This window comes from Helianthus annuus, chromosome 12 (genome assembly GCF_002127325.2).
Source record: "Helianthus annuus cultivar XRQ/B chromosome 12, HanXRQr2.0-SUNRISE, whole genome shotgun sequence".
Taxonomy (NCBI): Eukaryota; Viridiplantae; Streptophyta; class Magnoliopsida; order Asterales; family Asteraceae; genus Helianthus; species Helianthus annuus.
In genome coordinates, this window is record NC_035444.2 from 122,485,171 (window position 1) to 122,557,259 (window position 72,089).

The window sequence follows — 72,089 nt, forward strand, 5'->3', positions numbered from 1 at the left end:
CAACACAGAGTTGATGGTGTATTGTTCCGGTACTCTGCCGAAGTGCTGTCAGATCTTGTAACTGAGTTTGAAATCAATACAACAGCAAGTTTAAAGTGTATACAGCTTGAATAGCACCGAATTATTAGTTTCCGCCTCTTAATTCGGATACGAACTTCTCTGAACGACTCAAACAGGTCAACGAACGATCCTACAAACATGAAGGCTGGGTTGCGATATAAGAAGAAACAACATCGAAACAAAAATGAAACGCCAAATTATCAGGCAAAAATGAGTTTTGTTCAAGGAGACAGTTTAGCAAAAGAGAAAGAACTTAAAATTGAACGACAGTCTAATGAAGAGTTTGAGGCACAAAAGAGAAAGCAACAACCACAGGTCAAAGATGTATCCATGAGAACATGTTTCAAATGTGATCAAAAAGGACATCTTGCATGCAAGTGTCAAAATCTAAAACCTGTGGATGTTGACAACTAGAAGATTGATTCTGAGAAACAAAAATCTGAGTATGTGAGACAAAGGTCAACCAGATTTGATTCAAAACAAACTTGGAGGTACAATACAAACAAGTTTGCTTCAAATCAAAATTGGAAATCAAACCTGAACAGGTTCGATTCAAGACAGACCTGGAATACTCACACACCCAGATTCAGAACAACACAAAGTTGGAAAACCTCAGTTGATATGACAAAATCCCAAGAGTTTTGGAAACCAAAAAATGTTGTTCAAAAACAAAGTGTTCAAAAAGATTCACATTTTTATAAACGTGGTACTCCGAAAGGTTAAACATGGAGTGTTAAGAAACATGTTGATTTGGTAAAGATGAGAAAGTTGAAGTTAAAATTGAGAAAGTTTTTGTGAAAAATGATAAAGAATTTCCAACATTGAATGAAAATTATTGTGTTGAAATGCCTAAGGTCCAACAGACCTGGGCTATCTTGTTCAAGTAATTCAGTTTATTGAATGTGCAGGTGCTCAACAAAAATAAAGACTGTGAGATTGGAGGTTGGAGCAGCGTGGCACAACAAGAGGAGGAGGCTGCTGCTGGACCCTGGTTTGGTTGAACTGGGAGTTTATATGTTTTGCTGTACTAAATAAACAATATTTTCAAAACCCTAAAAATTTGAAAAATTAAAAACCAAAAATATGTTTTTAGTTTCTTAAAATTTGAAAAACCAAAAATATGTCTGTTTTTAATTTTTGTCAGAAATAGAAAATTTCAAAAATATGTGTTAATTGAATACGCTGAAACCCTCACGGCTGAACAAACATGATTACTTTCACCATATTGAAAAACGGTTTTCAAACTGTAAAAATCAATATGTTGTAAATCATGGGGGTACTTTATGTTAGTTTTTCTGCTAACTGTGCTATATAGTATGTTATATTTTCTGTAATTTGGTACACGATAAGCAGAACATGGATGGCGAGACAAAGCTATCAGCATCGTGTTGTCAAATTTTCTTTTTAATGGTTTTTCATTTTAGGGGGAGAAAAATTGTCAGAAAATACAAAAACATTAGAAAATTTGAAAAAGCCAAAAACATGATAAAATACAAAAATTGAGTTTTTGTGTAAAAAGAGGAAATGATAGTACATCAGTAGACAGTTACAGTATGCTAAAGAAATGTAATGATTAAATAGCGTTAAACAGTCTCACTGATGATATGCCGATAGGTTTTTATACATTTAGTAAACTTTTTCGGGATATAAACCTAAGCAAGTTTGAATTTTGCTTATTTTATGGGGAACACTACTTGGATATATAGGTAACCCCTGAAATCTCGTTTGAAAGGTCCCTCTTTCTGAGATACTAGGTCTTTATACTCAGTGATATATGGGGTATTATTCCGGGACTTCTGCTGAATGGAAGTTCTGACCTAGTCCCCGAATAATCCTTTCCGCATTGCTTGAAACATAGCATCGCCCTCAGCATATAAAACGATGAAACATTGCAAAATGATAACCGTGTGCTGTTGAAACAAAAAGATCCTCTAAAGGGGACACACCGAAAAGTCGAAGCCGTCATCTCTTTGCGTATACGGAAGTATCAACCTGAGCTCTCACGGCCCTCGCATCTAACCCCTTACAGATATCATCTGTGGTATACTCACCTGTAAGACTGAATATTGGGATCTGGATACGGGAGTATATTCAAGAGGTGGGACACATGAATGAGTTTAAGTTCTTAAAACATCTAATTCGTATCCTGAATCAGTTGAAATTTGTGTGAAAATTTAAGTGGATCAGTATATCGACAATCTAAGTGAATTGTTTAATTCTTAATGTGTAACTAAGCTCAACGGTACTTGTGACTTGTCAAAAACTGATATGATCCTCTGACACATACTCAAACAAAAATATTGTCTGTAAATATGTTTGTACATATTTCTTTACTGCTTTATATTTTCAGAAAATACAAAAAGATTTTGATTTCTTCTTTATTTTCGACAACCGATGTCTGAAATGCTGAGTTTCAAAATCTAAGTAAGCTGATTGTGTTTCTGAAAATAAAACAAGTTCATTAATTTGATACTTGAATTAAAATCAAAAATTTCAAAAACGGTTTGTGATATCTCCAAGGTCATTAGTTTGGACTTGGACGATTAACTGTGAGGGAGTTGGATTCTTTAACACTGCCAAATCTGTAAAGATTGTTGATAGGGGAGTGATTTAGAAAGTTGAATAGTGCCAGATTACGATTTCTGGAAAATTGAATGTTCAAAATGTTGTTACTTATAAATGTTTGAGTGTTGCAAATGTTATACCAGACTACGATCCCGAAAGCCGAGTCTAAGGGGGAGTCTGAAGACAAGCTCAACGCAAAAGGAAGCGTGGATTCAAGAAGCCATGTAACTATTCTAAAGGAGCTTATATACGGAAATCAAGGTGTCGATCCCAAAGCACGGAAGCTTGACGAAAGGGGGAGCCTGATGAAGAAAAGAGTCTATAGAAAGAAGAAGCTGAAGCTGAAGACAGATCCATGGGGATTTTGTTCGAGTAAGAGGGAGTCTACGTTGGTGAAGATGTGTTAAAGCTTCAAGAAGAAAGAGAGAAAGACAAGACGCTACGAGATTGACTACGGCAATATCCAAGGGGGAGTCTGTTAGTGCATTTATGTCTATCGCCTTCGTCAATCCGAGCCGTAGCGAGAAACAGAAGAAACGGGTCGTTATATTAGTGATAGCTAGACAAAAAGGCAAGGTGGCATAATTGTAATTAATGAGAAATCTCATTAAAGCCTTGGCCTATAAATAGGGAGGTTATGTTTAGATTAGAGACTTTTGGCTCATTTGTGTTTTAGAGAACTCTAGATCTAGAGAGAGAATCTAGAGAGAGAAAGTGATTCAAGGTGCTTGTTCTTGTTATATTCTTAATAGAATCACGTTTATATTACATCGTGTGTGTTAGGTCGCGTTCGTGTACAGATTCCGTACGTTATACGTTCGTTTCGCAATCGTTTCGGAGTCAAAACCGGTCCTACACTTGTGCTGTGCAATAGCCTGTGAAATCCGTTCCTGTAACTCTGCCTCTGTAGTGGGCAAACGAGTTTCCCTTCGTGGAGGCATCTTCTATAAGAAGATCGCGTCGGTCAAGTCATAATAAGTATAGTAAGTATGTAACATGCATTTGTAATACAATTCATTAACACAAGTAAACACATAACATCCCATGTCATAATACAAACAAGTAATCCAACAACGTATATAATGAGAATGTTGCGATTGAGCTTTCATATACCAATGACCACAATACAGTTTTACATGTTCCACAACATATCATACATCAAAAGGGACTAAAGGGTCACATCACCCTTGTCCAAATCGTCTAACAAACTATAACAATCAAAAGTCAAAAGTCAAAGTGTGGTCTTCAAAAGGCTGTGCAATCTGGCTCAATAGCTACACTCTCACCAAAAGTATGCTACCTTCATCAAACCAAAAACCTCTAAGCTGATGGTGGAGGAGGAGGAGGTGGAGGAACAAATTGCAAACCACGCAGATGCGCTAGCTCCTCCTCGAGAGCATAAACGGTACGCAGCAGGTAACTAATCTGCTGCTCCATAGTGAGGAAAGGGACATCAAAATCAGGGTATGGTAGGAGAGGAGCCGGTGGAGTCGCGAATGGTGACTGACAAGTGCAAGGTGGAGGACGCGGAATCCTCTCTAACTCCATGACTCTGCGACACAACAACTCCTGCTGGAGCTGTAACGACAAAAGCAGATCATCCCTGGTGTAACCCGAGTAATGTGAGGGATGGTATGGATCAGACACAGGCATCGTGTTGGGCGGAAACCAAATAAGTGGCTCGCCCGTGGGTGCAGAAACAAAAGGAGTAGTGTGTGTAAACTGTGGCATGAAAGGATCGGCTGCTGACACAGGAGGAGTATGACTGGGTTGCTGACTCGATGGTCCTTCCCCTGGACGGGGAGGAGGGATATCCTGTAGGAATGTGATCGGTAGATCTGTGCGGTGAATGTCAGACTCATGTGGGTGAAACTGGGCGATATCAATGGGTGCATGTACAGGTGCAGGTGGGGGAGTGACAGGTCTAACAAAAGGAGCACCCATTGCGGGTGTGTGCATATCTGGGGTCAATCTGTGCTGCAAAAGGAGCACGATCAACAAGTATAGGGATCGGGTAAGGTAATGGTGGTGCAACAACTGGAATGTCAACAGGTGCAGGGTCGTGCTCAGGCAAAGGATCGTGAGCAGGTATAGGCTCGGGTACAATCATAGGCTCGGGGTCAGCTAGAGCAAGCTCAAGATCAGTAGGTACATCAAAGAGCTGATCATCAGGAACGAAATCGACCTCATGCTCGGGATCCATATCAGGATCAACAGGTGCCTCAAAAGGCTGATCATCTGGGACAAACTCAATCTCATGCTCTGGGTCAAAGTCGTGCGGAAAGATAGGTGCAGCAGACATCACTGTGTCGGAATCAGTGTCAGTGGGATAATGCTGCACGCCCCGTGCGTGTAAAGTAGCAGATGATACAGACTCGAATGAATCAGGACCAGAATGGTCAGATGGAATCTCATCGACAGGAATCTCGACAAGCGGAACAACAATGATATCAGTGACTGGAACCCCGACAAGTGGAACAACAACGTCATCATCGACTGGAATCTCTGCAAGTGGGACGACATCATCATCAACTAGATCTCCATCATCCTAGGCACCCTCAGGGGGACCCTCAATAAAAAGATCGATGTCACCGTCAGACATAGCATCAAGAGGCAAATCCTCAAGAGGAAATGCAGCAAGAGGAAAAGGAGCAGGGATCAGAACAAGAAGTAGATCCCCGTCAGTATATCATCTCCAAAATCTGGTAAAGCAAACGGCTAAAAATCATCATCGTCGTCACTCATAGTGTCAGATGTAAAAACCTCAGGGTATGTGGCTATCTACTGTATCGGATACTCCACTCTCAGAAGAAGATGACATAATGTTTGTAACAAACAATCACAACATATGCATGTACATCAACAATCATCAAATAAGTATGTATGCAGTAACAATGAAAGCATGTAATCATCCTAGTCTACCTAGACTGTCCCACCCAGCCTCTCAGACTGACTACCTAGTCTCTCGGACTAAAACCTTCCCAGTTTCTCAAACTGACTACCCAGTCTCTAAGACTCAATTTCCCCAGTCTCTAAGACTGAACCTCCCCAGTCTCTAAGACTGAACCTCCCTAGTCTCTAAGACTAAACCTCCTCAGTCTCTAAGACTGAACCTCCCCAGTCTCTAAGACTGAATTATAAGCATAGCCTTTGGAATGTGTTTTGTGCCCTTTTGTTTGTAAATGTTTGTTCCCTGGATTTGGACGTTTAGTGTATGCAATGTAAACATGTTTGAAAATGTTTTCGTGAGAGCCCTAATGATCATAGTCTAGACTCGAGAAGGAATCCTAGTTCGCTACGATCGAAGCTCTGATACCAAGCTGTCACACCATGACTTTTGTGGAAGCGTGGTTATTGGTGTGACTTCTTAATACCATAGCATTCAATCACAACAACGCTATATGATAAAAACGTGAGATGTTCATCCATTAATTAAGTTTAGAAAATACCACAACATACTTGTCTGAAAACATCGACACCAAATTAAGTTACAAACCATGACATGTCTAACCGAGTTCATAAAGACTCCTCAAAAGACTCTAAATAAAACCTGAGTTTAGAAACATGTATCCCGTCCAGGAATAGGATACACCCCCTAAACTCAACAACCATGGATAACATCTTTTATTCACGACGCAGCTTGAAGACACATGCATACACCTGCCAGATTCACTAGTTCCCTGAAATATGTAGGTTAAAAACATCAACAAAAGTTGAGCGAGTTCATGCGTTTTGTATAACTATGTGTAAACCTTTGTAAACAGTGTATGAATGTATGTCCCGGTATGAAAGCAAACAAGGAAAAGATCACCAATGGTTTGCAAGGCCACTGATATGTGTGACGGTGTAGGAAGACTCAAACCTAGCAAAGTTGTATCGGGCTTCCGGCTGGAAGACATAGTCACCCTATGGGCCACCCTGGTCCTCATGGGTGTGGGCTCGCTACACCTAAATAGATCTATCACTCATGCCCCTCGGTCCTGATACGAGGATTAATGGTCCCAAGTATCTGCCTACCCAATCACATGATCTATGGTTCTTTCCTAGGCTAATCATACCAATAGTATTCGTATGTAATCCTTTTGTAACATGTATTTCACCCTCGAAGTATAAAACTGAAAACAGTTAAAAGAAAAGGGGACATGAACTCACAGTATTGCGTCTTCAGAATCGTAACCCAAATTTCCTCAGCGAACACGACTCCCTACAATGTACTAATGTCTATTAGACGAACGGGCCGTGCCTTGCTTTTGTATTTATATTTTTGAGTTACGCTTCTTATGTTTCCCAATATTATTCCAAGTTATAATTATTTTAATTTTAGATTATATTCAGTTTGGAATAATTATTTAATCAATATTTTTTTGTATTAATACTTCTCAAGTATTTAATTTCGTATTTTCCTTCCCAAGGGTGGGGTTATTTTATACATTTACTTTCGTATTCTCGTATTTGTATTCTCAAAATAATATATTTTCAAGTCTCACTTTAGAAAATATATATATAACTTATTTGTCAAAAATAATGTATCCAAGAAAATATATATTTTTCCCAAAAATCATATATCTTCTAAATATACTAGGAAAATATATTTTTATCTCCCAAAAATAATATATTTTCTTCTTGTTGAAAATATGACAAAACTTGGTAATATGTACAAAAATCATATTTTCACTTCTTGTATCCAAAATAATATTTTTCAAAAATATATTTGTAGCGGTATTTTCCGGAATATTTGTAAGTTACGTTCTTGCGTTCGATTTCACAATATTAAGTGTGTAACTTATATATTTATTCCTTGTGATCTTTGGTATTATTTTGGATTTGTAAGTTCTTGGTATTTGTTAAGTTACATTATTTTACCCTAAAATAACATAACTATTTCACAAAGTATACAAATATTCACACAAGTGTCTTAATGAAAATATATATTCTAAATATATATTTATCCATTTTTATTTATAAAACCAACCTCCGATACTCGTATTTTTGTTACAAAAATATGGCAAAGTTTATATTGAAAACCATAGTTAAAATACACTAGTAAATATTTGTTAGAAAAATATTTCTTAAGTGTTTGTATTTTTAGAAAATTTTGCCATAGTTTCCTTTGAAAATGGAGGTGTCCATGCTATTAAAGCATATCATTTTCTTTTCAAAAATCATCACAACAATCAACAATCAACCCTAACCAATATTATACTTACCAAGTGCTAAAACAAGGCCATCTACACAAAGATCATGAACTTAAGTTTTCATAAAAACTTGTAGTAACTTGGTAGTATGTTTAGTAGACTTAGTTACTCTTTAAAGTGTGTTTATTTCTTTAAAAATCTCATTCTTAAAGAATTTAGGTGATTACAACTTGTAAACATATTTTACAAAAATGTTTCTTTGTGAGATCATCTTGTTTCATAAGTATTTACACACTTGTTTTACCACTAAAAATAGTGTTGGTTTAAGTAAGAACCAATATTTTCTAAAAATCATCTTTTAAACTTGGTTCTTTTGAAAAACCATCCGTAAATCTTAGATCCATAAGATTACTAGCTTACTTTGTTTATTATTTTTCAAGAAATCATCTTTTTATTCAAGTTCATGCTTATGTATGAGGATGATCTTCTTGTGTTAACACATAATCATCCTCTAACTTGCTAGATCATGTGTTTAATCATAATTTAGCAAGCTCCTTATGATGATCAACATCATAATATCAAGTAAACAACAAGCAAACATCATACATATACTAAACAACACTATTTCATCAAGATTTCATCATATATAAGCTTTATGTTCATGATTCATGTTCATGTCTTTTAGTGTTCTAGTGATTTACAACATAATATATCTTTTAACCAACTAAAATAGAAGTAACAAAGGTCTTACTACTAGCTCTAAGCTAGGGATGAACTCAAGATGAAAATGGAGTGGATAAAAGCTTGTGTGAGTGGTCCTTCAACTTCCGAAAGCTCCAAGCTTCCTTGTATGGCTCCTAGCACCTTTGAGTATGTATGGATTGTATGGAACTTGAAAAATGAAGGTGAGTGTGTGGGGGGAGCTCTCGGCCGAGAATGGAGGCAAGAGAGGGAGTGAGGTGGTGTTGTGATGAAGATGAAGAATCATGTAATTTATAAACCATCTAAAGGTATTATCCAATGTGTTTTATGTTTCTTATAGTACAAGCACGATCCTAATCAAATCCAAGAGAGATTAGCAAGATCACATAAGATCTTGTGTGATCAAGGGTGGGCCACCTTGTGGCCGTAAATCATGAGGGGGGGTAAGTGTAAGTTTGAATGATAATGTAAGTAATTAGTTGGAGGTTAAGTGTAAAAATCTAGTGTTTTAAGTGTAGCATGTATTATATAGTGTATTAGGATGTTCGGGAACCATAACTAGCCAAGAAATAATAAAACAATACTTCTAGTAATATTTTTGTGTTCCGGGTAATGTCCGGTTGTTCGGTTAGATACCGGTTCGTTAAAGTGTCAAGTTATTCTGTTTAGTGTTCTTTAAGTACCCTTTTGTGACACTTTTAATTTCCCAACACTTAGGAAAGCATTCAGGACCATTTTGCCATATTTTTGCACATTACTAGCTTGTTAAAAAGCTGAATTTTGCTAAAATATGCAGAATTCTGCACTTTTAGTGGGTTTTAGGCACTTTCCGGCACTTAAACTATCACCTAGTGACGCAGTTTTATAGTCCTTACTTCCCTACACACCACACTAGTGTAGTACCTTGTCTCTGGCTCTTACGGGGCCTCAAAACACTGTCTGTCTATGTACTGAAGATCGTCAGCATTTTACTGAGTTATCCGCTAACTGTGCTAACCGTGCTTTGTGCATCGTTTATGTCACTAAGAATTTGTATGTAAGAATGTTGTGACAGTATGAAATGTGATGCACATGTATGTATGATGTAGAAATCAGAAAGCAGTTTAAGTCATTAATTGTGATTCAGCACACTCATTAAGCACTAATCAATATTAATTAATTGTACGGATACCTGTAATTATGAGGGTTGTCACACATAAAAACACACGTCATAACATTATTACTACTAATAACAGCGTTTGCGATTTAGCGTGTTAGTCATGATAAGCGTATGCGGGGGCGTATGATAACCAAACAAACAAACACGGCAATTTAAATAGCATAATTCTCTGTATTTCGTGTTGCGTAAGCGTTTGCGAATATAAAGCGTTTAAACGTGTAGCGGTGCGGTGTGATGAAAAAGTATTTAGTACAACATAACCCTCTATTTATATCGAATCTCGGAGTACAAACGGTTATAAATCTAAGCGAAAGCAAACAGGTAACGATCCGAAAAGTCGGGTTGTTACAAAAAATGCCAACAAATAGTTAAGAAAACCACAGATGGCAAACCTCATTTCTTGGATATTCAGTATTGTTTTGCATGAAGTTTCACTGAATGTATTCTTACCTGGGGTAGGTATCTCTATAAGTTTTGCTGAATGAAATGGACAAATATTCAAGAAAAAGACTCTGATGACAGTGATATATCATTTTGTGTGCTTTGTTCTTGATGGATATATTGATGGCATGCAGGGATCGATACCAGTGTAAATGCTATTTTGGACTCCATGATCATAATAGCATGCATCCACACAGACGTTGATCTCCAACCACATGTCACCAAACAGCAATAGATCACACCAAAATACAGGATGCCACTAATCAGCTTCGTCTAAAGACGGGCGTTATGTAGGAAAATCGGCATCTAGCTAAGGTATTCAAAGGTTCAAGGCACAAAAGATTAAAGAAGAAGAGGCTGATTATAGTGAAGATTTGGATGAGAAATTAGATTAGCATTTTTAAATTTTTTTCATTTTCTATTTTTTAGGGGATCATTTTCTGTTGTTTGTTATCTAATTCTCTACTAATAAAATACATTATATCTATAAAAAATGTTTATAAAACGCCAAAAACTACAAACACCAAACGCCTAATAGTATGAAAACTGTGAGAACGGATACTGGCAAAGCACGTTGTTGCTATATAAAATGCCAAAAATGCCAAAACTAATAATGAAATTACTTTAACAATTATTATTAAAAACACCAATAATTGACTAAACGTCATTAAAACAATGTATAAAACAATGTGCCATCTTTATCTAAACGCGATTAAAAACAAAACGCCAAACCCTGAAAAGATGGGAAGTGTTACAGCCTTAATAGATGAAGCCGAACAAAAGAGTAACTGCAAACAGTAACTGAAACGACAGAAAACTTTATTATTAACATTTATTATATTAAAAGCCATGCCATCGTAATTGAATTCATCTTTTCAAAACGCCATAATTATCTGTCACATTATAGGCCTGCATCATACATGACACGACAATTGATACACAAAATACACATCAAAAAAATTACTGATTTTTTTTTACCGCCAAAAACATATATCTATCTGGCGCCAAAAAAAAAGCTCATTATATAAGTACAACAGCTAAACAAAGGTTGACACTCCACACATTCACTAAACACGCCACACATTGTCTAAACGCCATACAATTTTAAAAAATGGCTCAGGTTATTGCATAGAGGTTTGAGAGGTCAGAGAGACATTTCGTCCTAAAGTTCTCTGCCAGGAGAAGGGTGAAAGTCAAGACAATCAAGGCCATACTTAGTATGGATGAAGCCATTCAGAGGGATATTCTAGCCCTTGGGATTCCAGTGGCCTACGATTGTGAAAGGACTCGAACGGTAATAAGAATATTAAATAGAAAATTTTCAGCAGATGATGATGTTGACGATACGGATCTACCAAAAGTTACCAGTTGGAGTTTGGATGAACAATCAAGAATGGTGAACGTGAGCTATCAACACGAGGTGGATTATTCATTGACAATGGACGAAGTGCTGAACACAGATAGACTACATCTTCTTGAACAGCTATGTCATTTAGCACCTTCGAACGATGCAAGATCCAACGTTGCGAAGACATTTAAGTATAGGATGTAATAAAGAAGAGACGAGATTATGACGTTATACGCCAATGAACAAGATGATGATGATGAGTCTGATGAGAGTGATGAACAAAGCGATGGTTACATCTCTGATGTAATACCATCCACAAAAGACTATTAGTTTTTGTTTGATTTCATCTTAGTTGTACTCTTTAAAATTATTAATGAATTTAAAAACGTCTTGAACGCCAAGATATTTACCTTATAACATATATGAACTATTGAAATCTACAAAAATACCTAATGAATTTGGGAACGCCATGGACGAAAAGAAGTTATAATTACTAATTGATTTTAATGAATTTAGGGACGCCATAAACGCCAAAATATTTACTATGCACGTGATCTAAAAAACAATAAAACGCCAGATAGTTATTGAATCTAACTAAACGCCAAAAAAATCTTACACGCCAAAAAAATGAAGCGGTGTTGTGAGATGCATTGAAAAAGAAGAATATAAAAGGATAAAAAAGCCCCTCTGCCCCTTCATTATATCGCGTGTCACGTGTTGGGACAGGATCCGTTCTTACCGTTCTCACACTTTAGGGCGTTTTCTGCTGATCCCGTACCTATATATATATATATATATATATATATATATATATATAGGGTGGGGTTCATGCGAGAACCACCCTTATTGCGAGAACTGCGAGAACCATGTGAACAGAGGGCAATTTTGTAAATACATAATAAAATTCAAAACAGCTGCCACTCCTCCTTTTTATGGACTTCAAACAACAATTAAATCCTCTTTTTTATTCACTTCATGTCCAGATCCATCAGTTTCTACACAATTCATCATCTCAATTCACGTCACACTCCAAATCCCCCAAAATTCGTCATATCGATCTTATAATTCACACTCCAAATCCCCCAAAATTCGTCGTATCGATCGTATAATTCATCATGTATCCATCGTATATTCAAATTAGGGCTATAAGAAAAGAATCATCCATCATATATTCATGATATATCCGAAATTAAGGCAATAATAACAGAATCATTGAAGATTTCGGCACAAATAAGGAGAAACTGGCACAAATAAGGAGAAACTGAAGAACAAACATCAAATGGATTCATCATAACATGATGCTACACAGTTCTGTGAATTGATAAGTTTTACAATTTGTTTTTGCACTTTCATATGTTAACATGATGATTAATTGTCGATTCAGATCCTTTATATGTTAATATGACAATTAAATCGTAGTTTCATACATGCGTTAGCGAAAATGGTTTGACGTATATGATGTTTTAGGGATTCGGGGTAATTGTTGTGATACACCGACTTGTAATGTGGTAGGTATGTGTGATTTTTTTTATGTAGGTTTTGTTACTGAATAATTTTAATTATATTTGGTGGTAATACAGAATTTGAGTTCATAATGGTTAGGTTATTCTATTGAATCAAACATTACCTGTTGATACTGTCAGTCATGTTAATGCACATGTGCACATAGTTATGCACATGTGCATAATTAATATGGTGATGATAAAGCTGATGCATAGATTGTTAACAAGGTCGTTTATGTTGATGCACATGTGCATAGTTAATGTAGTGATGATAAAGTTGATGTATATATTGTTAACAAGGTCGTTTATGTGTATGCACATGTACATAGTGTATATGGTGATGATAAAGTTAACGTTAATGCACATATTTGTTGATAATTTATGTTTATTGATCTTAATTTTTATTATTTTATTATTTTTTTGTATATTATTGTATATCAACAATAGGAAAAAATCAAAGAAATTAACTTTTGTTTTGAAGTCAATGGATGAAGGGTCAAAAAAATGTCGGATGCAATGGAAGATGCTTATGCGACATGCAATGGAAGATGATCACGCGACAGTTAAACAAAGAGGTAAAAAATCGAAAAAATAACTTTTGTTTTGTATATTATTTTTATCGAAGCAAACCTGTTGATAAGCTCAATCATGTGCATAGTTATACACAAATGCATATTTTGCCATATTATTTCAACTAGGTCAATCATATGGATGCAAACGTGCAGTTAGGCACATGTGCATAATTTGCCAGAATATGTTAATAAGGTCATTCATGTTGTTGTACATGTGCATAGTTATGCACATGTGCATAGCTTGCCAGAATATGTTAACAATGTAATTTATGTTGATGCACATGTGCATAGTGTATATAGTAATGATAAAGTTAATGTTAATGCACATATTCATTCAGATTGTATGTTTGTTAATCCTATGTTTTTTTTTTTTGTTTATTATCGTAGATCGATAACGGAAAAAATTCAAAGAAAGTAACTTACATTTTGAAATCAAGGGATGAAGGGTCAAAAAATGGTCGGATGCAATGGAAGATGATTACGCAACGGTTAAACAAAGAGGTAAAAATATTGATTAATATTCGATGATGCAGTTGGGAGTTTATTCCAGCATTCCGTTCAGAATACGTTCAATTGCGTGAGAACGAACACTGCCTAAGTTGAAAGTTATTCATTTGTGGAAGTTAAGTTTAGGAGTTTTATTTGTGTTATTGTTATTAAGTACGAAGGTACAGGTTGGGATGATTTGGCTCATAGGAAAGGTATGTATGAAGCTGAGCAATGGCTGGTCAGGTTCGGTTACTTTGTGTGTTTTATTGTCTTATTAGAAGTATGTTAATACAATGTGTTTGAGTGTTTGGTTCGGTTACTGTCGATGCAGTAACATTGAATAAGGTATTTAGTTGTATTTTGGTGTAATGTATAGATTATGCACATGTGTATTTGATGCGATTGGGTGGAGATGCACATGTTCATTATTTTTTAGTTTTTATGTTAAATGATGTTGCCATTCATTTAAACAAATATTTTATACCATATGCAAATGTAGATATAGGAAAAGACATACAAGGAAGGCAAGTAAATATGCAGATGTAGATACAGGAAAATATATACAAAAGAGGACAAGTAAGCGGAAGAATAATGAAACATTGGGTAAAGATGATAGTGAAATGTATGTGGTCAAGAAAAAAGAAGGTTGAAAAATCAACATTAAAGAGGAGACATGAGAATAATGACGATATGGTGGACAGCAGCGTTGATGGTATGTGTCGTAAAGTTGTGTTAATATAAAGTTGAATCTGCACATGTGCAAAATTATGTATGAAAATTATATAACGTGTGTTTATGTTTTTTTTGTTGACACGTGTTATAAATTTGGCAAAGGATACCATACACGGGCTGACGGATGAAGAATCTAGGAAAAAGGTTAGAGGAAGAATCAACAAAGCAGGAGGAGTATTGGAGGAGGTTGAACAAATGGGAAGAAGATAAAAAAGGAGTATTTGAGTAATCACTAGGAGTGTTGTAGGTAGGTGGTTGGTGGAAACAATATTTCTTGTTTTTGTTTTAGTGGCATTGACGGTGGTATTGAGTGGTATTGTGATACAAACAAGTTTGTGTTTTGAAAGATGACGTATGCACATATGCATAGTTTTGGTTAATTTTAGATGGTGGTTGATGGTTTAGTTATATTGGTCAGTTGATGATGTACTGTGTTGTTTGGTATCGTATGAGGGTTATTGAATGCACATGTGCATAATTTGAAAATGTATACATATTGGTAATTTATTTACGTGTTTGGTATGGTATGAAGGTTTTTGGATGCACATGTGCATAATTTGAAATTGGTATACACATTGGTAGTATATCCATGGATGGTAATGTTGATGACGATGTAATAGGTTGTTTGGTATTTTATGAAGGTTATTGAATGCACATGTGCATAATTTGAAAATGTATACATATGTGTAATATGTTTATACATTTGGTATGTTAGAGAGGTTTTTGTATGCACATGTGCATAATTTGAAATTGGTATGCATGTTAGTAATATATCCACAGATGATAATGTATATGGAAATGAACTGGTATAGGTTATGTTAAAGTGGTATGTCATATGCACAATTGCATTATTTAGAATAATAATACATGTTAGGTGTTCAGGAATTAAAGTACATACGATTTTGTTTTATAATTGAGTGAGAAAACAACATCATCCATTCAATCATAAACATCGGAAATTTGTAATCATAATATCAGAATACATAGTTTAAATGATGTTTAATCGAGTAGTTCAACGTAAACATGTAGGTCAAATTGAATGTAAAAAGGTTAAATTAAATGTAAACAATAATTCAACATAATCAAATTGAACGCAGTCGTTTCAAATTAAATGTAAACAAGTTCAACATAGACGAGTGTTTCAACTTGATTGTAAACAGTTCAGACTAAATGTAAAACAAACAATAAAAACAAAATGATCGATATTTGACGACGAACTTAATCAAATTTAGGATGGTTGGTTGCATTATGACGTCTGGATGAACGTATAAGGGGTTGTTCATGTACATTTATGTATGTAGGGTCTTCATAGTCATCGTAAGTATCTTCATCAGTATCATTATCATCATCATCTTCATCAATATCATTAGCATCATCGGAACAAGAATCTGTTTCATCTGTCCAGAATTCTAGTAGCAATGGTAGCAGCTTCATTGTGTATGAATGTTCCTGAATGTTCCTGAATATAAAAAGAATGTCAAAAAGTGAATAATGAAATGGTAAAAAAATGATATTTAATAAGGTAAATGTTATGTGTAAGAATGTTGTATAAATGATAAACATATTATTGGTGATGATTATAGGGTAATGGTGACGTGATGCACATGTGCATGATTATGTACTGATATTGTGAACAAATTATTGTTGATGATGATAGGGTAATGGTAACGTGTTGACATGTGCAGGATGTAGATTATTGGTGATGGCTATATGGTAATGGTAAAGTGTTGCACATGTGCATGATGGTGTATTTATAGGGTAATGGTAAAGTGATGCACACGTGCAATATGGTATAGTTATAGGGTAATGGTAAAGTGCTGCACATGTGCACATGTGCATGAGCAAATTTTCAGCGGATGCATAATATTTCAGTGGATGGACATCAGGTTTAAGCAAATGGACAGTTTTGTGAATGGACAGATTGTCAGTGAATGAATCAGCAGCGAATATACTTGTTTTTCAGTGAATGAACCAGCTTAAACAAAATCCTAACTTTGAGCGAATGAACTTAAATCTGAGCCGATGAAGTCTAATCTACGGATGTACTTATTCCTAATAAGCAGACGAGCAATACTGCGAATGAACGTTAATGCAACGGATAAACAATTTAATCCAGACCCGTTAAATTCGATCCGTTAATTCTGCATATATAGTTAAAATCTGCAGATTGATTTAACTTATGTAGATGGAAGATTCAGCGACTGGACAAATATACTGCGGATGGTGTAATCTATGCGGCGGATGTACTTGAACAGTGAATAAACCAATTTCTGTGAATAAACTGATTCCATCGAATGGACTGAATTGATTCCAGCAGATGAAAGTTTTGTTTCTGCGAATGAACTAAAATGCAAATGAACTGATTCTAACAGATTTGGGTTCGTGCTTATGTAACAATGTACTTGATCTTGGTCAGTGATTGTGCAAACAGACAGCACAGTAACACATTCACTTGCGAACCGATATAGATCTGTCACAAACTAATTCAATGCAACAAACAAAATGTAGATCTGTAAATGAAAACCTGGATTCGTGTGAATATGTAACTTGCATATTCGTATATAACCAATCAGATTGTAAATACGAATGAACCTGAGTAGATCCGTATGAATATTCAATACACAACACTTCGTATAAGTATATGGTAATGGTAAAGTGTTGCACACATGTAGGATGGTGCATTTATAGGGTAATGGTAAAGTGTTGCACATGTGCAAGATAATGTATTTATACAAAAAATCACGTCCGACACTCGAATTGCATCAACAATTCTCAATTCTCAGGCATCACCAGTTCTCAGTAGTTCGTCTTCATCCCAATTACATTAATAACAAAAAAATTAATACAATGATTCATTTGTGCATAAACTCAGATTTAATTACTAAAAAAATAATAAAAAGAATACTAAATAATCAATAGCTTCTAACCTTTTTGTTTAACATTCACATATTCGCCTTCCGTTGCACATGTGCATGATGGTGTATTTATACAAAAATCATGTCTGACACTCGAATTGCATCAACAATTCTCAGTTCACAGGCCCAGTTCTCAGCAGTTCGTCTTCGTCCCGTATTCGTCCCGATTACATCTGTAGTTCGTCTTCGTCATATCGATAGCAACACACCATAAACCGTTCGTCATATCGATTTCACCATCTGATATTCCAAAATTCGTCGTATAATTGAAATTTTTGCTTCAAAATTCATATTGTAATTGATATTATTGCAGTATGAACGTGAGCAGTGGCTAGAAATACAGAACAGGATCGCGTGTAAGAGACGATCTCTCGAATGAAACCCTAGAATATAAGAGACGATCCTCAATGTATACAATCTCCGTCGTGAAATTGGAGAGATAAGTCGCCGTCGTAGATCGCCGTCGTCAATGTATACAATCTCTCGAATGAAACCCTAGATTGTAAGAGACGATCTTGAACAGGGCTGGAAATACAGAACAAGAGAGCGTGTTTTTTATTAGATGCCACTTAATTACAATTTTGCCATGTGTTCACATTGGTTCTCGTGGTTCTCGCAATAAAGGGTGGTTCCTAACGGATTTTTATCCTATATATATATATATATATATATATATATATATATATATATATATATATATATATATATATATATATATATATATATATATATATATTATATAATGATAAGATGAGCGTTAGAAATATGGATACTCATCATAATATAATACATAAAAACACCAACAACCCTGAAGTGGTTGATAACTTTGTAAAAGGGAGGATAACTTCCTTCTAAAAGTAAAAAATATTCCAACAAAATTGACCATCGTGAAAGATACAACGTTTTGGTTCTGAAGTTGTTGCTTCAAAGGTTTAGCTAATTAATCAATTTTTCTTGTAGGATATGGATAAGCATGGTAATTTAAACAAGGGAGGGAACATGTGTGTTGTCGAAGATGGACCATTCTTATGACATAATAAATCTTTTGTAATGTAATTTAATCATTTGAAAACTACTTCACCCAACCAATAACGCAATATTAAACATAAAAAATGAAATGAAATGAATGTGATGGGGGCCAATAAAATAATGCATGTCGGTGACCAAAACCACTAACAACTTGCCACGTCTCCTCCAACCTGCCATCCTGTCTACAAATGCACGTAGGCCCAAAAGCCTTTGACATCTTAACATGCAATTTGTGATGGAAAGATACGAACTTCTGAAAGATATAGGATCTGGGAATTTTGGTGTGGCAAAGCTGGTTAAAGACAAGAGCTCCGGCGAGCTTTTTGCGGTCAAGTATATTGACAGAGGTCAGAAGGTTGGTAGTTATCTTGTATTATTATTATTCTTATTATACTTTTAGATGTTTGCTAACTCGAACGATCGCAGATTGATGAACATGTAGAAAGGGAGATTTTGAATCACAGGTCGCTTAAACACCCTAATATTATTCGATTCAAGGAGGTATGTTGTTCTTCTGGATGGTTGACTTTTTTGAATCTGTTTCATCAGGTTTCTTGTTGTTGTACTGTGCAGGTGTTGCTAACCGAGACTCATCTTGCGATAGTCATGGAGTATGCCAACGGAGGAGAGCTTTTCGATCGAATTTGTACTGCTGGTAGATTCAGCGAAGATGAGGTAGGTGCCAACTTGAATAATTGGATCATCCCGCACCATCACCAGTCACCCCCAATAAACAAACATACAAACATTTTCCTAATAAGTATTATATTTCCAGAGTTTTTTAATATTTGCAGGCCAGATTTTACTTCCGGCAACTCATATCAGGAGTCAGTTACTGCCATTCAATGGTAATTATTTGTTTCAATCAACCAATCAATCTTGTATAGGTTATTACTGTTTGATAACTTGTTGCTGCAGCAAATTTGTCACAGAGATTTGAAGCTCGAGAACACACTCTTGCACGAAAGCTCAACAACCCGTCTTAAAATTTGTGATTTTGGTTATTCCAAGGCAAGAACTTGCTACTAGTATAACTTAATTGTCGAAAATTGTATACAGTCTAACTTTAGTTTCCGTACGTATACATACATGGTTTCAGTCTTCAGTGCTGCATTCCCAGCCCAAATCAACAGTCGGGACCCCTGCATATATCGCACCCGAAGTTTTGTCGAAGAAAGAGTACGACGGTAAGGTGAGGCTCAAAAACTTTTTTTTATTTTTATTTTGTGATTTATTGACATTTTTTGGTAAGCTACAAACGATTATATGTGTAGATTGCAGATGTTTGGTCTTGTGGGGTTACATTATATGTTATGTTGGTTGGTGCGTATCCTTTTGAAGATCCAGATGATCCAAGAAATTTTAGGAAAACTCTCACTGTGAGTCATTTTATTACTGATATGTGTATAAAACTTGACATTATTATTATTATTATTATTATTAAAATCATGTCATGGCAGCGAATACTTGGCGTGCAATACTCAATCCCTGACTATGTTCGAGTTTCAATGGACTGCAAACATCTTTTATCGCGTATATTCGTAGACAACCCCGAAAAGGTATGGTATTATTCTTAACCACAAATGATTTGGAGGCCCTAAAATATTTTCTTGTCTTTTGTTTTGTAAACTTTAAATGACACTCGCCCGAGATAGACCATAGTCGAGTAATGACGTGTTGTTCTTGAAGCAGAGAATTACCATTCCCGAGATAGAAAAGCATCCTTGGTTCGTGAAGAACATGCCGAAGGAATTCATAGAAGATGAGGAGTCTAGTTCGGATGTGGATGAGCCAACACAAAGCATAGAAGAAGTGATATCAATAATACAAGAGGCTAGAAAAGGTACAATGGTTGGCAAACAAGATGGGCAATTTGTAGGAGGGGGTGCTAGTATGGAGCTTGATGATGAAATAATAGACTCTGATGATGAGCTTGAAGATGAAGTAGACACAAGTGGGGATTTTGTTTGTGCATTGTAAATGTTGGCTTCTTTCTTTCCTTCTGGCCTACACAACCGATATGTTGTGTTTGTGATTGTCATCTTTAATATGATTGTATTTAGTGTTTAGACTAATAGGGTGACTTAATATATTTAAATTACTAGTTTAAGTATCACGGGTGATCTCGTAACAAATTATAAAATTATATTATTTAACATTGGCACCACGCACCAACTTCCTCCCTTCGAATTGCACAGCCGAAATTAGCACATTAATCCTAAACAAAATCATAAAAAATAAAAATATTTTAGTCCTTGATTTCTCTGCCATCATATAAAATAAATAATAAAATTTCAAAATTAAAGAAAACTGGGCTGGACTACAAAATTTCATCATGTAAGATATTCAAAATTAATAGTGGGAACTGGGGTTGGACTTCATATAATTAATACTTCTCTAGAAAAATATAACTAACAATACAATATACATTATACCCTTATAAAGAAGCAACTTTTTGATGCATCACCACTTGTATATTTGGCTTTGGGTGGTTTTCAAAAAAATTTGACTCTTTGTTGTGCAAATATATTTTGTACTTGGGTGTACAAGTAAGCTTCATCATCATCTAATACATGTGTCACCCTGATTTTTTTCTTTTCCATCAAAACCAACACAACCACCCATCACCGCCCCCATAAACTTCTCTCCAGGAACAAGACCGACGACTCTCGACCCCCCTCTCCAGCCGGATTCCGGTGGTAACACGACAAAAATAGAGGTTCGGGGGTTTCAAGACCAGATCGGTACCCCAAATCCACATCATACAATCCAGAGAGAGAACCATCCGCCACCACTGCTCCACCACCGCTGTATCAGCTTCAACGCCACTGTGACAGCCACCGCCGGTTATATGGTTGTGCTTCATACATGTGTGGTGATCTGTATTTCCACCCCTTCATCTGCTACAAAGGAAGGGTGTTTCGGGTGGGTACTGTTTCGGGTGGAGGGATGTTTTCGGGTGGGTAGTATTTCGGGTAGGTAGGGGTGTTTGGCAAAAATTCCAGAGGTCTTTTAGGCTTCCATCTGATGGTGATGAACCGATGTGATACTGGTTGTTGGATCATTTAGCAATATTAGTGTGCAATGCTGATTGTACTTTTTGTTTTACAAGTTGTACGTTAGTCTCCTTGGAAACCATTTGCTGGATCTGTGGTTTTGTTTGTGTGGTTAAACTTGATTCCTTATTTTCATTCTATCACGACTCTTCTTAGATTTGGGTGTTGATGAAGCCGATCCGTCAAGCCGTCGGATGTTGGTGGTGAACCCGTTTTAAAAATGTTACATGTGAGTGTTCTTGACAGTGATGATGGTGGCCGCTACTTGGCATGGCAACTCCGGTTGCAGCCGTAGCGGCACTGAGCCGTGCGTTGTTGATGATGGCAATGATGACTTTTGAGTCTGAGCCTCTTTCTTTTCATTTTTTACTTCTTATTATTCGAGTTTAATGAAGGGGCCTGGTGTGGTGATTGGTGTTTTTTGGATGTATTGAAATGATAATCCGTCCATGTGAGTTATTACCTAAATGCAAATGAAAACCCCCATACATGGTTCTTGCTTTACTAATAATCACTGATTATTGTTCAATATCGGTTGTTAAGGGAAAAAATATGCACGTAAAAAAAGTTTTTAAGTAAAGGAAGTATAAGGGTAAACCGAAACACAATATTAGTAAAAAAATTAATAGGTTAAAACCGTGCCAAGTAGCACCAAATGAAAAATGCTCTTTTTTTTGCTCAGGACAAAGATAAGGAAAACAAGAAAGAATTGAAGGAAAGCATATGCATACAATCACATCCAAACTACTTTACAACTCAGTTTTGGTGTCGTTTAGATCCGGCTCTTTTTTCGGTGCAATGAGATAACTACGAGTCGGAAGGTTGGAGAAAAAGACAAGGACGGATGCTCGCATGTAAGAACCCCGCCGCATTACGGCGGGTACTAATTCCTAGTTTATAATAAAAATTAAAAACTCAAGATCAGAAAGTATTACTTGGCCAAAAAGTTGCATGACAAATATTAAATAACTTTTCTTTTCGCAAGGATAAAGCAACTCTATCTCAACTCAACCCGTTGCCTACCCCCTTGGCAATTGCTCATCCTACCTACACAAATGTATATACAATCAAAGACAGCCTTTTAAAAACAAAATGTATAAACATATACAAAGGCAATTTACCATAACGCTTCTAAAATAAAATTTATCATCATTTACCGTAACCTTTGAACTCTAACTAAAACACTTTGGCTTTCTTGAAATGTTTCACAAGGAGATCATAGATTTTACCTCTTAAGTTTGATGCTTCTCGAGATCGAAACCAGTGCAAATGCAGAAAATGATCTAATAAACTGATATATCCCTTTTAATTATTCTATAAAATAGAAAAAAAAGAGACACCAAAAGATCGACTAAGATTAAAGCATCTTTCATGTGGTTGTATTACCCGCGCTACGCGACGAGGATAGTAGTTCAAGGTCTAAATAATATTAATTAATTAATGTTAACAAACCAACCCGCTTTCCGCTTCTAAGGTAACCAACTTGCTTATGTGAATACATGCAAAAAACAGTAAAAAAAATAGTTAACTAAATATTATGCTCTACCAAAACACTCAGATTAGCAATATTGAAGTTCAGACCGACCAACCAACTTCTTAAAACAAAAGATTGCAGATGCAACCCAGTATTGGTAGCTATTGGGATCAACTCATCATCTTGTTTCTCTTTTGCAGTAGCAATGGCAGCCTTGTAGGCTTCTTGTGTCTCTTCCAATTTCTTTATTTCCAGCTCGCGCATGTTATGATGCCAGTGTAGGAAGATGCGAGGCCTGCACATTTATTAACAAAAAGAATCATCATCCATAGATAGAAAAAAACGAGCTAAATTTTGTATACGATTAATAAAATCGATCAACCCCATTCCAAAAGCCTAAATCACAAACATGCAAATGTAACGAAATCCATCCCTCTACCCGCGGGTACGTAACGTATCAAACGAAGTTACAAAACCAACGTAGTTAGTTCTTTTTACCAGCCAAAGCATGCTTTTATTCACTTAAAGAAGAAAACAAAACCCAAAGGGGGCCAAAACCAACAGAAAGCAAACAAAGAAGGATTATAGACATGGCTGGTCAGCAAGTGATTCTCTCAAACTTTCTCCATGTAACAACCCGACCGCGTAAAAACAACCCGCGATGGAATCGTCAGGGAGTCACGTTACAAATTGCTCATAACACATGGTACTAAAGTTTCATTATATTACATTGTCTTTAAATACAAAGATTATCAAGTAATTGTTTTTAAATTAAAGAAGACTAAGGCCTGAGTCTGTTCCTACGTGTAACATACTCGAATAATCATTGCATGTATTAACACCTAAACATATGTGAAAATAAAGTCAATAATGAATGCTAGTGAATAACATAAGTTTTGTGGTCAAATTCATGGCTACAAGTTTTGTGTTGAAAAAGGGTTAACCAACTACACGAGTTGATTTTATAAATAAATCTTTATAGCCTTGAACCTTGACAAAAATGTTTGTTTTTTAAAATTGTGTAAATAGTCGGAAAACTTTGTATGATTTATATATCTTTAATTGAAAATCGTTTGTGACTTGTCTAAACCAATAGTTTTTCTTTTTTGTAAACCATTTGTCCTTGTTTTGTATAAAACAATCGTCCGTGTTATGTATAAACCAGTCATCCATGTTTTAATTGTCTTAGTGTAAAAGAGTGTGGTCGTGTGGGGAATACACCAAACCTGTGTTGACTTGAAAATGGTTTTATTCGAAGAATATGTTTTCGATTTATGTTGTTCCCCAAACTTCCCCACATACTACTGGTCGGCTCGGCGAAAGCTAATGAATGTCATTCGTGTTATAAATCAACGCACCAACAAGTTCGTTCACATTATTGAAATCGTTGTGTTTAATATAAACCATAGTAATTATTTTTGAAAACTTGAAATCGGTTTAGCACATATGAATCACCCCAAAACAATTGAAAGCATAAAATAGGGGAACTATGTACTCACTTGAGATTGCAATGTATCCTTGATCTAGTGAACTAACAAAGTTCGGGGAGTTAAGGAATCAAGTGGCACCTAGTATTGAATCACTATATTAATAAATCGGAACCTAAATCGGGGAATCGGATAGAATGAGGTCTTGCAAACCAAATGAGTGTTTGAACTCATATGATATGGTTTAACAAAGTCTACATTCTGATTTGATAGCATCCTAAGTGCTTTTGACCCGTTATGACCCCTTAAGGTAGTTTACGCTGCTTTAACGTGTCATTTGCGCAATTGCGCATTCGGATGGTCAAACTAGTCCTATGATAAGTCTTATATGCCTAAACATGTTTAATAATGTTGCACAATCAGTTTAAGTGTCAAAATTTAGGTTACATATGCTTAAATTGAATTTATGCGCAAAAGGGCATTTTGGTCATTTTCCTAAGGCATATAAACTACCTATCATACAACTAACCAAACGAAGTGATCATATGGTATAACCTCTGGAGGTTATTCCCTATACAACTATGGTCACAATATGTGTTTGGTCGGATCCTAATGATCGACCAAACGGGTCGGGTTCGAAAGTCTAAGCGGTTGTTTAGACCGCTTGACTTACGACCCTAAACAAGCACTAAACTAGAAGTGACGAGTTAAACATGTTAAAACATGTCTCACTAAGTTAGAAAACTGATTTGGTATCAAAACAATGTGTTTTGATACCCGAAAATAGTTCCGTCGCAAAATGCACATAATCATGCATTTTGACCGAAACTTTGACTCGTCACTCTGACTAGTCAACGTGGTAATCAGTAGGTATAGTCGCAAGGGACTATAACCATTGTGATTACGATCACGTTGCAAAGTTCAATTGAACTTTGTTTTGACCAATTCATGGTCAAAGCCGCAAGTTAAACACTATTTGACTTTTAGCTTGAAATAAATAAACAAGACTAGGAAGAACACTTACAAGTGTTCTAGGATGAAAAGATGACTAGAAAACTCAGTTAGGAAGCCTCTAACAAATGTGGTAGCCTCCAATCAGAGCTTAGAGAGAAGAAGAATGGAAGTGACCAAGTTGTGGGGTTGATGGAGCTTGCTATTTATAGGAATTGTGAGTGCATAGGATGATGACAAGTGTGCATAGGATGATGACAGGTGTATTGTGTGTTGAACAAGGATTAAGTGGATGATTACAAGTGTTTGGACGAGATTAAATGCTTGGGGATTACATAAACTTGGCTTACACACATCAAAACAAGGGGCTGATCAAATCTGCTGGTTCTGGGCACTATTTACAGACCGCAGACCAGGTCTGCATACGGTTCGCAAGGCCTGTGCAGGGGCTGAAGTTTTTTTTTCTTTTACAGCGTTGGCCCCTGAACTTGATTCGTCGCGTTTCAGCACTTTTAGCACTCATTAACCCCATTTTCAAGCTCCTTGATGAAGTTAACATATATTTAACTTGAATTATGCTCAAAAATGTCATGGATGTCGGTTCGTCTGGCTGTACGGTTGCGTTTTTCGGTTAATTACGACGGAAGTCGTAACGAACGCGAAAACGACCCAAATTGCGAAACGAATGAAATTTTTGCATTCCAATCACTAAAATACAATATTTTAATGATTACAAAATTTTTGGATGTACGAATATGATCCGTATTAAGAAATACGCGAATTTGCATACTTTCGTAGTTTTGAAGCTTTTAGTCCTTTTGATCAAATAATCATATTTTAACATACCGAACCCCTCAAAACTTATTTGTAAGCTATTTAAAGGGTATGTTTAGCTTATGACCTTGTTCCGGAGTGTACGTTGCTACCAGAACTGGTAGACTTTTGCAGTTTATCGCAAATAGTCCATGTGATTGAATAAACTTGTTTTTGCCATACTGAATCCTTCAAAACTTATTTCTAAGCTATGTAAAGGATATTTAGGGTATGTTTAGCTTATGTCACTGTTCCGGAGTGCACGTCGTGTTAAACTGAGTACGTTTATGTAGCAGTTTGCGTATAACTTTCCAGAAATTGTTTAAAAGCTCGAAATCGAACAAGAATTAAAACGTGAAAACGTCAAACATAAATAAACAAATCTTGGGATAAGAAACTCATTGTTTCATTGATATTGAAGTTGTTCTACATTTTTCTGTGTTTACAAGAGCACAAATGTCACAGTCTCCCCTACTTTAGGAAATTTCGTCCCGAAATTTTAACTAAAGGAAACTTGTGAAAACAAATATGGATATTTCACCTTCATTTGGTCCTCACGTTCCCAAGTAAATTCTGGGCCACGTTTGGATTCCCAGCGCACTTTGACTATTGGTATTCGTTTATGCTTTAATCTCTTGACTTCACGGTCCATTATCTCCACAGGTTTCTCGACAAAGTGCATTGTGTCATCAACTCGAATTTCGTCGAGGGGGATGTGGAGATTAGTATCGGCTAAACACTTCTTTAAATTGGACACGTGGAATGTTGGGTGAATATTCCCAAGTTCAGGAGCTAGCTCAAGTCGGTAGGCCACCTTTCCGATTCTTTCAACAATCTTAAATGGTCCAACATATCGTGGTGCAAGTTTTCCTTTTTACCAAAGCTTACCACTCCCTTCCAAGGGGATACCTTGAGTAGGATATGGTATCCGACTTGAAATTCCAAGGGCTTGCTTCGCATGTCCGCATAACTCTTTTGATGGCTTCTAGCTGTCAGAAGATTATCCCGAATTTTCTTGACTTTGTCTGTTGTTTCCAGAATGAGCTCAGGTCCAGTAAGCTGAGCTTCACCGATCTCATTCCAACAGACAGGTGAATAACATTTTCGACCGTATAAAGCTTTGAAAGGTGCCATGTTGATGCTAGCATGATAATTATTGTTGTAAGAGAACTCGATCAATGGTAGATGCGAATCCCAATTATCACCAAAGTCTATCACACATGCTCTAAGCATATCCTCCAATGTTTGTATCGTCCTCTCGGATTGTCCATCCGTTTGGGGATGATAAGCAGTGCTCAGATTTAGTTGGGTTCCCATAGTAGATTGCATGGTCTTCCAAAAGTGAGATGAGAATCGAGCATCACGATCAGATATGATGTTCAAAGGAACACCCTGTCGAGATACAATCTCATCAACATAGATCTTGGCGAGTTTATCAGCAGATAGATCCTCGCGAATCGGAAAAAAGTGAGCTGACTTTGTTAGACGATCAATGACTACCCAGACGGCATCATGACCTCTAGATGTGCGCGGTAACTTAGTGATGAGATCCATCACAATGTTCTCCCACTTCCATACCGGCATTTCTGGTTGTTCAAGCAAACCAGATGGGCGTTGATGTCAGACCCCTTTCTAAGGCGGAAGCACGAGGTGTGATCTTGAAAGGTTCTCATTACATACGAATGGTAAACATACTACATGCTCGTAAAAATAACTTCAAATGCCAATAACATTACGTAACGGAAAACATAGGTTAAGTTTAGAGTTTACATCACATCATAAAACATTGTCTGAAAAGTTTACAACATTATTCAAAGATAAACATAAACAACATCCAAGAGCAAGAGTAAGACCGCGCGCACATCTACTTTAGTTACCTGAAATACATGTGAGTTTTTGGAAAATCGTCAACATAATGTTGGTGTGAATTCATGCAGTTTTTGTATCGAACGTTTGTATACTTTAAATGAAAACATGGTATGTAATTTGTATAAATCAAGTATTTCTGTAAGTATAAGGAAATCGAGATCGCTAATGGTTTGCAAGGCCATTAACATGTGACACGACATAGGAAGCATCCAAACCATAGGCATTTTTAGTAGTCGATTCACGACTGGGACATAAAAGCACTGCTTGGTACTAGTTATCACCAAGAGTGTGGCTACCTGAAACCCATTAGATCTAACATTTTGTTCTGTGGTCTTAGTATGTACACGATTAATGGTGCTTCTGGTACCCTATTCGTGACATGATCTAAAGTATCATTCCTTAGTTTTTGTATTCAACATACCATAACACATGTATTTTCCCCAAGTTTAGAAAGCATATAAAAGTTTAAAAGTGGGGACATGAACTCACAACTTTGCGTTTCTTGCGCCGTAAACTTCACCGAGTTTGCTTATATAGCGTCGTGACCTATACGTGTTTTATTAACGTTAGTCACTATACTTGTATCACACAAGTACAAGTCACCATCTTCTATGTATTTGTTCTTTGTTGTTAAAAATAACTTATATTTTTAACTATGTATCTTACTTATATTATTTTTCCAATAAATATAAGTATCTTGTATTTTTCACCCGAGTTATGTATTTTAGTCCAAAATACATTTTAAGTTCATAACTTGTCCAAGTTACATAATCTTTTAAGAAATATATTTTCATAAATATATGTTCTTGTGTCTGTCTAAGCATGTTGTATGTGTATTTTCGTATCTCTACTCCTTGGGAGTATTTAGTGTATTTTCAAGTCCTAATACACTATTACATACAACACATATTACATACACTTAGCACAAAATTTGGTGACCAATATATATATATATTTTTCTCAAAAATATACATACTTAATATCAATTTTATCTTGAAGAAACCATCATTTCTTAACTTGAAATTTACAAAAATTAGGGAAACCTTGGTAAATATTTTTAGGTAAATTTTTAGGGAATAAGTTTCACCAAAACTTATATTTTCCTAAGTGTCAAAATTTTATAGAAATTTTGACATGGTTCCCCTAAAAATGGAGATTTCCCATGTTTTCAAAACATGTGTTTATTTTCTTTTAAAATCATCACAAACAATCATCAACTCATTCAACACTTACCGAGTGTCAAAATCAAGTAAATTACACTACATCATGAACTTGAAGTTTTTGTAAAAACTTGTAGTAACTTACCATGTTGTTTAGTAGGTTTAGTTATCCTTAAGAACATATTTATTTGTTTCTAAATCACATTCTTGAAAGATTTAGTCATTCACAACTTGTAAGATGATTTTTTTTAAAAATATTTCTTTTGTATTTTTCTTGTTACAAACATGTTTCTAATCTTGTTTAAACACTAAAAGTATGATTAGTTTACTTAGAAACCATGACTTTGTAAATCTTATAAATAAACTTGGTTTCTTGAGAAAATCATTTTGGTAATCATCTATTTACAAGATTTGCATTTTGTTTAAATCATCTTTACATATGAAAACCAATTTCATCATTCAAGCTCATGAAGACATAAAGCATGATGATCTTGGTCTTTCACAAGATCACCACCTTAACTTACTAGATCATGTGTTTAATCACAATCTAGTAGGTTTCTTATGATGTCTAACATCATAACACAAATCATCAATCATCAAGAAGCAAATAACACAAATCAACATGTATTCTTATGTTAAAGTATCATGATCATGTTCTTTAGTGTTCTATGTGATTAACAACATTCATCATCTTTTAACCATCAAAATATGAAGTAATAACAAGTGATAAGAAGCTTACAACTAGCACAAGGGCTAGGAAGAACACTTGAGGTTGAAGATGATAAATGGGTTGGATAGTAGCAAATGAAGAAGGTCCTTTAAGATCCACAAGCTCCAAGCTTCCTTAATCACCTTCTTACACCTTAGGATGGCCTTGAAATGGATGGGATTGAGTTGGAAATAATGGTGGTGTGGGTGGTGTAGTTTAGCCGAGATGAGGGAAGGGATGAAGGAGTGGTGTGTGAAGAAGATGGTGTAGGGTCTTGTTCTTATATCCAAGTTTGTGTAATAACCAATGTGTTTAGTGTTTCATATAGTACATCCAAGATCTCTAGTGAATCCAAGGAAGATCAAATGGGATCTAGGTGAATCAAGGGAAGATTTTGTTGGTGGGGTCACCCATTGTGACTGTAAATATGAGGGGGGGGGGGTAAAGTGTAAGTTTCAACCACTAATTTCATAAATAAGTTAAGTTTCAAGTGTCTTGATTAGGGACTTAATGTGTTATTATGTTATAAGAGGTGTCATGGTGTTTGGGAATTATAACTAGTTCAGAAATAATAAAACAATGCTTTTAGTGTAATTTTGATGTTTCGGGTAGTGTCCGGTTGTTCGGTTAGATACCGGTTCGTTAAAGTGTCAAACTATTCCGTTTAGTGATCTTTAAGTACCCTTTTGTGACACTTTCAATTCCCGACACTTAGGAAAGCATTCAGGACTAATTAGTCATATTTTTACAAGTTGCTAACTTGTTATAATGCTGAATTTTGCTAAAATATATGAAATTTAGCATTTAAAGTGTGTTTCGGGTGCTTTTCAGTGCGTATTTTAGCTTTCGGAAAGTCTATATGTTAACCCTTGTATACATTCTTGGGTTTCAATGTATTTTAGACGTTGGACCTACTCCTAGGCCCCAATTTTATTGTCTGACTGCTTTCTGCAGAATTGCTGACACAATGTGTCTTACCGGTGAGTTTACTAGTCTTTCTGACGCAACGCTAACATTAATGCATAAGGCAATATTTGAAGTATAATACGTGCATGAATTCACAAGTATAGCATGTAATCAGACAATGTTGACGTTTAAGCACATAATTGCAGATATTAAATATTAATTAAATTGAACGGAAATTACCGGTTTGGTGCCAGTTGTCACAGTTGATGTTCAGCCTTGACTTTGAGGCAAGTTAGGCATTTCGACACATACAAGGCAACATCCTTCTTCATACCCGGCCACCAATACTAAGTACGAAGATCCTTGTACATTTTGTGATGCGTGTGTAGTGTAATATATTTTAGATATATATTTAAGCCCTTTTTACACTTTTAGCCAAGTTTTAAATTTATAAAACACGATATTTACTAACACTAAACACACATATGGGCAAGTGCACCCATCGTGGACGTAGTATAGTGTTGGTAAGATACCGAGGTCGTCCAAGGACACAAGAGCTTTTAGTACCGGTTTATCCTCAACGTCTAATCAAATCAAAAATGCTAGAAAAGGTTTTTTAAACTAAGAAAATAAAAACTAACTAAATGCTGAAAAATAAAATAAAATAAAAACAGATAGACAAGATGAATCACTTGGATCCGACTCGTGTATTAGTATAACCTTTGATTATTTTCGCACTTTTGCACTTGTTTAAGAGATTATCTTAGTTATTGTAGTAGGCCCCTCTTTTGAAGGCGACGTTACCCTCAACCCAGTAGTTTGAGTCAGCAAGGATACAATCCTAAAGGGTCGGATTATTGAAAGATAATGAATTAAGTTATTAATGCAAATTATGGTAGGCCCCGCTTTTGGCGGTGACGTTACCCTCGGCTAAGTAGTCTGAGTCAGCAGGGATACAGTCCTAAATAGCCGGGTTATAGTATTAATAGTAGTTAACTTATGAGGGGGTCAAAGAGTTTGGATCCCCGCCATCCAATACCTATGGGCATTGAAGGAGATCCTACTAAATTTGACCCAGGTCCCTTGCAGGACCTCTAAACGCTGAACAAGGGCAAGACCCTTACCAAACCGTTCCCTTAACCCCCGACCAGGTAGCCAACATACCTCCATATAGACCGTGGAGATATGAATGGTGAAAATCTTTTATTTTATATAGACAGTAAAATAACGCCAAGACACCACGGACAAATGATAAGGAAAGATCACCTTCAACATAAGTAACTAGTTATTAAAGTCATTAATACAAAACCAAATAAAAAGTGCAAAAGATTAAAAATAAAAAGTATTATACTAAACACTTGTCTTCACCAAGTGATGTAAGAGACTTAGGCAAACACGGCCTTGATTGTCAAGAACTCTTACGATCAATCTTGGATCCCGAGATGACTCACACACTCTATGATGGACAATGGATGATGGTGGTGGATGATGGTGTTGTGATGGTGGTGGGTGGTGGATGAAGTGTGAGAGAGGTGGTGTGCCAAGGGATGAGTTGAAATGAAGCCAAGCACTCCTATTTATAGGCTGAACAGAAGGCTGGGCACGGCCCCGTGTCCGCTGGACACGCCCCCGTGCCCGTCTGACACTCTCTCTCTTCATTAATTGTAATTCGCAATTACAATTAATGCGCCTGCTGTACTTTCGCCACGCCCCCGTGCTCACTGGACACGGCCCCGTGGTGGGCAATAGAAGCTTCTATAGATTTGTCTTTTCTGCTGCTTCTTGGGCACGGCCGCGTGCTGGCTGAGCACGGGGCGTGTTCAGTCTTCTGACTTCTCTTTTTTGCTTGGGAGGATGCCGTTGAGGGGTCGGGCAATCCACTTTTGTTCCTTTTCTTGTATTTATGTTAGATTTAGCTGTCTTTTTGCTTCTTTTGTGAATTTGAGCTCATTTCATCATGAAAATACAAAAGGAAGACAAAAACACTCTTTTTCCAACATTAGTACTTAAAAAGGGTTAGTTTTATGCCTCATTTGATGTAATTTATATGTTGCATTTTACACACATCATTTTGTCAGCACCAGGATGGATTGAATAACGAGACTTGTGAGCTTCGTCCATCACTAGGGTGCAAAGATTGTCTTTACGCGGAATCCATAAACGATTCTTGAAATAAAGTAACCCATTATCTTTTGTTTCAAGTTGAAGCTTAAGATTAAGTGGTAACTCATTTTTCAACAAGCCTTGGGTTACACATGTTCGTTGTACGTGATGGATATGTGTTTGGATATCGGATAGAATTCGAACACAATGTAGTTTGACACGTTCCTTTCGACTTAGTGCATCGGCTACAACATTCGCCTTACCAGGATGGTAGCGAATCTCGCAGTCGTAATCGTTCAAAAGCTCGACCCAGCGTCGTTGTCTCATGTTTAGCTCCTTTTGATTGAAAATGTGTTGGAGACTTTTGTGGTTTATGAAAACCACACACTTCGTGCCATAGAGGTAGTGTCTCCAAATTTTCAGAGCAAAAAGCACAACACCTAACTCAAGATCATGAGTCGTGTAGTTTTTCTCGTGGATTTTCAATTGCCTTGACGCATAGGCTATGACTTTACCTCGTTGCATGAGAACACAACCAAGGCCTAGATTCGATGCATCACAATAGACAACGAAATCATCATTGCCATCAGGTAAAGATAAGACAGGAGCATCACAAAGTTTTCGTTTCAGCATTTGAAAAGCTTCCTCTTGTTTGGGTCCCCACTCAAAAGGCTTATTCTTCTTGGTCAAAGCAGTGAGAGGAACAACAATCTTGGAGAAGTTCGCGATAAATCATCGATAATATCCAGCAAAACCAAGAAATGAGCGAACTTCTGTAGGAGTAGTGGGTGTGTTCCAATCCTTAATCGCTGCGATTTTGAAAGGATCCACATGAATACCTTGCTCGTTGACAACATGACCCAAAAACTGAACTTCCTTAAGCTAAAATTCACACTTGGAGAACTTGGCAAAGAGTTGTTCATTCTTTAGGAGTTCCATTGTCAAATGAAGGTGTTGTTCCTGATCAGCTCGTGACTTCGAATAAATAAGGATGTCGTCAATGAAAATAATGATGAACTTGTCTAAATAAGGTTTATAAACCCTATTCATTAAGCCCATGAAGACAGCTGGAGCATTCGTCAAACCAAAAGGCATGACAGTGAACTCGTAATGACCATATCTCGTAAGGAAAACAGTTTTGGGAATATCTTCTTCGAGTACACGAAGCTGATGATACCCAGAACACAAATTGATCTTGGAAAAACATGTAGCACCTTGCAGCTGATCAAATAGATCATCAATTCGTGGTAGGGGATATCAATTCTTGATTGTGAGTTTGTTGAGCTCACGATAATCGATACACATGCGGAAAGATCCATCTTTATTTTTCACGAACAGGACTGGAGCGCCCCAAGGTGAAAAACTCGAACGGATGAATCCTTTGTCAGATAACTCTTGAAGCTGCTTCGACAACTCTTGCATCTCAGACGTTGCAAGGCGGTAAGGTGCTTTAGCAATTGGGTTGGCACCAGGTACAAGATCAATATGAAACTCGACTTGACGAACTGGAGGTAAACCAGGCAGTTCATCAGGAGACACCTCTGGATAATCTCGAACAATAGGAATATCTCGAACATTCTTGCTTTTGCCTTTCTCCTCTACGACATGTGCCAGAAAGGCCACATAATTCTTTCGTAGGTATTTTTGGGCTCGAGTACATGACATGAGTTTCAGACTACTCGAAGGTTTCTCTCCACGAACATTTAGAATTTCACCAGATGAAAGAGGTATACGAACAACCTTGTCAAAACAAATCACCTCAGCATGATGCTTGGTTAACCAATCCATTCCTACGATAATATTGAAACTTTAACGTTGCATCGGCATGAGGTCAATAGGAAAAAAGTGAAAGCATATAAAAAGCAAATGTGAGAATGAAACAAGTAAATTCAAATTAACATTTGTGTGCTAATGGGGTGTTTGGCCTAGCTTTTTTTTTTTTTTTTTTTATCTAAGCTTATAGCCTTTTTAGCTTATTTTTACAAAATAAGCACTAATGGGTGTTTGGTTTAGCTTTTTAAGCTTATGCTTATTAGCTTATATAAGCTAATTCCAAGAAGCTTATGGGAAGATGGTTTTTTTAGCTTATTTGAATAAGCTTATTTGAAGAAGATGGTTTTTTACTCATTTACCCTCAAATGGTGGATTAACTCATTTGAATCTGATACACATAATGGTATTATACCCCTTCCAATAATACAAAATAACTTAACAAACAACTAAAGATTTAATTATTAATTATTTTGAGTGATTACTATACCCCTTCCCATTAGCATTCAAAGTTGTTCATCGCCTGACGGCTCTACGGCTTTGCCAAGATGGACTAAAAAACATAACATCATCAAATTAATTTAAGGGTTGTTTCAGCCCGAATGACTTGTTTCAATGACATAATCACATGTTTTGTAATCCACCGATTAGTTTGTCAACTTAAGTGATTTTTTTTTCAAATAAAAGGAATATGAGTGAATTTAATATTGCATTTAACCCACCGATTAGAAAAGGATACGCGACACAAAACATATTGGTAGAAAAGGATACGCGACGCAAAACATAATGGCGGCATGTGATTTTAACATATGTTTTACGTTTGCATGGGCTGGATGGGAGGGGACAACACATGATACTAGAATTTTCAATGAAGCATTGCGTAGGCCCGAAGTTAATTTTCCACGTCCAATAGGTGGTTAGTACCATTTCATGTTTCCTTAAACCTTATGTTTTGCTTATTTTTTTATATAAGTAATACTATTTATTTTATTCATTATAGATAAATATTACGTTGTTGATGCTGGATATCCAAATACTAGAGGTTATCTTGCTCCATATAAAGGAACCAACATTCGTTATCATCTACTAGATTTTCGTCGTGGAAAAGACGGTTGCTAGTCGTGCTTCTAGAGGATCTAAAGAGATATTTAACTACCATCATTGAGAAATGTCATTGAACAAACTTTTGGAGTATGGAAGGCTAGATGGGAGATATTACAACATATGCATGTCAATTACACCTACGAGACACAAGTGAAGATCGTGCTAGCATCTATGATAATTCATAATTATATTAGAAAAAAGATACATGTGACGAAGGATTTACCAGGGCGCAACAAGAATCTTACACTCCAAATAATGGTCGAGGATCTAATGATATTAATGAAGTAAATGAAGACACAAGTACACAACGTAGAATAGATGATTTATACATGAGTGCAGTTAGAGATATGATTGCAGGAGATCTAACCAAACCAAGATGAATGTTTATTGAATATTAATGTATTTTTGTAGAAGTTTTACGTCATCATCGACATAGATTTATCCAAAAATAATGGTATAACTCATAAAAACAAAGCCGATACATATAAAATATAAGTTATGTGATAATATGTAACCATGCCCCTTTTGGTCATTTTACTAACTCATTTTTGCAGATATATATAACTTGTAGAATGTAAGTTAATCCAAACACTTAAAAATAACTTATCAAATGAAAGAAAATAAGTATAACCTACTTTAAAATACAAGCATAAACCAAAAAAATAAAAGCTACGCCAAACACCCCTAACACTATGTTCCCGAGTTTCATTAACATTATGTTCCCGAGTTTCATTTAACAAGGGAAGAGAAAGGAATTAAAAGGAAGAGAGTAAAAAATGTGTTCCAGAGTTTTTTTTAGGAAGGGAAGTGGTGAGAAAAGAAAGGAAACAAGGGGATGATTGATGCAAATATTCATCCTCCCAATTTGGAGAGATTTGGTGAGAAAAGATTATTATGAATCTCAGACTTTTTTAAATTTCCTAAATTACCCTCAAATTCATTTAATAACACTAAAAGTGTAACTTTCTTTTCTTTTCCTCCCAACTCGGGAACACATAAAATATTAAATTTCCTTTCATTTCCTTTTCATTTCATTAAACTCGGGAACACGAATATAATCACATCTTTTCCTTTCCATTCTCTTGTAATTCCCCTTCCTTTCTCTTCTATCGTTAAATGAAACTCGGGAACACAGTGTAAATGAGAGAAAAGAAAAGATTTGGAAAAAAATAATTTTTAGTTGTGTTCCAGAGTTTTATTAAAGTAGAGAAGAGAAGAGAAAATGAGAGGTTTTTTGCCTAAATTTAATCTTTCCAATTTGGAAAGAAACGGGAAAAAGAGAAAAGAAAATGAGAGAATCATTTCTTTTCTTCCCTTAACTTAACTCGGGAACACGGCGTAAATGTGGTGAAAAGATATCAGGGATAAAATGTATAGATAAGCCCAAATGAAGGCCCAGTTCAGCCCTAAACGGCTAAACCTATGCGTTTAAAAAATAAAATAAAGCGTGGTATCATCCCCCTCTCTCTCTGCCCTTGCGAAGAGAAACCTCCAACATCATCTTTGTGAGTAGCAAGCAAGTAAGCAAGAAGGAAGAAATGGGAGGCAGAGGGCGGTCGAGAAGAACTCAAAGAAAGCATTTTCGTGATGGCAGGGAAAACGTTTGGAAAAACAACAACGACAAATCGGAGCCTCAACAACAAAATAAAGAGAACAACAACTGGCAGCCCTTCGTTGCTGAGAACGCCGCCTTTAATGAGTACTATAAGGTAAGCAGCAGATACTTGTTTGCTTGCTTGCAGTCCTTCCTAAACGATAAAAAAAAAACCTTGGTTTGTTGGTTATGTAGGAGCAAGGGATTGTGCGTCCGGAGGAGTGGGACGCTTTCATGGAGTGTTTGAGGAACCCACTTCCTTCTGCTTTCAGGATCAATTCCAGTAGCCAGTTCTCTATGGATCTCAAATCGCAGTTACAGGATGAATTTTCCAAATCTCTTCAAATCGCAGGTGAAGCTGAGGGCATAAAGTCATTGCCTTGGTATCCTGATAACTTTGCTTGGCAGTCAAGTTTTTCAAGAATGCAACTCAGAAAGAACAAGAGTCTTGAGAGGTCCGTATATGCAGTCATCCTGTTACTTTTACTTGGACTCTCTTCTAAGCTCTTGTTTCCTATCAAATAATAATTTAGGTTTCATGAGTTCCTAAAGCAAGAAAATGAAATTGGAAACATTACCAGACAGGAGGCTGTTAGCATGGTGTGCAACCTTTACTTTATCATTTGTTTTTTTTTTCATGATCAATTTGTTGCTATGTATCTGCCTTATGCATGCTGTCTTGCTCAAGTAATATATCATTTATTTGGCACACAGGTACCTCCACTGTTCTTGGATGTACATCGAGATCATTTTGTTATTGACTGTAAGTAATGATATTTGTAGCTAATGCCACTGGATCTACATTTCACACATATTAATTAATTAATTAATTAATGCACATATATATGCTTTTGAAATGGATCATTGCCTATTTCTAAAGAATTGTTGGCAACCCATTTAACATGTTGTGTCTTTCATATACAACTAGAGGTGGCAGTTTGATTCATTTACTTTTTGAAAATCACCCAGAGTGTCTTTGAATTGCTTATAGCCTCCTAACTTGTATTACTTTACAAATATAGAATATTATTGTAATAGCTTTGGTATTCGTGATCAAACTTAATACAATGAAAATAGACAAAGAAAAAGATTGCAGGTTGATCCCACCTGACCTGTTTTGGCTTGAAGCATACAGCCTGTTTTCGATTGAAGCTGTGTTAAATGTTTGATTTTTTTTTTTAATCTACAGTGTGTGCAGCTCCAGGCTCAAAAACGTTTCAACTACTTGAAATGATACACCAGGCATCGGACGTGGGATCTTTACCAAGTGGAATGGTTATATTTTTCTCTCTGATGATTCATCTTTAGTACATTTAGTTTATGTAACATGTAATAATTCTGTTTTGTAGGTTGTAGCAAACGATGTTGATGTACAACGATGCAATCTTCTTATTCATCAAACAAAAAGAATGTGCACTGCCAACTTGGTTGTGACTAACCATGAAGCTCAACATTTTCCAAGTTGTCACATGAAGAAGAATCATGAGAATGTCTCTGAGTTGGGTATGACTCAGCTGTTATTTGACCGTGTCCTGTGTGATGTTCCATGCAGTGGAGATGGTACTCTTCGCAAAGCTCCCGATATCTGGAGAAAATGGTAACTACATTTTAGTAATGCAATTGATTCTTGGATTTCAAATCTTAATAATTAGGTCTTAATGTTGACATAAACATACCCATTGCAGCAGAACTTGCTTTAAAAAACAGAATGATATTACGTGTTTACCCTTTTGTAATCTTGTATGAGAGACTTTTCTTTTTTATTCCATCAGCTTTTTTTTTTTTACTTTATCTTGTAATAATGTTCTTTTCGATAATGTTATCTATTTGTTCTTTGAATAAAAAAATTACCAAACATTGAAACTAACACTATCTACCTTGAGTCCTTGACACTGATTTGCCACATTTGATTATACGATTTTTATTATTTTATATATTATATAAGCACTTATAAAACAGACATCAAACACCCTATGGATTTCTCATGAATTGCAGGAGTGTGGGGATGGCTAATGGTGTTCATTGTCTACAACTTCAGATAGCCATGCGAGGTTTGTAATATATTCACTAATGGTTAACCATTGTTTAATTTGATTGCAACTGTCCAACGTTGTTCCATTTTCCGTAATGTTCTACAGTCAAGCTTTGGAAAACTGTACCTCTCAAATAAGTTTTAATGATGGGTTCTTTTGTTGTCACACCTGCACCATTATAAAGTTACAATAATTAACTTATATTTTTATTACAGGTTTGGCATTGCTCAGAAGTGGTGGAAGAATGGTTTACTCAACATGCTCTATGAATCCTGTGGAAAATGAGGCTGTAGTGTCTGAGGTTATATTTAAGAGTCAAGTAGCTACACAACTGTGATTTTCTTTTCACGTCATGTGTGGCACTAAATTTATATTGTTTCAGATTCTGAGGAGGTGTGGAGGCTCCGTTGAGCTTGTTGATGTATCTACCGAGCTCCCTCAGCTTATTCGCAGGCCCGGTCTCAAAAGTTGGAAGGTCTGTTTGTTTTACAGTTTTATATAAATTTTGTCAGTCATAAAATTTTGATAAATTGTATAGGTTCGAGACAAAGGTGTGTGGTTAGCTTCTCATAAAGATGCTTGCAAACATGGAAGAAGTGGGATTGTTCCCAGCATGTTTCCTTCTGGGCAAGCCCATTTAGACACATCTGATGATACCAATGAGAACCCAGGTGCAGAGATAATTGAAGATGGGAATTCTAACAACGGGGATGTTGATGTTTTGGTGCCTGAAGTTTCATCACTTCCATTAGAGCGTTGCATGCGTTTCGTGCCTCATGACCAAAACACCGGAGCTTTTTTTGTTGCTGTTTTCCACAAGATTTCTCAATTACCAGGTCAGTATCTTTTGAACTATGGGGAGCGTTAAGAAGTTATTTACTTAAGAGGTGGTGGAATGGGTTATGGGTGAGTGACACAGGTTATGTAACAGGTCAAACTAAGTTGGTTTCAGAATGTGTAATTTTTTAGTATGGTTGACCTTTGTCTTAAATTACTACATTTTTTATAAATAGTTAAGTGTCAACCATGATTCATAAGTTATATTGTTTCTGTAATGATCCGATAAAAGAATTGATAAAGATTAAGAATTGACAAAAAATGTTTCGGGTTAAACCCTATCAGGACGTTCTTGAGTTGACCTATACCCAAAGTTACCTATTTTGACAAGTTTTCAATGTGCGTGACCACCCATTTTGTGACCACCTTTAGTTTTATGCATTCACTTTCTTCTCTAAGCTCTAAAAATAGCCTGAATCGACCCATTTAAATTGAACGGGTCAAAGGTGCTACCTCTAATTTGCATTTGTATCTACTAAAACAGAGCTTGTTTTGCTTCTCATTGGTGCAGTCTTACAAACAAAGTCAAACAAACATTCGCGAGAACGGGATTCTGATAGTGATGAAAAAGTGAAACAAGGAGAAGATAAAGATGTTAATGAAACGGATGTGAGTAATGCTGATGCAGGTGTACTCGATGAAAAAGCGAAACAAGGAGAAGATAAAGATGTTAATGAAGAGGCAATAGCTGATGCTGGTGTACCCGTCAAAGAGTCTGATGAAGAGTTGTTGGACTGTAATCCAAGTAAAAAGCTTAGAGTTGAGAGTCCAAATAAACCAAAATCTCGTGCAGAGAAGGCCAATGATAAGAGAAAGTTGCAGATTCAAGGCAAGTGGTTTGGAGTTGACCCTGTTGTTTTCTTCGAAGATGATGCTATTCTCACTGGTATCAAGGAGTTCTATGGCATCAAAGAATCTTTTCCGTTTAACCATCACCTTATTACACGAAATAGTGATACCAATCATGTGAAGAGAATTTACTATATTTCGGAATCTGTCAAGAACGTTGTGGAACTCAACTTCCTAGCTGGAGAGCAACTCAAAATAACTTCCATCGGTCTCAAGATGTTTGTAAGTTGTCTGTGAATGTTATTCTAGTTTATTTATTTATTTAATAATAATAATAATAATATTAAATTTCCGGGGTTTCTGTTCCAGGAAAGGCAAACATCTAGAGAAGGCGTTTCCACAGCTTGTGTGTTCAGAATATCTTCAGAAGGTTTGCCATTGCTTCTTCCACATATGACCAAACAGATAGCTTGTGCATCACCTGCGGATTTCAAGCATTTATTGCAATACAAATCCATCAAATTTCCAGATTTAGTTGATGATGGATTTCGTGAAAAGGTTTCCACGCTTTCTTTGGGCTGTTGTGTGGTGGTTCTCAACAAAGGTTTGTTTGCTAGCCGAGCTGTTGGTCCTGTTGTATGTCAACCCTCTTCCTTAAAATCTACTTTGTTTTGTTGTATGACAGATAATGAAGGCTCATCTGATCCGCCTGTGGTGGATAGATCAACGATTGCCATTGGTTGCTGGAAAGGGCGTTCTAGTTTATCAGTGATGGTGACAGCTATCGACTGTCAGGAAATGTTGGAAAGGTTACTGGTTCGGTTTGAGACCAAAAGCGGATCTTCAGACATTAACTGCGAGGAGGCAGCAAATGTTGATGATGCGCAAGTGAAGGATGTTTCTGAAACCGTAACGACATCAGATGATGTTGAAGTAAACAAAGAATAGGCATTCACAACTACTGGATTTTGTACTCTGATTGAAATGGAATCATGATACATGGGAAAAAAGTAGGACATTGAATTTGGAGGGGCTTTCTGATTGTTGTACCCGGAAAACAATACTTTGTGACTTGTTCTATTTACCTTGCTTTTCTTGCACTATTAGCCTTTTATCATATATTCTCCAAGTGTGTCCAAAATAACTAGGCTCACCACTATTAGCCTTAGGGCTTGCCATTGTTTTGAGCTTTCAATTTCAAAAAGTTTGCTCCAAATCTTCAAATATTGTTTTGCACTTTCATCACTAGCTTTTCAATCACTTCCCTCCCTTTCCCCTTGTTTCTATATGGATCTTAAATGATGTGTCACACCCCCAAAATCCCACCTGCGGAGTACTACCGCTTGGAGGCGTGACTGACCAGGATCCAGCCACCAATCATACTGAACAAGCATATAAGCAGTTATAAAAGTTTAACCAATACGATTGGTGTTTCAAAACAAACAAGTTAAGTTGCAAGCGGAAGCATAAGTCTTTAAAGTTAAAACATAAGTTCAAATGGTTTCAAGCTTAACACAGTACGCAGCAATCCGTGTCCCACAACGACCCTCCTCCATGCAAGCTCCAACTGAGTACCTATGGTCCTGCAAAGCATGTAGTAACGAGTCAACAACTAGTTGAGTGAGTTCACAGTTGGGTGTTCGTTTTAGTTGTTTCGAAAACGGTTTCCTTTAACTGGCATCCTGCCGTGGGGGTTACCCCATAGTTTAAAAACGTGACATGTTCGTTCCCAGTTACTCCGGCATTCCAGCCGTGGGGGCTACCCCATGTTAGTTATCAGGCATTTCGGCCGTGGGGGCTACCCCATGCGTACACTAGACTCGTTACCATATCGACTGCTGACTGTAGTCATGTTTATGTGCCCTGAAAACATCAATGTCTATCATCATTGACGTGCCCCAGATCCATTAGTTCACGCCCGTCCTCTGCGGCACGGTGTGAGGCTTGTCAGACCTAAATAGCGCTATCTAACTAATGACCCGCTCGCCATTGGCCCGGCGATTAGTCGATACAAAAAGGAGGGACTTCGTGATAGAGTTTTAGTCTAGTACGTGTTATCCGTCCATCCGGACGAGGAATCACATTCCTGAACCACTGACGTCCTACCCAAGGAGGACGAGGAATCCACGTTCCTTAACCCCGTTCCCAACCCAGGGAATCCCATGCTTTGTAGAGGGTGTGAACTCACCTTGGTTTGCTCGGTAGTAACACAGAAAAGTCAATCAATTGCAGGTAATCAATTAGGTCCTATCACAGATATTTTTCGTATCAGATTCAAGCCAGCAATGCACGTATGTTCAACACGTATGGCAAACACGTTTAACAGTTCACAGTATTTTCAATCAACAGTAGCACATACGGCTCATAAGTTCAGTCCAACTACTTAAGCCCAAAACACGTAATAGCAGTTAACACAGAAGCCCATAAGTCCGGCCCATTAACTAAGGCCCGTAACTAAGCAAGTCCAATAAGCGTGGTCTCGAGTCGCAACCGGACTCGCAAGCATGGTCTCGAGTCATGTTGTTTGTGTTGATCATGGATGGTTGCGAGTCGCAACCTATGTCGCAACCGTGGTCTCGGCTAATCATGCTAAGGTCTCGAGTCGCAACGGGACTCGTAACCTGTGTCGCAACCTGTGGTCTCGGCTTGTCCTGCTATGGTTGCGAGTCGCAACCGCGTGGTCTCGAGTTGTCACGCTGTGGTTGCGAGTCGCAACTGTGTGGTTGCGAGTCGTATGCTGTCGTTTTCATGTTCACGTGTTGATTCAGATATAGTCAGCCTAATGGTACTATGTAATCAGGCCCAAATCAGGAAACAACCAATAGGATTTTACTAACAAGTTTTCCTAATCAGTCTATTAGTAAAAATGGATCAAAATCATAAGGGTTTTCACATCTTCAACCATCATTCAAATTGTTCTTCATATGTTCAAACACATATTCATCAAGTTCATAATATAATTAACCCTTATTCAACCAAATTTATGTACAACCATCAAGATACAATTTACTAGCATGCATCCTAACATTCGGTTTCCATTTAATACCCAACCCCACTTGCACAAACACCCCATTCTTCGGATCCTAACCCAAGTAAGCCGACAACATCATTCACCTTTTTAACATATAATGAACCGATTTTTAACATCAAACATTTATGCATAGTTCAACACATAACAAGAAACATTCATGAACCGATTTCTTTTCAAAACATCATGCATAACTCAACAACCAACATATTGTCATAATCATTAATTCAAGCACAAAACTCAACATGATTCACTAACCGGTTAAGAGGTAGGAAAGGTGAACTCCAAGTGTCGATTTCCAAGTTTGAGCCGAAATCCTAGTGCTAACCGGTTGGATCCGAAAATGATGTGTGTTTGTGTTCTTAGGGTTTTAGTGAGAGGAAAAGATAGGAGAGTGTGTGTGTATGTGTTGTTCAACAAATGGTAAAATAACTAAGGGTGGTATATATATATATATATATGCTAGTTCCAAGTGATGCACCCTTAATGGGTTTCGGGTGAGGGGTTTACGGCCCAAATGGCCCAACCGGCCAAAGGCCCAAACCGGTTACTGTTCACTCGAGACCTCATGGTCTCGAGTCGGGTCCTTGTTGTCTCGTGTTGGGTTCTCGGTTCACATATAACACGTACACACATATATATACAATGCACACATAACAAGGCACATATCACATAAAAGGTTCACGTTTATCATTAAGTTAATCAAGTTAACTAGTCACATAGCGTTCAAGCATGTTACATCAAGACACAACGAAAGGTCCTAGATTTCGAGTTGTCACATGATGCCCTAAAACCCAATTGCTATTTTTTTCCCCAAAAAAAAAACAAACCATTTTATCTATCAACACCGACTAGGATGAGCGTGGTACCAGTACAAGTACCGAAATACCAGTACCGAAAATCGTCAAAACTGGGCACCGGTATTGAAAATGTTCGGTACGGTAAAAATCAGTATTTTACCGGTACCGTACTGAACCGGTATGTACCGGTACCGAAAATATCAAAAGTGGGTACCGATACTGGTACCTAAAAAATTCAGTACCGGTACCCAATACCAAATGCTCATCCCTAACTACGATCACATGTTTTATACAAAATATGCCACAGATTCGTGGTACGTACTGATGAACTGAGTTAATTTTACATTTAGATCTAAAGTTGCTTTGCGGTGTATAAAATCGTCGATGAAGAAAGGAGATGGGAGACATAGTAAGATAAGAAGGGGGGAGGGAGTTGGAGCGGTGGGGGAGCGAGGACAGTCGGCCCTTGGGGTTGATGAAGGGGGAGAGGAAGGGTTGGGGCGGTTTGGGTTTTGATTATTCTATTTTAGTTCGAGTTAATTAAGTAATTTATTTATTTTTCTAGTTATATCATAACTTTACTAACATGGGCATTTTCAAACAAAAATAACATAATAAGTAGATAGAGTTAATAAGATGTATTTAACTGAAACAAAAATGAAAGTTCTAGTACTATTTTGGTAATATTTAAACTATTAAAAACTTATTTTAATTTTTAAGCAAACCACATAAACCAAAAATACTAATTTACTTTATAATTTATGTTGCAAAACATATTTGTATATATGAACCAAAACCTTCTTCTTTTGTCTATTGTGATTTTTTTCCTTTTTTGTTTTATATCTTTTGTTTTACATAATAAACCTAAAAGAGTTAAATTTTTATTAAATTTTGGTTTAGACCTTTTTTTCGGATTTGGTCGTTTTTAGCACAGTGTTTGCTAATCACATTTGGTACCTCAGGTTTTTTTTCCTGCTTGACTTTCTAATACGTGTTGATATAAATTTGAGTTTGTATGTCTTACGTCACATGAGTCACTTGGTGTTAAAAATTGTGCTTTTGTTTACGTCGTTTTCAGGTTTTGGCCGTCGTTTAGTTTCTAATTAGCGCGATTTTACTTTTCTGCCCCGCAACGTTGGTAGCACGATTTTGTGACCCCTGCCCCGCAACACGAGGGCTTAAGACTAGTTTGTATTATATAAAAGAGGTCAAATATGATATGAAGGTTACTGATCAAATCAAATGATTGGCAATGGCAATTAGGTAATTTGGACCCTAAAATTAAGTGAAAGATAATGTTAGGAGAGAGACAGGGCGAGAAAGAAGAAAGAGGATGAAGACACGGTGTAATCCAATTGGTTTTCAAGTTATCTGGTTTGTTTGAAAATTTTAAAACAGAATTCAGATTAAATAAAAAAACTGATTTGAATAAGCTTATTTGGTTCAAAATTTAGAACTATTAAAATAAATCGCATTATCAAACTTTCATATACAGCGACACCCAACCCCTATACAACTCGTATAGGGTTAACCCTAAACGACTCAGACAACCATTGTCAGCCTTTGTCTGGATAGGTCTAAACGAGTCTATATTTGTGTGATTTGATTTTGATAGGTCGAGTCATTCAATCTAGTACTTCATCCACTATCTGAGTGCACGTCATAGAACGGTTTTAGGCTTTTGTGTGTGGGTCACATTCATCTTGTCTAATTACTATAGAATTTGTCCTCTTTAACGAAAGGGTAGTCGGTCTAAAATCAGGACAACTTATTAATTATCAACCATAGAAGTATTGCATGTGGTTAGGGATTCTTGCCTAGGTGGTTTATTCACCATTACTGGCTACTGCTTGCTATTTGCTCTAGTTTTCGTCTTAGTTCTTGTTAGTATAGTTTTAGGTTATTAGTTAGTTTATTAATATAATTAAAAATCCAAATTAATTTTAGCTTGTAATTTGGCTTAGATTGAGTTTTAGAGTTTGCCACATCTAGTCCCTAGGCTCGATACTCGGTTTTACTTTATATACTATACACGTCTGGTATACTTGTCGTTTGTGTGTAGTTTTTAGGTAATTCCATCTTTTAAAACTTGGTCCGATTTTGAGTACACATTCACAGACATCAAGTTTATGGCGCCGTTGCTGGGGACCTGTTTTTGGCACTTTATTTGCATTATTTGAGCTGTTTTCTATCCTTTTACTGCTTTTCTGAAATTGCCTGCCTTTAGGGATATTTTGTTTGCTTGATTGCAATTTGTGCCTATAAGTTTAGTGATTATTGCATGGTTTGCTCTTATAGTGCATGCCACGTACTCGTTCACAAGGATCGCCCGACACAACAGCTTCTTCAGAGCCGCCTGAGCGAGATCTTCACAAGCACATGTCCCAACACAAAAAGGGTTTGGTTTGGGTTTTTAAATAAGGCGGTGGAGACTTAACACAAAAAGGGTCGTGGTCTAGTGGTTGTTGCGTGTTGCTAATTCATGTGAACCCGGTATAGACCCGGGTTGAGTCCCGCTTCACCCGGTTTTACCTGTTTATCTTCCTTTTATTTAATTGCCTTAAATAACTTCCAAAACTTGGCAGTTCAATCCCTGAACATTATTACTTACTTTTACTCAATAATTTAACCAAGTTAACCCATTCCCTTTATAATTTTTAACGAGACTAACGAAACTAACCATAGATTATTTATATTATTAATGTTTCTAATAGGAAAATAATTAAGTTAATTAAATTAGTATACGGAATATTAAAAATATCAAATAATTATTGCAAATTCCATTTTTATTTCATGCGGTTTGGATCCAGTTTACAAAATGAGTTGGATTTCTCTAAGACCCATTTCTCGCGGCTGTTACAGATGACGACATCATTAGTTTCGGTGGTTTGACGGATCTACTAAGCTCATTGTCCAGATTCAAATTCCGAGCCACTGAAGTAGACGATGTAGCAAAAGCGTTATAAAATTCGTTTGCCATCTTGTCAAAATCTCGAATTTCGTGCGAACGAACCCTGAAAAAACAGTCAAACAAGTCAAGTCAGTCAATTCCTTCAAATGGAACAAAAACCATACGAAATATCAAATAATTATTGCAAATTCCATTTTTATTTCATGCGGTTTGGATCCAGTTTACAAAATGAGTTGGATTTCTCTAAGACCCATTTCTCGCGGCTGTTACAGATGACGACATCATTAGTTTCGGTGGTTTGACGGATCTACTAAGCTCATTGTCCAGATTCAAATTCCGAGCCATTGAAGTAGACGATGTAGCAAAAGCGTTATAAAATTCGTTTGCCATCTTGTCAAAATCTCGAATTTCGTGCGAACGAACCCTGAAAAAACAGTCAAACAAGTCAAGTCAGTCAATTCCTTCAAATGGAACAAAAACTATACGGACAAGATTCCGTCGTGCGAATGGAATCTTTAAATGACTGAAAATATTCTCTTCGTGCGAATAGGGTCTATTTGCGCGAATGGTTCCATTGTACAAGATATCAAGTTTCGTGTTTTTGCATTTTTTGACAGTTTTTAGATGATTCTGATTGTGTTTTGAGCCAAAATTTTTCAAGGGTTTGTTAAAAACGTTTTGAAAAAATCAATCCATTATATCCGTGGATTCAATCAAAAAAAGATGAAAAGTAGAAAGAATAGAAGTGAGAAGGCTAGAAAAGTCTTCAAATGCTGAAATCTTGTGTGTAGAGTCTCTGAAGTCGGCCTCCAAGCTCTGATACCACTTGTGAGGACCGTTTCGATCTCGTTTACACTCAGGCCAACTCAATAAAGCTATTCATATCATGCGGAATCTGATTGAGTAGTAGACAGACACAAGATTTCAACGATTAACACTGATTTCATTGAATAAATGCAAGTACAGACCGTGGAATCAGTTCGGTAACGCTTCGACATCCGAATGCCAAAAGTTCTACAAAGCTCTCACCCTCACACCTATTTACAGGCAACTCTATCCATGCGAAAGAGCTTTGGACGAGTGGGCATACTCATTCGTGCGAACAGAGATGGATCCCTTCGTGCGAAGGACTCTTTCATACTGTCACACCCCGACTGCGTAAAACAACGAAACCGCGGCGGAAACGTTGGAGAATGGAGCGACAAAATTATTGTTTCACAACCATGGATTCAAAAAGTTTCGTTTTATTTGATTATTAAATATTTACGTTGTCTTAAAGTTAAAACAAACAGGTTCACATATTGACTATCATCGTTATTAAGTCACTAAGGCCTCGTCCAGTCCTAAGTGAGCATGCATCCTAGTCGCAATCAACATCATTCAACACCACCTGAAACATATGTGAAAAATAAAGTCAGCATAAAAATGCCGACGAGCACATAAGTTTTGTGAGAGTGTTGGATTCATGGCTCGTTTACATGTTGCAATACCTCGTTTGACTACAAGAGTCGGTAATTGAAAACCTTGTTTTGAAAAGAGTTTGATATTGCAATATGAATAACCAGCTCAAAATAAGTTGGTTATGGTTTATAAAATCTCGTTGCCATGAATCTTAACCCAAAACATTTATTTAAGTAAACCAAATTGTAAATTGTTCTCGTAATAAAACTCGTATGGTTTATATCGTTTAGCAAACATCGTTGCGTGTCTCGTTTGAAAATCGTTCGTCCAAGTGAACTATATAACGCCACGGAATATAATATGATAAAAGCACTTATATATAAGACTAGCGGCGTATCTACCATGCTTTTATTTTTATCACATTACACACGTCCCGTTATCTAAACACTAACCAAAAACCAATCGTTCGTTCAATTCGTTTAACTCGTTCAAATCGTTTAAGTCGTTCAATCGTTTCAGTCGTTCAATCATCCAAAATCATTCTCGTTTTAATTGTGAAAACTACTTTTGCTTGTCTCGCGGAATACATTCAAACCTTCGTAACTCGTCCATCGTTCAACTCGTATTAACAAACCACCAAAGGGTAAGTTAACAATCATCAGGTTCAGTCGTTACCCACATAACCCCCATACATAACCATGGTGGCAGTCCGATAACGGGATTTGTCAGATCTATGGTACCATAACCTAGTACTGGTCGGCTCGGCCAAAGCTAATGAATGTCATTCGTTATGTAATTACGTCCTAACAAGTTCGTTCACATTATCGAAATCGTTATGTTTAATATAAACTATAGTATTCGTTTTTGAAATCGTCGTTGAAAGCATCGAAATCGTTTAACACATATGAATCACCCCAAAACAGTCGAAAACAGTAAAATAGGGGAACTATGTACTCACATTGAATTGCAAAGTATCCTTGATCTAATGAACTAACAATGCTCGGGAAAACCAAGGAAAATCAAGTGGTACCTATAATCGGATCGCTAGTTAATAAATCGATACCTAAATCAGATGATCGGGTAGAATGAGGTCTCGTAAACCAAATGAGTATTGGAACTCATGTGATATGGTTTAACAAAGCCTACATTCTAAATCGGAACCTATCCTAAGTGCTTATGACCTGTTACGACCCATTAAGGTAGCTTATGCTACTTTAACGCGTCGTTCGCGCAAATGCGCGTTCGAGATGTCTAACTAGTCCTATGACAAGTATTATATGCCCTAACATGTTTAGATATGTTACATGTGACATCTGTGCCTCTACGACCATCAGACAAATAAAAAACCAATGAAATCTTGTGTTTCATACTTGGGATTTGTATAAATACGTGTATCATTTGCACATATCAATTCTTCTTCAATTTCGAGCTTTGAATCGCTTTCTGGAAGGTTATACGTGAATTGATGCGTAAACGTAATAAGTTTTGGATGGTTTACATACCTTAAATATCCTTTACATAACTTATAAATAAGTTTTGGAGGGTTTGGTGTGTCGAAAACAAGTTTATTCGATCGCAGGGACTATTTGTGTGACAACTGTGCTCTTTAATCGATGAACAATGCAAAACAATGTTAATTATCAATAAAACAATGTGTTTTGGGGTTATTATATGTGTTTTATGTGTTGGTGGTTTTACAATTCAATTCGATTTGATTTCAAGCCTTAAATCGCTTTCTGGAAGGTTATACGCAAACTGGTGCGTAAACGCAATCAGTTAAACGCGACAAACACTCCGGGATAGTGAAATAGGCTTATCATACCTTAAATAACCTTCACATAACTTAGAATTAAGTTTTGAATGGTTTGGTGTGTAGAAAACAAGATTGTTCGATCGCAGGGACTATTTGTGTCAAACTGCGAAACTATACCGATTTGTATAGTAACGAACATTCTGGAACTTAAGTTAAATATGCCCTAAATATCCTTTACATAGCTTAGAAATAGGCTTTGAGGTGTTTGTGCGCAAAAATAAACTTATTGGTCATTCAGGGACTAAAAGCGTCAAAAAGTGCACAAGTTTGCATTTTCGCGCATATCTTACGTTCTGAATATATTTGGACCTCCAAAAATTTATGTAATCATTAAAATATTTTATTTTAGTGATTGGAACGCAAAAACGCCAATTGTCGCGCATTTTGGATCGTACACACGTTCGTTACGACTTCCGTCGTAAGTAACCGAACAACGCGATCGTACGACCAAACGAACCGACATCCGAGATATTTTTGAGCATGTTTTGAGTTCCCAATACTTTAACTTCGTTTTAGAGCCTTGAAATGAGGTTAATGGGGGCTTAAACGTGTCAAAAATGGGCCAAAATGCAAGTTTCTAAGCTGCAGGGACTAATTTTGACAATCTGCCAAAGTTGGCCAGGCGGGGCGCGTAAGCCTTAGCCATGTCTTACGCGGGGCGCGTGGGCATGCCAGACAGAAACATTGAATTTGGTCATTTAGCTCGTTTTTGCTGGTTTTGATCTCTAGTTTTCAATGCTAGGGGCTGGTTTGTGTGGGGAACAAGTCCCCCAATCAGTCCTTAACACTTGTATGGCTTGGATCATGCCCTCCTCTCCAAGAAACGATCCTAACGGTTTGCGAAAAACTATATATAGCCCATCCATTTCATTGTTTCATTGCTCATTTCTCTCTTCTCTTCTCTACAATCTGGTTTAGGAGCTCTCTCAACTGATTGGAACTTTGGTTTTCTTGTAGAAAAGATAGCAAGGACCCTTAGTGAGCATTCTTTCATTTTTTTATTGTTTTCCAAGTTTGAAAGTCAAATATAGTTTGACTTTTAGCTTTGACCACGAGTTGGTCAATGAGAAGTTCGTTTGAACTTCGCAACGTGAGTGTAATCACGTTGGTTATAGTCCTTAGTGACTATACCCACTGATTACCACGTTAACTAGGTGTAGTGACGAGTCGAAGTTTCGGTCAAAATGCACTTTAGCACGCATTTTGCAACGGAACTACTATTAGGTATCAAAACGCTTTGTTTTGATACCAAATCAGTAGGTTAAACATGCTTTGACATGTTTAGCTCGTCGCTTTTAGTTAGTGCTTGTTTAGAGTCGCAAGTCGAGCGGTCTAAACCACCGCTTAGACTTTCGAACTCGACCCATTTGGTCGATCCTTAGGATCCGACCAAGCATGCTTAGTGACCATAGTTGCATAGGAATAACCTTCCGAGGTTATACCTTATGGTCACCGAGTTTAAGTAGTTGTATGATAGGTAGTTTATATTGTTAGGTCCGGTTTCGATACCGATTCGATTGCGTAACGACACGTTCGACGTGCGGAATCCGTGAACGTGTATGACCGAACACACGAGATCGTACTAATGTCGTGATTCCATTGATGATGTAACGATTACAAGCTCCGTGAATCACGTTTTGCCACTTTCTCTCTCTAGTTTCTCTCTCTAAGCACCTAGCTTCTCAAAGCTCTAATGTGGCAAAAGTTCTTAACTCTTAACCTAAGGCTCCTATTTATAGGCACAAGGTTATAAGGGATTTCCCCTTATTTACAAGTTTGCCACCTTGCCTATTTCTCTATTAATTACAATATAAAGCCTATTTTACTACAGTTTCAGCTACGGTTCTGATTGACGCAGGCGATAGACATCACTGCACTAACAGACTCCCCCTTGGATATTGCCGCAGTCAATCTGTAGTCAAACTCGTAGCGACTAGTCTTTCTCTCTCTCTCTCTCTCTGAGTCTTCTTGAAGGTTTGACGGTATCAGCAACCATAGACTCCCTCTTTCTTGAACAAAAATCCTCGTGGATCTGTTTCTGAGTTTCCGTTGCTCCCCCTCTTGCTTAGACTCTTTTTCTACAGGCTCCCCCTTTCGTCAAGCTTCCGTGCTTTTGGGATCGACACCTGCTTTCCGATTACAAGCTCTTCCAGGAACGATACCTGGCTCTTTGAATCCACGCTTTCGTTTGCGTTGAGCTCGTCTTCAGACTCCCCCTTAGACTCAGCTGTCGGGATCGTAGTCTGGCTTTCATCGTTTCACAAGTTCATGATCAATTCCTGGCTTTGTTCTACATCTGCTCAGGACTTGAAACCTGGTTAACCTGCATATCCTCTACCTCACTATAAGTTTCACAAATTTATAACAATTAATTCCCGTAAACTTACTGGTAGATATCATTTTCAACAAACACATTAGTTACATCAAGTTCAAATAAATGACCTTGATTAACCAATATACACAATCTTTTGAAATATTTGTATATGACATTTAAAGTTTTCAACATATTCTCCCAAACCTGTTCATCATGAATAGCACTCGAATTTTGAATATCAGCTTTTCAAAATCAGTTGTTGAAAATCTTTTTGATTTTTCAAACTTTATGCTAAAACACTCCGAAAATCTTTTTGGGTTTTTAATTTTGAATGAAATGCAGAAAACAAATATATACAAATAATATTTTTGTGAGTTTGTGTAAGAGGATCATATCAGTTCTTGAGACAAATCACTAGCACCGTTAAGCTTTAATCATTTTAAGTTCTAAAAGATTCACCTCGATTGACGATATAGTTGTCCTCTTAAATTTTCACACAATTTTCAATCTATTCAGGATACGATTTAGATGTTTTAGGAACTTAGCTCAATTCATGTGTCCCACCTCTTGAATATACTCCCGTATCCAGAATCTCAATATTCAGTCTTACAGGCAAGAATACTACAATGATGTCTGTACATAATTTAGGGGTTAAATGCGAGAACTGAGGGATCTCAGGTCAGAACTTCCGTTCAGCAGAGAGATATCAGCTTCGACTTAGCAGTGTGTCCCCTTTAGAGGATCTTTTTAGCTACAACAGATGATTATCAATTTTATTGTCTAATCACTGAGGGCTAGAATGCTGTGTTTCAAGCATTTATTGCAAAGCATTATCCAGGGACTAGGTCAGAACTACCGTTCAGCAGAAGTCCCGAAATAATACCCCAGACATCATTTTAGTAGAAACACCTAGTATTTTAGAATATGAAATCTTTCAAACGAGATTTCAGGGGTTACCTATATATCCAAGTAGTGTTCCCCACAAATTTCGCAAGTTTGAAATTTTATGTTTATATCCCGAATATATCTACTAAATGTACGAAAACCTATCGTCACATCATTAGTGAAATCGTTTATCACTTTTGACAATACATTTCTTTAGCATGCTGTGATAGTCCACTGTTGTACTATCATTTCCTCTTTTATCAACAAAACTCATTTTTTCTTTTTCAATGTTTTTGGAATTTTTCAAATTTTCTAATTTTTTTTTTTTTTTTTAAATTTTTCTCCCCCTAAAATCAAAATATGTTTGAATTTTGATTTTCAAGGAAAATTTGAAAGCTGTACAAATAAAATGACAAACTGATATCAAATCACTTCAATTCGCCATTCATTTGGCATAAACAATCAGAACTCCCCCTCACAACAAACTATTTTCCCATTGTGATTTCAAAACACTTAAGTTTGTTTTAATCAAAATGGTTTTTCCGGAAAATAAGTTTTGTGTGACATTTCATAAACTCGGGGTTTCATCACATTGTTTTTCATATTATCACTTGTAGGAAAGATGAATCAAGTACAACTTAATGTCCCTGATTTATCTTTTGAAAGACGAAAAATCACCATAGTGAAATTTCTCAAAAAATGTGCCGATTCATGTTCCACGCTTACCAACCTGGGAACTCCGGCAAGTCAGGATTTTTCATTTAAACAGATTCACCCAAGCCTGACCAGCCTTGGGTTTGGTAGTTTTTACCTCAACAACTGGCTCTTCTGGTTTTGTCGAACCAGAATCATTGCCTGAGTGTGGCTTGTCTGACTTTGACCTGTCAGATTCATCGCCGACACGTTTCTTTTTCTCCTTTTTCTCTGTTGTCCTCAAATTTGTAACTGATGAACTCGGCTTGTTTGACTTTGCAGTCGATTGAAGCGATTCATCAGTACTTTTATTCTTACCAACTGAAGAACCTGGGGACAAAATCCTTTCCAGATATTCTCTGGCCTTCTTCCTCTTCTTACGCAGTCTGTCTTTCTGCCCCTGAGAAAGTTTTACTTTCGTTTCCTGAACTTTCTGTTCTTGAACTTTTGGTTCTTGAACTTTCTGTCCTTTGGGCTTGACTTTGACTGGTTTCTTTGCCTTACTTTGAGATTCAGCCCTCGATCTTCCCATTGATCTTCTTGGACAATCTCTGGCAATGTGTCCTCGAATTTGGCAGTTAAAGCATCTTCGCGTTTCATAACTCCAATTCTGGCAGTTAACAGCAATGTGACCTCTAACTCCACAAGAGTAACACACTCTGTTATCATACCATATATCACCTTCACTCCAAACGCTCAGATCATAACACTGTCTGGCTTTGTAGTAATCTGCACTCCTCCTCAATGTTGGATTTGGCTTTGAAGCACTGTGGTCAAACCTGCACCACTTATTACCAACATTTTGTGAGTTTTCATTTTTAACTTTTTGTGATTTTTGAAAATGATTGGATGATTGATCTGATGAGCTTTTATTTTCCTTTTTAGGATTTTTAAAATTTTTATCTTTTTGTTTCTGTTCCACATTCTTCTTTACAGGTTTTTGCGTTGAGCATTCACCTTTCTCAGTAGATTGCAAAACAGTATTTTTAAACATTTCATTTAATTTCAAAAATGTTTTTTTTTTCTTCCTTTTCTTTTTCATCATCAGATTTGTCATCACAATCTTCAATTTTGACTTTGTCAAAATTTGTGACCTTGTCACTTATTGGAACAGAATTGATCGGTTTTGGACAAGGAAAATTCAACCTGTCTGATGAAGTCACAAAACCTTTCAATTTCGTTTCAAGTTCATCAATCTTGATCCTTGAATTCTCAGCTTCATTTTCAAGCTGTGATATTCTTTCAAGATAAGACTTGATTGATTTTTCATTTTCAATTTTAAGATTTTCAAGAACAGATTTTTCATTTTCCAAGACTTTTAACTGTTCTTGAAATCTTGTTTCACTCTCTTTTAAATTTTTGTTTTCCAGTTTAATCCAGAAATCTTCAGATTCTGAAGATTTGCTTTTGCTTTCAAAATCTTTTTCAAACTCAGCAATTTTCTTTTGAGCATCTACAGCTTCATGCTCAAGTCGAATGATTTTAGCAAGATGAGAGTTTATTTCGCTTTGTTTTTCCAAATTATTCTTGCCAAAAATATCTCTCTCATCTTGTAAAATCTTCATTTGACTTTTGAAATCATTTTCCAATTTTTTTAAATTGTTGTTTTCCAATAACAAACTCTCAAGACTCTTTAAGAGTTTGTCATTATCAGATCTCAATCTTTCACAGTTTGAACGTAAACCCTGAATCTGTTCGTCATCAGCTTTCTTCTTGTTTTTCAGAGTATTGTTTTCCAATGTCAAACTCTCCACATCCTTCAAGAGTTTCACACTGACGGCTTCTGATTTTTCGCATTTTGAGCACACAACTTCACATTTTGAAGTTTCATCCTTCGTAGATTCTTCAATCTTTGTTATTCCTTCTCTAACCCTGTTGATTAATTCAATAAACTCATCCAAACTTATGTTTTCTGAGTTTCTTTCTATTTCATCTATTAACTCTTTCTTTTTCTTTTTCTCTTCTTCATCTCCCCACCATTTCTTCTGCCAATAATCATCCTCTTCTTTGTACTCCTCTTCAATTGAAATATATGACAAGATACAATTAAACTATACAACTTTAACAAAATAAAGACTTTAAGCTGACGGAAGCTACAGACGTTTATGTACTAACAGACTCCCCCTCGGATGAAGCTGTAGTCCCTTCCAGCAAAGTCTTGATTACTTCCTGTTGCGTCTTCTATCTCGTGCCTTTTGTTTTCTCTTCTCTTCTCGTTCAGCTAACATTTGTCTTCTCTTATGTCTTCCCTCTGTTATCCACCAATTTCTGTACACTGGATCTCCATCTCTTTTTCTGTCCCACTTAGGGATCTTGTTCTCTTCAGACTCTATGGGTGTCTGATCAGTAGGAGGTACAAATCCAAGATTTCGTCTTCCTCTTTCAACAGCTTTTCTCTGAATTTCCTTGGATCTTAAACTTCTCTTGTACACCTTTAGAAACTCATCAACCTCTAGTTCTCTCCATGAGGTTTTCCAGTTCTTACCAGAGTTGATTTCTTTAGCAAAACAGACATCAACTACACTCTGGTACTGCTGAGCAATGGCTTTGTCTTTCTTGTCATAGATTATCTTGTTGACAAACAAGCAATCTATGTCTTTCTTTGAGCAATTTACCAGCCACATCGGGTCTAGAATACAAATTTTCCTAGCTTCACCAGTGTCTTTATCGTACAAAGAGATCACAGCTTCAGCAGTAGAAGGATTATAGAGCCATGCTTGAAATAAATCATAGAAATCCTGCTCAATAGCCCTTAAAGGCATGCTCTTCAAACACTTTGGCGGTTTGACATCAAGAGTAACGTCCTTCTCACCTTTAGCTGTATACTTCACAATTCTTTTAGGAAACTGTGGTTTCCAATCTGGATAATTGATCGTTGCTTGATACTTGATGTAATTCCACAGCTTCTGGTCTCTCTGTTTTACTTCAGGACCGTAGTAGAATTGTTTAATATTCTTTGTAACCACCAATTCATCTACGTCCCACCAAGGTAAGGTAGCAAGATCAGAAATGCACCTGAAGTATTGAACACCTTGCTCTCTTCGAATTGCATAAACATTCAAGTCTTCCAGATACCCCCAAGAAAGAATATCACCCCAAGATAAGTCTTTATCATGAGTAAAATACTGTAGGGCTCTAAGAGGCTTTCTTTCCTTTGGCATTGATCTGAACCATTTCTTTCTCTCTTCAGCAGAAATTTCTCTTGGAACTGGTTCAGGCATATCAGCAGATGCAACTCTTTCTTCAATTTTTCTCTTCAATAATTCTGCATTCATGTCTTCAAATAACTCTGTGAATGTAGGAAATGCCATGTCTTCACCTTCATAGTGAAAATCTATTCTTTCTTCTTCCGAATCTGAATCAGTCTCTATGGTCACATTATCATAAAATTCTGCTTCAAGTGGAAATTGTGGTTCAAAGTTTTTAATCGGAGACTCTGGGATTTCATCTTCAATATCAAATTTAAACTTCCCATCTTCTAACCCCAACTCCTCAAGCATTTCAGCTCTTGTTCTAATAATATCTACTTCTCCTTGATGATATTCAGAAAGAGAAATAAAAGTAGATGTGAGTTGATGTACCTGATCACCGGATTGGTTTCCAGAAGATGACCCTTCACACTCTGCATCATCATTCTGTTCATTCACTTCATCATTCATGAGTTCATTTACTTTATCTTGAACAGATGGATCATTGATTAGCAAACCCGATGTGCCTTGATCATCATCATCATCATCAGGCTTATCATCATCATCGGATTTATCGTCTGCTTTATCATCTTTATCATCATCTTCATCTTCTTCCTCCCAAAAATCACTATCAGATTCTTCTTCCACTTCTCCTCTAGCTATCTTCCCTTGATCCTTTAATTCAAAAAATCTTAACAGCTTGGCAGATTCTTCTTCACTATAGGGCACTCTATAGGCTTTTCCAACTAATACAAACTTGTCGGTAGAGTACTCCAGTAGTAATACTTCTTTAGCCTTTTTCTTTCTTTGTATGATTTGAACGTCTCTCAAAACATTCTCCGGAATAATAGGCTCTATAGATTCACCAACCATAATAAACTCTGGTTCATGAACTGCTTCATTTTCTGCTTCCACCATTTCTTCATCATTTGCTGTAACATCTTGAGCATCCACCATTTCAATTTCTGGTTGAGAAGATGATCCACCTACCTCAAGTTGATTTTGTGAAGATCCAACAACTTCAACTTCTTCTGCTATACCTTTATTTTTCAGGTTAGCTTCTTCAGCAAGCTGTCTTTCTCTTTCTTTCCTTCTTTCATTTGCCTTGATAATGTCAACTTGATCAAAAGCCTCGTGGATGTTCACCTTCAGATGTGCTTCAATCACAGCCGTAAGCATTTCTAGTTGCTTATCTTTCATCACCTTATCTGCTCTCATAGCTTCCATCTCTAGCTTCATTGCCTTCATTTCATTTGTCGAAGCTTCATTCATCTCATTTAAGAGTTGATTCAAAGTCTGATTGATATTCTGCAAGTCTTTGACTTTGGCGTTCAATGCAGCAATTTCATCAGTAAGTGCGCTAATAAGTTCTGCATTATCTTTTATATCTTCCTTCATTTCATTCAATTTCTCATCTTTTGTAAACACTGCATCCATTACGTCTTCGTGCCGTTTCTCCAACTCATCAATCATTTCCTTCAACTTTATTTGTACAGCTTCGTTTTCTTCTTTTTCCTTTTCCAAGGCTTTAACTTTTTCTTCCAATTCTTTCATCTTTTTATCATGAAATAGGTCTCCTTCACTCTCTGGCATATCTTTAAAGAAATCTCCAGTAGCACCACCAAAGCTATCAAAATCTAAGTTGAAATAATCTGTCTTTCGTTGTGATGATTCTGGAATATCATGACGATCAGATGTTTGTTTAGCAGATTTGACTCCGGTGATCTCCACATAATCATCATAAGAAGTTTGTGTTTCTATTGGAATTTCTGTTAAAGGAACTTCTTTTGGTATCTCAACTACAGGACTAGTTTCAGCAGTGTCCTGTTTCTTCTTCCCTTCCTTCTCTTTTTGTGATTTAGCATTCTGTTTCTTTGCTCTAACCACTCTTGGAATATCACCGGTGCGAGTAGCTTTTCTTTTCTTTCTGTTTTTCTGGGAATCCTCAGGATTGTACAGTGAATCTTCATCTTCAGAATTCTTTCTTTTCTTTAAAGGTCTTTTCTTCAGTTGTACCTTTCCTTTTCCCACTGTCTCTTTGACCAGTTCAGATTCAGATAAAGTTTCTTCTGAATCTTCATTACTGGAGTTCTTTTGAGCTTCCTCTTCTTGACCAACTTTCTTTTGAGCTTGTGCTTGTTCAGCCTCTTCATGCTTTTTAAAATAGCTTTCCAAAGTCTCTTCTAAACCAACACCTTTATCAATCACCTCCCTCGGTTCTATGACAGGTTCATCAATTAGCTTTCTTTGAGGTTCTTCAGAAGACCCTGCAAAAACAATTATTTAAAGCAAAATTAGTAACAATTTTCATAACATACTCTAAGAATCATATAGCTCCCCCTATCACTGTACCCTTTGCTGTTTCTTTAATTACAACCACAGGGGTCGACTTTGGTGTTCTCTTTCTCTTTCCATCTTTGATACACCACCATCTGGTTTTCTTTTCAATCATTTCACTCATCTTATTGTCTTCATTGTCTGAATCACTATTATCATGTCTCCATTTATCATTTTCAGGAGCTACGTATGCTTCATCCTTTAATGCACAGATCAACTCTTTTGTTTTAGCATCCTTCTCCTTTGTGATTCTCAGAATAGCAGTCTTATTCACTTCAGCCATTGCCATAATATCATCATTATTCTTTGGCAAATCCTTAACTTTGTCATCCAAGATCATCATAATGAATCTTGGGTACATAATGTATTTGTCTTTCCCGGCTAAGCAATTTTCTTTTAAAAATTCAAAAATCACTTGTGAAATATTGTATTTCCTGTTCAGCACAATACTTACAACAATGTTCATTATGTAGTCAGACACCTCATCATAGGCTCCCTTTCTGTGAGATAGGGAATGCACTAAGCAATGCATTAAGTATCTGTATTGTCTCGAGAAACTCCTTTTGAACATTTTTCCGTTGATGTGTGAAGAAAATCCCAATCTACACCATAGCCCTTTAGCAAGACGTTCTGACATGATCGTTGGATCATTGTCAGAATCTTGTAAATCAAGAACCCTTCTTATGTCCTCTACTCCAAACACTACTTCAACATCAATATCCTTGTTGTTTTCATCTTTCTTCTTGACTACTGCATGAATTTTATTATCCTTTTCTTCAAACCTTGCAGTGTCCCAGAATCTTCTAACATGAGATTCATAAACTATTGTTGTATCAGACAATGCCTTAGCAATTCTGCTTTTTCTTAAGCACTCAGCCATTTTTTCTGCTTCTGTTCCTTTTGTAGAGACCTCATCAATTGCACTTGGAACATTGTGTCCTTTGTTAGTGTCTTTTCCTCGTCCCTGTGAAAAATTTAAACATTAGATATAGAGACTTGAAACACTTGAAACATTTAGAGTGATAAAACAGTGAATCGAATGGCTTGTTCAATCGAATAGTATTTGCTGTTCGATCGAATAGGAATGATGTGTTGAAAGAACCTTTGCTGTTCGATCGGCTGGTCTGATCGATCGAGTGGTCTACTCGATCGGCTAGCAAAATACTGTTCGATCGATTAGCAAAAGACTATGCAAGATATCTAAGGTCATCAAACAATGCTACTTGAACGGCTAGAACAATGCTATTCGATTGGTTAGCAAGTTGCTATTCGATCGACTAACAAATCTCTGTTCGATCGGTTAGCAATGTGATATGCAAACGGTTAGCAAAATGCTGTTCGATCGACTAGCATAAAGCTGTTCGATCGGCTAGTAAAATACTGTTCGATCGGCTAGTAAAAAACTGTTCGATCGGCTAGTAAAATACTGTTCGATCGGCTAGCAGAATGCTGTTCGAACGACTAGCATTTTACTACTCGAAAGATTAACCAAGATAGTCATGCATATATGAGATAATGCAATGCTGTTCGATCGGCTAGCATTTGCTGTTCGATCGGCTAGACTAACCGATCGGTTAGCAAATGACTAAACAAGAACAACATACATCAGATTCACCCTAACACTTTAAACAATGACAAAATATATCATGGCACACATTTCAAAGCAGAAAAACAAAAGATTTAAACATTATTCATAAATGAAAACATGATGCTGTTCGTTCGGCTGGTCTAGCCGATCGGCTAGCAACATCTTCATCATGAAGAACATTCAAATAATCATGAAGAACAACCTAACAGATATCTCAAAATTGAACACAGATTATTATTCTTCCTGATGTCGACATCAAAACCCTGTTTTCATTTTCTCTAAAAACAACCTAAAACCTGTTCAAATCTTCATCTAAAGTTCCGACTGACGTCACTTTCATTCTTAGATCTATCAAGCTTAATAAAGATTTTGCAAAAATTAAACCGGTAAACTTGTAGATCATGCAATTCCGATCAAAACCCTATTCTCAGAATCATCTAACTCTTTCTTAATCTTTCCTAATCTTGATTTTTCAATGAAGAACATCAAACAGTTAAGAACATGAATGAAATCACTGATTCAAAGATTGAATGACATACCTTTACCATTTGTGATGATGAGTGAGCCAACAACACAAATTTGAAATGAAAAAGGAATCAAGAATCTTCAAGAACAATGAATCGAGTAGCAGATAGCAGTCTGTTCGATCGGAAATGAAAAAGTTTTCTAGAAGCCTTGACTGCCTATTTATAGGTATGACCTGATCGATTGGCCTAATCGATCGGCTAGCCTAGCCGATCGGCTAGCTGTTCGATTCCAAAGAACATGACCTCTTTACTCGAATAACTTTTTGACCCTTTTTCTGATTTTGAACCTTTTTCATATTTTATCAGTGAATGAGAAATCCATTTAAGCATCTAGGTCCAAGTTAATGACCCTAGAAACTTAATTCGTCTACCAAGTTCAACTTAATGACCTTGGTTGACCTGAAGCAAAACACACTGATTGTTTTTCAAAGATTTTCTTGAAAATTTACAAGTTACAAATTAATGAACTTGTATTTTGATATTTCAAAACTCTCTGTTTGTGATTAGCTCCCAACTCGCCTTTTCAGTACAGGATCAACTTTCTGCATTTGCATCAGACTGTGAATCTGATGATACGCTTTCTACCTTGGTTTGTCAAAAATAAAGTAGAAATGTAAAATATATTTTTGTATTTTCAATGCATGAAGTAGATCAAAAGAAGACTGAAATATTAACAGGAATGAGAGTAAATCTAATTTACAAACCTCTTTTTGACGAGCGTGTTAGGGAATCATATTAGTTTATCAGAACAGTTATCAGTACCGTTAAGCTTCATTTCATATTCAGACTTAAACATTTTACTTAGATAGATTTTAAATTTTTCAACACAATTTTCAAAGTATTCAGGATATGACTTAGATGTTTTAAGAACTTAGCAAAATCATGTGTCCCACCTCTTGAATATACTCCCGTATCCAGTATTCCAAAATTCCAATCTACAGATGAATATACTAAGATGATGTCTGTACATAATTTAGGGAATGCGAGAACTGAGGGATCCCAGGTCAGAACTTCCGTTCAGCAGAGAGATATCAGTTTCGACTTAGCAGTATGTCCCCTTTAGAGGATCTTTTTAGCTACAACAGATGATTATCAATTTTATTGTCTAATCACTGAGGGCTAGAATGCTATGTTTCAAGCATTTACTGCAAAGCATTATCCAGGGACTAGGTCAGAACTACCGTTCAGCAGAAGTCCCGAAATAATACCCCAGACATCATTTTAGTAGAAACTTCTAGTATTCTAGAATATGAAATCTTTCAAACGAGATTTCAGGGGTTACCTATATATCCAAGTAGTGTTCCCCACAAATCTTGCAAGTTTATATATTTATGTTTATATCCCGAATAAATCTACTAAATGTGTTTAAAATTTATCCTCATATCATCAGTGCTCTGTTTAAATCTTTATACTTTTCAAATCTTTAGCATACGACAACTGTCACACTAATGTACTATCATTTTCCCTTTATACACTAACTCCTCCCTTTTTTTTTGTTTTCTATTGTTTTTGATATTTTGAAAATTTTATCATGTTTTTGGCTTTTTGAATTTTTACTGTTTTTGTCTTTTCTAAAACGATATATTTACAATATTTACACATATTTCTATCTCCCCCTAAAGACCAAAACATGTAAAAAGACGACAAACCATTGCAGATTGTTTATCATCATCATCCACAGTGGTTTCTGCATCAACGCTAACAATTCCATCAACCACTGAAAAGAGCATCATACCATTTAGTTTTAAAAGATATTTAAAACGATTTCTGTCAAAAGCTTTGGTATGCAGATCAGCTTTTTGCTCATCAGTGTGGATTTTCTCAATTCGTATCAACTTTTTCTCGAAGCAGTCGCGAATAAAGTGATGACGAATTTCTATATGTTTTGTTTTAGCGTGATGTACCGGATTTTTAGTTATGTTAATTGCAGCCTCGTTATCAACAAAAATAGGAGTGTTAAGAAACTGCAAACCGTAATCGCGCATTTGTTGCTGTATCCACAGGATTTGAGAACAGCAGCTGCTTGCAGATACGTATTCTGCTTCACATGTGGATAGCGCAACAGATGTTTGTTTCTTGCACTGCCAGGTAACCAAGCGAGGTCCAAAGAACTGGCATCCTGCAGTTGTTGATTTCGCATTTTGTTTGCAGCATCCGAAATCCGAGTCGGAATACCCCTCGAGTGTGAAATCGCCTTTTCTAGGATACCATAACCCCAATGATGGAGTTCCTTTCAGGTAGCGTAGTATCCTTTTCACAATGATTAAGTGCGATGCTCTAGGGTTAGATTGAAATCTTGCTGCGAGGCATGTTGGGTACATAATGTCGGGCCGAGAAGCAGTTAGATACATCAAGGAACCAATCATGGATCGATATAGTCGTTCGTCTGCCCTGTCTCCGGTGAGATCTGGGTGAATCCCATGATTTGTTGCTAGTGGGGTTGCAGCAGATGAAGAGTCTGACATTCCGAATTTCTCTAGAATATCATGGACGTACTTTGTCTGGTGTATGAAAATTCCTTCAGGAAGCTGATCAACTTGTAATCCTAAAAAGAATTTCATTTCCCCCATTGACGACATTTCGAATTTCTGCTTCATCACTTGCTCAAAATCTTTGCACAAGTTTTCGTTGGTTGACCCGAAAATTATGTCATCCACATAAATCTGAACTATCAGCAAGTGACCATCAACAATCTTTGTGAAAAGAGTAGCATCAATTGTTCCCCGGATGAAGTTATTGGCTAGCAAGTGCTGAGACAAAGTCTCATACCAGGCTCTCGGGGCCTGGTGCAAGCCATATAAAGCTTTATCCAAAAGATACACTTTGTTTGAGTGATGTGGATCGACAAACCCCGGCGGCTGTCCCACATATACTTCCTCTTTCACTTTGCCATATAGAAAGGCCGACTTTACATCAAGCTGATACACTTTGAAATTCTTCCATGATGCAAATGCTAGAAAGATCCTGATGGCTTCGAGTCTTGCTACAGGAGCGTATACCTCTGTAAAATCAATTCCCTCCTGTTGACTGAAACCTTGAACGACGAGCCGAGCTTTGTTTCTGACTACTACTCCTCTGTCGTCCCTCTTACACTTAAACACCCATTTGGTATTTATTTTCCGATGACCTTCAGGTAGATCCACCAGCTTCCAAACTTTCAACTTTTCAAATTGATTCAATTCTTCCTGCATCGCGTTGACCCAGGAATCCTCAGTAAGTGCCTCTTTGTATGTGCGAGGTTCTATCTGCGAAATAAAACAACACAGTGAGAATTCATCTTGTAAAGACTTTACTGAAGAATAAAAACTTGAAAGGCCCTGATCAAGTTGACGTCTGGTGCGAACTCCTGATTGCAAATCTCCTATAATCTGTTCCTCTGGATGATACGAAAGAGTTCGAGGCATCACTTCATCTGGAACATCTACATTTCCTTCTAGATTTGTAACATTCTGTTCAGCATCCGGCTCACTAACTTGGTTTGTTTGACTTAATACCTGGATTTGCTCCCCCTCAAGGTCTGAATCACTGTCATCAAACATTGGCATATTTTCAGCTTCTTGATTATCATTTACCACTGACTGATTTCCAGGAGCAACTTCATCCTCATGATCACCAGTATTGCTAGGACCTGCTTCATTGTCATTTGATGTTTCACTAGATCTTCTCGTATATTCTGCTGGAAATCTGAGCGATGATTCATATTCTCGAAAAACATCCAGCTCATCAAAGAAATCTTCTTCCTTTTCAGATTCTTTTCTCATGTCAAACGATCCCCAAAGTCTATCATAGTTATAACGCCATGAATCACCAGGATTTTGAGGTGGCATAGTATAACCCTGACATTCAACATTAGATGCTTCAATAATACGCTTCTCACTTGGAACAAAGACTCTCCGTGTAGGACCTGAATAACCAACAAAGATTCCTTCAAAGCTCTTTGTACCAAACTTCCCATTAGGCTCTATAACCGTGCATGGTGACCCAAACGGTTCTAGATATTTCAAATTCGGCTTGCGTTTATTGATTAGCTCAAAACACGTCTTGTTGAACTTCTTCACAGTAAGAACTCTGTTGAGAGTATAGCATGCAGCAGAAACAGCTTCAGCCCAGAAATTGATTGGTAACTTGGAATCTGTAAGCATTGTTCTGGCTGTCTCGATTAGCGTCCGGTTCTTGCGTTCTGCAACTCCATTTTGCTGAGGAGTATACGGAGCACTAAACTCATGCAGTATACCTCTTTCATCACAGTATTCCTCCATCTTACTGTTTTTGAACTCAGTACCATTGTCACTTCGAATTCTACAAATCGGTCTCTGGTACAGATTCTCATTTTTCTTAAACAAAACCACCAAACTATCAAAGGTTTCGTCTTTCGTTTTCAAGAACATGACCCACGAAAATCTGGAGTAGTCATCAGTCACGACCAAACAGTAAGAATCTCCTGTTATACTTTTAACATTCACTGGACCGAACAAATCCATGTGAAGTCTTTCCAAAGGTCTCGAAACTGAATTGACTTGTTTTGTAGGGTGTGACTTTTTCTTCTGTTTACCTCTGACACAGCTTATGCACTCCCCTTCCAGATGAAAACCTTTAATATTCACTCCGGTGACCAAGTCGTTATGCACTAAGTGATTCATTTTCCTTAGGTGAATATGCCCCATCTTTCTGTGCCATAACCTTGACTCCTTTTCCGTTGCTCTGGACACAAAACAATGAGCCTGACCCGTGGTTGTAGTAGCAACGCTCATGTCCAACACGTACAGATCGTTGACTCTTGGTGCCCTCATGATGATCCACTCTTCAGGTATCACAAATCCCGGTTTCAAGATTAAACATTCTTTGTTGGTGAAATAAGTAGTATACATCCTGTCACAGATCTGGGAGATACTCAGCAGGTTGTTCTCCAGCTCAGCGATGTAGTTAACTCTCTCAAACGTGATAATACCATTTGATAATGTTCCTTCACCTATGATCCTGCCTCCTTGATTACCCGCAAAACCCACATAGCCACCATTAATGTCATTCACATCATACAGCAATGCGGTCTTCCCTGTCATATGCCTTGAAGCTCCACTATCCATTATCCACCTGGATACAAGTTTTGGAAGATCCTGCACATAACAAATCATCATTTAAACAACTTCAAGAAAGATGCCGATTCATGCTTCGCAATCCAGGAAGCTCCGGCAATTCAAATTGTTTAGTCAAACATGGAGTCCACCCAGGCCTTATCAGCCTTTGGGACAACCGTGACTTTTGCAACTTGAATTTTGAAATTCTTTGAATTAAGAGGTGGAAAATTTGCATCATAATCAATTTTCATTGATTCTTCAGCATTTTTCACCTCAGGAATTGAGACCTTCTTCTCAATTTTTGTTACAACCTTTGGTTTCCACACTTGTTGAGTTTCAGCACCCCGCTTATAAAATTTATCTTGTTTAGGTACCAATTTCTTCACGTGTTTAGATTTTTCTTTCAAGTTGTTAGTTTGAACAACTTTCTTCTCAACATACATCGGTGCTTTTCCCTTTTTGTCATCTTTTCTTTGTTGAACCTTCACAATTTCAGTCTTAGGTTTTACAACAGTACACTTTCGTGCAATATGACCCATTTGATTACATTTGAAGCAAGTACGAGTATCAACTACTTGACTTGTGCCTTCAGACTGAATTTGTGAAGCTTTCTTCTCAAAAAATTCTTTGTTAGATTTTGAAAAAATTTTCTGTTCTTCCTCAGCAAGTGAACTTGAGCTGTTCACAAATGTTTTCTTTTTGACATATCTTTTATTTTGATCAAATCTTTTCTGATATGATTTACCCCCCTGATAACCACCTGACCAATTTCTGTTGTTATTATTATAACCACGTGATGAATAGGCAGTTTTCCTGTTATGAACCTTTTCGACCTTTCGAGTGTTTACTGTTGACAACTCGACTTCAATCAATTTAAAAACTTTGGCCAATTTGTTCAGATTCACATTTTCTAATGGAAACTCGGAATCCGAAAACAACTTATCCGATCCTGACATCTTGTACATGACAAGATCAGATTCATCATGTAAGTTGCTTTTGGATTTCTGTTTCGGAATGTATTTGTCTAGAAAACAACCATCCTCCTCAGAAGTGTCACAATCTGGTTTAAGCACATTATCCACCACACTTTTCACCACATCAATTTGGACACCCTCGTCATTGGAAGACGTGAACGTGACATCAATACTCTCAGGGAGTGTAACATCATTTTCTTCTTCAATTTCCACCAAACTAGACTGCTTTTTCGTGTAGTTGTCTAAGATTGGCGGTGGAACTTTGTGAAACCCTACACCTGTTCCATCCGAAAACACATCCTCACCAGCTTTGTTTTTCCCTATGGGTTTAGGAACTATGTGCTGCAAAACAAAACTAGCTGAGCTATAGCTGTTTAATTTTAACTGGATTCTTTCATTTTCAATTTCACTTTCTTGAACCTTCAGTTTTAATTTTGCTATCTCATCCAGTTGTTTGTTGATTGTTTCCTCTTTTATTATCAAAACAGCTCTTAAATGCTCGTTTTCCTTAGTTGTTTTTCCATTTCTATCATCACTCTCTTTAACGACATTTTTCAATTTTTCAAATTTTTCAACAACATTTCTGCTTTCAAGAAGAATTTTGTCATGATCAGCTTTAATTTTCTGGTTTTCAGTTTTTAATTCTTTTATTTGTTCAGCTGATTCTTTTGACTCTTTGTCACAATCAAGAATTTGATTTTCAAGTTTTCTAACATTATTTGTCAGATTCTTGATTTTCTCCCCATTGAGGTATGTGACTGTTGTACAAAAGTTGCATTGTTTATTACAACTTTTGCAATCAGCATTGCAATTGTTTTTGTTATCTGACACAGTTGATGACTTAGTTTGACTGACCTGTTTCTTTAACTCAGAATTAGGAGTAGAATCTTCCTCAAGTGCTTTGACAGCAAGCACTTTATCAGCCATTTCTCTCAAGTTTTCAGCTGTCATCTCCTGTGCAGTGTTGATCAACCCGGTGTCAATTTTCACAGGTTCTTCTATCTTCTCCTTTTCTTTTCTTTCTTTCTCTCTTTCTTCCTCGATCATTTTCGATGTTGGTGTACCCCACCATTTGTGTTGCCAGTACTCATCCTCTTCTTTGTATTCTTGGATAATGGCTTCAATGTCTATCTTCTTGTAGTCGACAGCAATGTTACCATATTCATCCAAATAACACTCTCTATCTGGATCCCATCGGTTTGCACGTTTTGCTTCCTCATAAACACCTGAGAGTCGGATGATCTTTGCTTCAGCAACCATTTTTCGATATTCGTACTTTTGTTGTTCTGTACGATTATCCTTCCATTGAATTGGTTCATTATGACTCGCCATAAAAGCATAACCAATAGCATCATCTTCAGGTAATACTTCCTTACTCCAATCATATCCTTCATCATCGTAAATCACTGCCAAAGCTCTAGATTTTCCTTTGTTGTCTTCAGATTGCTTTATTCTTGGCGGTTCGGACTTATTCTGATGATAGATAGCTTTCTTGTAGTAGTCATCCTTGAATGGATTCTCAGATTCTTCAACATATGCATTTCGGCATTCTCGTTTGAAGTGGCCTTTCTGTTTGCACTTGAAACACTTCACCTTTGATTTATCAAATCCCAGCTTTGTTGAAGGACCACCGATTGTTTTTCTTCCCGTTATCTCCATAAAGCGTTGTGCACGTCGCACTGCACTCGCCATTGCCCATTGGATATCAATTAACTCCATCTCTTCGGGATCTATCTGATCATAGTCTTCTTTTGTCAGATTAGTATTCCCAATCTTTCCAGCAATCAGCCCCTCATATGATTCTAGCACAGATGCTAGAAACACCATCTGTTGTTTCACAGATTCTTCATCAAAGTTTTGTGCATTCTTCAGATCAACAGCAATATTACATGAGAACTTTGAATCAGAACGATTTGTCGAGGCAGTAGAAATAGAAGTAGACCCACTATGATATCCACTGTGACTTTCTTTGTTTGAGTTGCTTTGATTTTCTTTATGAGCTGGAGATATGTTTTCGGCAGAAAATGCAGTTTTCGGTGATGAGACTTTGGGCATCAAACTTTTGGGATAGTATAGTTCTGGATTTTGTTGATATGAATGATTGACTTTGTACGTTTTCTTCAATTCTAGCTCATGGCTTTCCAGTCGTTCAATCACTACATCTGGTTTTAGTTCTGCTGGCGGAATGGTGTTTTTCAACATCAAAGCATAGTACCTCCAGTCCATTTCATCTGGTAAAGAATCGAACAGTTTATCAACTATCTCCTCATCAGGATATTTGATATCATGACGTGCAAGTTCCAATTTAAGATGACCAAAACGTTCGATCATCTTGCAGACTGACTCATTTTTGAAACAACTGAACATATCAAACTCCTTTTTTAGTAGTTTAGTTTTGTTCTTTAAGATTTCTTTACTTCCCAGACATTTCTTTCCCAGTTTATCCCACAAATCTTTGGCGTTGGTGTAGCTGATTAGTGAAATAATATCTTCCCTGACAGATTGAAATAGTAGTGCTACACATTTCTGTTCAGCAACGAATAGATCAATCTCTTCATTACTTCTCAATACTTCACCATTGTTTTTACCCGCAGCATACCCATTTTTCATGCTTTTCCAGCTGGGGAAAGCAAACGCCATCAGCCATTCTTCAAATTTTATTGCCCATCTTGTATAATCTTCAATAGCCATTAACTTTGGAGGACGATTAAAAGTTCCAAATGCGCTTTCTGATTCCCATGCTTCCTTCCTTTTCTCTTTGATTTGATTTGTGTTGGTATTGTTTGATGTAGAATCATCATTTTCTGGATTTCCTGATCCTCCTGAGCTTACAGTGAAACCATACATATCACTAAAAGGGTTTGTGAATATGTCATCCATTTTGAATGTTCCTGTAAAATCAGACAAACACTTAGAAAAATTTTGACTTCTTAAAAACGCTTAACACTAACACTTGGATCGAACAGGGTAGTCGATCGAGTAGTGTGTTCGATCGAGTAGCTTAGCCGATCGGTTAGACAAATGCTGTTCGATCGATCAGCTGTTCGATCGAATAGGAATCTAGTAAACTTCAAACTTCCTTTTAACAACAATGCAGTCCGATCGATCAGCTGTTCGATCAGATTATCAAGATGATGTCAGCAATAACTTCCAAAATATCTTTGAACGGTTATCTCTTTCAAATCGATGACATCAGCAAACGAATGAATATGCTAATCGATTCGACCAGCTGACATCAGCAAGTTCATGCAGTTTTTCATTGAAATTGTTCAATTTTAACACGAATTTGTTTGAATCTGATTATGAAACTT

General features: G+C 36.8%; 2 protein-coding genes across 2 annotated transcripts; both read left to right on the forward strand.

Annotated features, from left to right (window-relative positions):
• Positions 1-18,834: 18,834 nt before the first annotated feature.
• Positions 18,835-20,765, forward strand: LOC110868435 (serine/threonine-protein kinase SAPK2). The gene is made up of 9 exons (XM_022117593.2): positions 18,835-19,004; positions 19,076-19,150; positions 19,223-19,324; positions 19,444-19,497; positions 19,568-19,660; positions 19,749-19,841; positions 19,924-20,028; positions 20,110-20,208; positions 20,342-20,765. The coding sequence occupies exons 1-9, from the start codon at positions 18,873-18,875 to the stop codon at positions 20,627-20,629; spliced, it is 1,041 nt and encodes a 346-aa protein (XP_021973285.1). The 5' UTR covers positions 18,835-18,872; the 3' UTR covers positions 20,630-20,765.
• A 16,653-nt stretch (positions 20,766-37,418) lies between these two features.
• LOC110868434 (multisite-specific tRNA:(cytosine-C(5))-methyltransferase) lies at positions 37,419-42,365 on the forward strand. Its single transcript, XM_022117590.2, has 13 exons — positions 37,419-37,700; positions 37,781-38,040; positions 38,119-38,185; positions 38,300-38,348; positions 38,775-38,860; positions 38,935-39,182; positions 39,581-39,636; positions 39,834-39,919; positions 40,001-40,093; positions 40,157-40,454; positions 40,967-41,526; positions 41,614-41,848; positions 41,930-42,365. The coding sequence occupies exons 1-13, from the start codon at positions 37,530-37,532 to the stop codon at positions 42,190-42,192; spliced, it is 2,472 nt and encodes an 823-aa protein (XP_021973282.1). The 5' UTR covers positions 37,419-37,529; the 3' UTR covers positions 42,193-42,365.
• The last annotated feature ends 29,724 nt before the right edge of the window (positions 42,366-72,089 follow it).

Excerpts from the sequence above, each read along its gene's own strand:
- LOC110868435 (XM_022117593.2), top strand. The coding sequence starts at position 18,873 with ATGCAATTTGTGATGGAAAGATACGAACTTCTGAAAGATATAGGATCT. Across the intron at positions 19,498-19,567 it reads TCAGTTACTGCCATTCAATG|CAAATTTGTCACAGAGATTT; the intron begins GTAATTATTTGT and ends TTGTTGCTGCAG. Across the intron at positions 20,029-20,109 it reads ATTTTAGGAAAACTCTCACT|CGAATACTTGGCGTGCAATA; the intron begins GTGAGTCATTTT and ends ATGTCATGGCAG.
- LOC110868434 (XM_022117590.2), top strand. The coding sequence starts at position 37,530 with ATGGGAGGCAGAGGGCGGTCGAGAAGAACTCAAAGAAAGCATTTTCGT. Across the intron at positions 37,701-37,780 it reads CCTTTAATGAGTACTATAAG|GAGCAAGGGATTGTGCGTCC; the intron begins GTAAGCAGCAGA and ends TTGGTTATGTAG. Across the intron at positions 39,183-39,580 it reads CCCGATATCTGGAGAAAATG|GAGTGTGGGGATGGCTAATG; the intron begins GTAACTACATTT and ends CATGAATTGCAG.